Source organism: Schistocerca piceifrons, chromosome 2 (assembly GCF_021461385.2).
Source record: "Schistocerca piceifrons isolate TAMUIC-IGC-003096 chromosome 2, iqSchPice1.1, whole genome shotgun sequence".
NCBI classification, from domain to species: domain Eukaryota; kingdom Metazoa; phylum Arthropoda; class Insecta; order Orthoptera; family Acrididae; genus Schistocerca; species Schistocerca piceifrons.
In genome coordinates, this window is record NC_060139.1 from 52734423 (window position 1) to 52806511 (window position 72089).

Here is a 72089-nt window from a genome sequence, read left to right on the forward strand (position 1 = left end):
TCTCTCCGTTTCAGGAGGGAATGAAATATGAGGAAGAAACGAAAATATTACAAGAGTGAACGGCAAGTAGCGGTCCGCTTGCGGCACGTTTTTCGCAAAGGAAGGCCAAACAGGACATTTAATGAGCACCAAATCACTTTCATCTATAAATCATATGTTTCACTGCTGAATACAAACACTGATTTAGGGGAAGCTATGAAACTTTTGTAGGACTGTCGGGTATAATCAGCAAATAACTGTCTGTTTTGCTCATTTCCAGACTATCTTTAACAAGAATGCAATTTTCAGGATTTCATTCCCTGTGGTTTTCATAAACGTATACTAGCTTGCACAATAAAAACATTTTCGTTTACGATATTAAGATTAAAATTCCACAGACTTCGTTACTGACCTCAGCATAATCACATGTTCCAGTAGCAAACCTGACTAGTTTTAGTCTCCTGCAGTTTATGCGATGTTATTCTGTTCAACCATACTAAATCCATGACAGATGTGCTGACAATGTACTTAACAAAGTACACACATCAAAAATGTTTTGCATCACCCAGTTTCCCAGTAATCCTGAGGATAGACGATGACTGTGGTTATTGTCACCTACACAGTCTCGTTGACTGTTCGGAGAAGTCACTAAACCTGCTCAAAGACGCAAACATCCATGAATGAGAAGCGCTTATTGGACGGAGGGGCTCCAACAGCCGTCAGTACCAGTCATTCCACCAGGAAGGAGGGGCACGGATTGGTGTTGTCTATAGTTCAAAAATGCCTACACGGTCAATACCGTTGTTCCATCGCGTCTGCATTGTAACTTTGTGCTAGGAAGGGCTCTCGACAAGGGAAGTGTCCAGGTGGCTAGGAGTGAAACTAAGCGATGTTGTTCGGATGTGGAGGGCAAACAGAGAAACAAGAAGTGTCGGTAACATGCCTCGCTGAGCCCGCCCAAGTGCTTTTAGTGCAGTGGATGACCGCTGCCTACGGATTATGGCTCGGAGGAACCCTGATAGCAACGCAGCCATGTTGAATATTGCTTTTCATGCAGCCACAGGACGTCGTGTTACGATTTAAACTGTGCGTAATAGACTGCATGAAACGAGGTACATCTTTGCAACCACGACGCCATGCAGCGCGGCATAGATGGACCCAACAACAAGCCGAATTGACCACACAGGATTGGCATCACGTTCTCTTCACCGATGAATGTCGCGTATGCTTTCAACCAGACAATAGTCGGAGAGGTGTTTGGAGGCAGCCCGGTCAGGCTGAACGCCTTAGACACACTGTCCAGCGAGTGTAGCTAGGTGGTGGTGCCCTGCTGTTTTGGGGTGGCATTATGTGGGGTCGACTTACGCCGGTGGTGATCACGGAAGGCGCAGTAACGGCTGTATGATACGTGAATGCTGTCCTCCGACCGATAGTGCAACCATATCGACAGCATATTGATGAGGCATTCGTCTTCATGGACGCCCCCATCTTGCACATCATGTGAATGACTTCCTGCAGGATAACGTCATTGCTCGACTAGAGTGGCCAGCATGTTCTGCAGGCATGAACCCGATCGAACATGCCAGGGATAGATTGAAATGGGCTTTTTATGCATGGCGTGACCCTCCAACCACTCTGAGGGATCTACGCCGAATCGTCGTTGAGGAGGGATACAATCTGGACCAACAGTGCCTTGATGAGCTTCTGGATAGTATGCTACGACGTATACAGCCATGCATCAATGCAAGAGGTACTGGGTATTAGAGATACCGGTGTGTACAGCAATCTGGCCCACCACCTCTGACGGTCTCGCTGTTTGGTGGTACAACATGGACCGTGTGGTTTTCATGAGCAATAGAAAGGGCAGAAATGATGTTTATGTTGATCTCTATTACAATTTTCTGTACATATCCCGGTATTCTCGGAACCGAGGTCATACAAAACTTTTATCGGTGTGTGTGCCAAGAATTAATTCGTATATCGCGATTATGGTTCAGCATCAGCTGTAAAATATTGAGAATTTGCCGGATCTGGACCCCAATACGGATTTGCAGGTTGCTGTCACCTTAACCGTTTCGCCTATCCGAGCACGAATCTAGGCTCGGCCTAAATCTCCATTTGTCGTGGTGTCTCTACATTCCCTAGTGATCGCTCTGTATTCTCGTGATTGCTTCACTGCTTTCTCTTGTCGTATGCCTTTCCATGATACGATATACTGCACTGCAGTATCTGTGTGGTTCTATATAGTCCAAAGCAATGTTCCTTTTGACATGCATGCATGAAATATTCACCAGATAATGCTGAACAATAATCGCAATCTGCGAGTTCATTCTCGATTGAATGCGGCTGTTGATCGTCAATATATTGTCCGTGTTATCGGACACTGCTTTGAACTACACAGTACAGCACAGAAGTAGTACTACAGTACAAAATCTGAATGATTTTTCTAGAACCGACGCCATGTGATTTCAGAATGATTATTTGTTACTTGTACACTTCAGTACAATTATTAACAGCGGTTTCTGTTAAAGTAATACCTTCAATAATAATATCCTTACCTCAGTAATATGAACTCACGTTACTTTTGCGCTTCGTTTTTATAACATCCCTGTATTGTTGCTATTCATTGAAGCTATATGTTTGGTCAGAGACATTCATAGATATAAAATGCAGTCACGTGACACACAGAGAAGTAATACCGAAAAGGTAAAAATAAAGGGTGAAGAGTGAAAATATCAGAAGGGAGAATAACAAGTCTCTACACATTTAAAAATACACTAATAATTCATTATGTAGAAGGAACGTCTGACGAGCCATGGTTCAGGAATACCGAATGCCAGGTTCAACTTACGAGATGAAATATACATCCAATGGATTACCAAATTTTCTCACTTTCGCTCGACTATGGCCCGTGCATGCAACACGTGATACTTTGTCCGGCACTCAGGGTACGTCACGTGGAAGGACTGAACCGGATTAGGGTAAACATCTTTCAACACTTGTAAAACATTTGTTTTAGAAGACTATAAAGTGCGGTTGATAATGGCAGCAAGAGTAAAGAAAAATCCAGACACGTACGTAGGATATGTCGATCTGGATAAAGCGTTCGATAATTTAAAATGATGCAAGATGCAGTAAGAGTGGAAGGCTAAAAATGAAGTCCACGGAATATATAGGGTGTAAGACAGGGATGTGGTCCTGCGCTCCTTTTGTTCAGTCTATACGTCGAAGCAGCAATGGGGGAAATAAAAGAAAGGGTTAAAAGTGGAATTAATTATGCGACGTGGAAGAATATCAATGACAAGATTCGCTGATGCGACTGCTGTTCTCAGTGAAAGTGGCACATAATTACAGTATCACACGCACATTACACAATATGGATCGACAGTAAATCGAAGAAATACTAAAGTTATGAGAAACAGCAGAAATGACAACAGCGAACTTGACATCTCCATAGGTGATCACGAAGCACATAAGGTAAGGAATGATGAGGTTCTCCGGAGAATTAGAGACGAAAAGAATACGTGGGAAAACACTGACAAGAAGAAGGGACAGAATGGTAGGACATCTATTACGATATCAGAGAGTAGCTTCTGTGGTACTAGAGATTAGAAACGGTGGAGGGAGACGGAGACCGGAATATACCGAGCAAATAGTTCGGGACGTAGGCCGAAAGTGCAACTCTGAGATGAAGTGGCTGGCACAGGAGAGGAATTCTTAGCGGTCCGCAACACACTAGTCAGACGACTAATGACATAATAAGTAAATGAAGTGCAGACATTCAGTTTTACGTCCGCCCCCAGTAGCTGAGTGGTCAGCGCGACAGACTGTCTATCCGAAGGGCCCGGGTTCGTCTCCCAGCTGGGTCGGAGATTTTCTCCGATCAGGGACTGGGTGTTGCGCTGTCCTAATCATCGTCATTACATCGCCATCGACGCGGAAGTCGCCGAAGTGCTGTCAAATCGGAAGACGTCCACAAGGCGGGTGGTCTACCCGACGGGAGGCCCTCGTCACACGCCATTTCATTTCATTCACATTTACAATAGGCCAACTTTCTGAGTATGCCCAAGGACTGTTGCTGCTCAGTAAGTTTAAATTGGACTGAAAACAAAATAAAATCTCTAACATAATAAGAGCAAGCCCAAATAAGCCCGTAAAATAAAACACAAGCAAGAAGTAGCGGAGTTTACTCTAATTTTGAGATTATTCTTTTAGTAGAAAAGGAAAAACATGTTAGTGAAAACATACGATGCAATTATTCTGATAAGAAGGAAGAGATGGATTGCTAGAATATTATAGTACCATTCAATTATGAAAACTGGATACCGGCTGATATGAAACCAAGAAGATGATCAGTAATGAGGAAAATTACTTATAAATGCATCCCATGAATGTATTCTCTCAACATCTAACAACCCCTTTAATTAAGGAAGCTTGACCTGTGTCAGACAACGAAATCTTAAAAATATTTAACAAATTAAGGAAGACCCAACCACAGCTCTTTAGAAATTTAAACTTGGCCAACAGCAGATTATAATTTTTAAGGTAGTTTATCAACCTGGGCCACAGCCGGCCATGGTCTGAAAAACATTAACCCGACAGAGTAAACTCAAACTCTTATTGATTAAAACTCAAAATAAGATAATATATCTCTAAAAAATGCAAAATAAGACAAAAATTTTACAATCATTGTGGTAGAAGCCAGTAATAAGGTTGTGTAACTCAGTTCTGTGTGGCATGAGGTGACGCAGGAGGCGGCAGGATCTCCCGTAATTGCGTGTTCAGCCAGGATAGGATTCCCTTGGCACTAACCACCTCCGTAAAAGTCGACAGTATTCCGCACAAGGAGTCACCGGTCGCTTATACAATTTTAAATATTTTTATCATGTCAGGTAAACTATTGTGCATAAGAACCAAAAACACGATTACTAGAACCACATCTCAGGCATTGCAGCCCGCCGGCCGATGTGGCCGAGAGGTTCTAAGCGCTTCAGTCTGGGACCGCGCGAACGCTACTGTCGCCGGTTCCAATCCTGCCTCGGGCATGAGTGTGTGTGATGTCCTTAGGTTAGTTAGGTTTAAGTAGTTCTAAGTTCTGGAGGAATGATGACCTCAGCTGCTAAGTCCCATAGTGCTCAGAGCCATTTGAACCATTGCAGCACCTTCGTATTCCCCAGCACCGTGAGACAAATGCCGGGACAGGAAGTACTACCAACATCACCTTCTCGTGATTCAGCCCGTCTCAAGAGCTTAACCAGCACCAAGCATACTGGGCCGACGGACATCACGATAATCCTATAGTCGGAAGGCCTCGCACCTAATGAATCAGTCTTAAAAACACCACAATCTCCATACAATAGTCCTCAAAAACATTCTCAAAAGAGAGGAAAATTACTTGAACGTACAAAAGAAACAAATTTTGGCGCCCAAGGACACACAGTGCCAAGATCTTCTACAACAATGCCCATTAGGGAATAACGTCGGAGAGCCGCCGTGTCAACAGGCCTCCGCGGGCCCCACACTGCACATCACTCTCAGGCTAGTCGAGTCCGACCTGATGTCACCAAACACACTGCCACTTACAGCAACGGCCTGCCTCAGCGCGGTGGCTCGGTCGCGCCCCCTAGTTGGTAAGCGCCCTCTGTGGAGAGGATTCGTTAGTTCTCTGGTGCGCACGGCGAGAGATTTGAAAGAAGGAGGCCCCCACGACTCACTCTGCGTTGCCATGCTAAATGGCACGAGCATAAAAACCGATACAGGGATTAGTGAACACAGGGTTGTCGTAGCGAGACTGAATATTGTAACCCCAAATCGTCGAAAAATATGCGAAAAATAAAACCTATTCAAAAACAAATGTTCAAATGTGTGTGAAATCTTATGGGACTTAACTGCTAAGGTCATCAGTCCCTAAGCTTACACACTACTTAACCTAAATTATCATAAGGACAAACACACACACCCATGCCCGACGGAGGACTCGAACCTCCGCCGGGACAAGCCATACGGTCCATGACTGATACCTACTAAAAAAATCAGATAAAAATTCACTTGGCGCTTTCCTGAGAGACAATCTCGACTCTTTCCAATTTAATAACATAAGTGTAGGCCAGATGTGGCTTAAATTCAAAGAAATAGTTTCAGAAGCAATTGAGAGATTTATACAAAATAAATCAACAAACGTCGGAGCTGATCCTCCTTGGTACACAAAACTGGTTAGAACACTGTTGCAGAAACAACGAAACAAACATGCCAAAATTAAATAGAAGCAAAAACCCCAAGATTTGCGATATTTTACAGAAGTTCGAAATTTAGAGCGAAGTTCGATGCGAGATGCTAATAATAGTTTCCACAACGAAACTTTGTCTCGAAACCTAGCAGAAATTCCAAAGAGATTCTTGTAGTATGTGAAGTATGTTAGCCGCAAGAAATAATCAATGCCTTCTCTGCGCGATAGTAATGGAGATACTATCGAAGACAGCGCTGCCAAAGCAGAGTTACTAAACACAGCCTTCCGAAATGACTTCACAAAAGAAGACGAAGTAAATATTCCAGAATTCGAATCGAGAACAGCTGGCATCATGAGTAACGTAGAAGTAAATATCCTCGGAGTAATGGAGCAACTTAAATCGCTTAATAAAAGCAAGTCTTCTGCTCCAGACTGTATACCAATTAGGTTCCTTTCGGAGTATGCTGATGCATTACCACCATACTTAGCAATCATATACAACCGTTCGCAAGACGAAAGAACCGTACCCGAAGACTGGGTCACGTCACACCAATATTCAAGAAAGATACTAGGAGTAATCCACTAAATTACAGGCCCATATCGTTAACGTCGATAAGCAGCAGGATTGTGGAACATATATTGTGTTCAAACGTTATGAATTACGTCGAAGAAAATGGTCTATTGACACACAGTCAATATGGGCTTAGAAAATACCGTTCCTGTGAAACACAACTAGCTCTTTATTCACATGAAGTGTTGAGTGCTATTGACAAGGGATTTCAGATCGATTCCATATTTCTGGATTTCCGGGAGGCTTTTGATAGTGTACCACAAAAGCGGCTTGTAGTGAAATTGCGTGCTTGTGGAATATCGTCTCAGTTATGTGACGGGATTTGTGATTTCCTTTCAGAGAGTTCACAGTTCATAGTAACTGAAGGAAACTCATCGAGTAAAACAGAAGTAATTTCAGGCATTCCCCAAGGTAGTGTTATAGGCCCTTTGCTGTTACTTATCTACACTCCTGGAAATGGAAAAAAGAACACATTGACACCGGTGTGTCAGACCCACCATACTTGCTCCGGACACTGCGAGAGGGCTGTACAAGCAATGATCACACGCACGGCACAGTGGACACACCAGGAACCGCGGTGTTGGCCGTTGAATGGCGCTAGCTGCGCAGCATTTGTGCACCGCCGCCGTCAGTGTCAGCCAGTTTGCCGTGGCATACGGAGCTCCATCGCAGTCTTTAACACTGGTAGCATGCCGCGACAGCGTGGACGTGAACCGTATGTGCAGTTGACGGACTTTGAGCGAGGGCGTATAGTGGGCATGCGGGAGGCCGGGTGGACGTACCGCCGAATTGCTCAACACGTGGGGCGTGAGGTCTCCACAGTACATCGATGTTGTCGCCAGTGGTCGGCGGAAGGTGCACGTGCCCGTCGACCTGGGACCGGACCGCAGCGACGCACGGATGCACGCCAAGACCGTAGGATCCTACGCAGTGCCGTAGGGGACCGCACCGCCACTTCCCAGCAAATTGCTGTTGCTCCTGGGGTATCGGCGAGGACCATTCGCAACCGTCTCCATGAAGCTGGGCTACGGTCCCGCACACCGTTAGGCCGTCTTCCGCTCACGCCCCAACATCGTGCAGCCCGCCTCCAGTGGTGTCGCGACAGGCGTAAATGGAGGGACGAATGGAGACGTGTCGTCTTCAGCGATGAGAGTCGCTTCTGCCTTGGTGCCAATGATGGTCGTATGCGTGTTTGGCGCCGTGCAGGTGAGCGCCACAATCAGGACTGCATACGACCGAGGCACACAGGGCCAACACCCGGCATCATGGTGTTGGGAGCGATCTCCTACACTGGCCATACACCACTGGTGATCGTCGAGGGGACACTGAATAGTGCACGGTACATCCAAACCGTCATCGAACCCATCGTTCTACCATTCCTAGACCGGCAAGGGAACTTGCTGTTCCAACAGGACAATGCACGTCCGCATGTATCCCGTGCCACCCAACGTGCTCTAGAAGGTGTAAGTCAACTACCCTGGCCAGCAAGATCTCCGGATCTGTCCCCCATTGAGCATGTTTGGGACTGGATGAAGCGTCGTCTCACGCGGTCTGCACGTCCAGCACGAACGCTGGTCCAACTGAGGCGCCAGGCGGAAATGGAAGGGCAAACCGTTCCACAGGACTACATCCAGCATCTCTACGATCGTCTCCATGGGAGAATAGCAGCCTGCATTGCTGCGAAAGGTGGATATACACTGTACTAGTGCCGACATTGTGCATGCTCTGTTGCCTGTGTCTATGTGCCTGTGGTTCTGTCAGTGTGATCATGTGATGTATCTGCCCCCAGGAATGTGTCAATAAAGTTTCCCCTTCCTGGGACAATGAATTCACGGTGTTCTTATTTCAATTTCCAGGAGTGTATATAAACGATTTGAGAGAGAATCTGGGCAACCGTCTTAAGTTGTTTGGAGATGACACTGTCGTTTATCGACTAATAAAGTCATCATAAGATCAAAACAAATTGCAAAACGATTTAGAAAAGGTATCTGAATGGTGCGAAAATTGGCAGTGGACCCTAAATAACGAAAAGTGTGAGGTCATCCATATGAGTGCCAAAAGGAATTCGTTAATCTTCGGTCACACGATAAATCAGTCTAATCTAATAGCCTTAAATTCAACTAAATACTTAGGTATTACAATTACGGACAACTTAAGTTGGAAGGAACACATAGAAAATGTTGTGGGAAAGTCTAACCAAAGACTGCGTTTTATTGGCAGGACACTTGGGAAATGTAACAGACCTACTAAGGAGACTGCGTGCACTACGCTTGTCCCTTCTCTTTTAGAATGCTGCTGCGCGGTGTGGGATCTTTACCAGATAGGATTGACGGAGTATATCGAAAAAGTTCAAAGAATGGCAGCACGTTTTGTATTGTAGCGCAATATGGGAGAGAGGGTCACAGAAATGAAACAGGATTTGGGCTGGACATCATTAAATGAATGGCGTTTTTCGTTGCGACAGATTCTTCTCACGAAATTCGAATCAACAACTTCCTCCTCTGAATGCGAAAATAATTTGTTGACACCGACCTTCATAGGGAGAAACGATCACCACGATAAATTAAGAGCTCGTGCGGAAAGATATAGGTGTTCGATCTTTGCCGAGATTGGAATAATTCAGAATTGTGCAGGTGGTTCGATGAACCCTCTGCCATGTAGATGTAGATGTAGATGTAGATCACCAGCTGTCGAGCAGCCGGCGGTAGCTCAACCAACTGAGGCGACAGAACTAGCTTCTGAAAGCTTTGGGGTCGGACCTCGTGAGTTTCTTCCTAATCTTCCACCAAACATACCGCTACAACGAATCATGTTTCATCGGAAAGAAACATAATTAATAACGAGAATTGTAGTATCGTTGCCTATCGATATTGCCGCAACCGGATCCGGATTCTTTCGGGCGCCACGAGCGGCGCTTTTAACATCGTCACTAATGAAGAACTTCCAAGCTGCCGACCAATGAAGGCCGCCAGGAAAGCGTTACAGGCATGGGCCAGAACATGGGCACCAGTATTCAGTTAAAGATTTCTTCCGTGTCGGTAGTTAGCGACGAACGTTGCGCCAAGTTGTTCATAGCTGTACCGGCAACCATTCGGTATTTTTTGACGCACGGCCGTGTCGGGTCTCTGTTCACAGCTAGCCACTCCGGCCACGAGTTGCATACAGTGTGGCTTTTCGTCACCTACAAACTAAGTGCACTATGTTTATTTACAGTGCTCTTCCGTCAACTAACCTTTTGCTTGCCTGTCTACATTCCTACGGCGACAAATCCTTTGGCCACCTACCATGTAACATTTGGGTCTTCGGAAGACAACAGTTATCTACCAGCGTCATTACAGTAATAGTGCTCCATTCGTAACAAGGTGTAATCGAGGTACAATGAGGAATCTTGTTAAGATAGACATATCTTTGTTCATGTAATTACGTGCCTATCGCAGTGAAGTCATACGAGACTACTTGCTTCGAAAAGTGAACACAGCATTTATTTTACTTTCGGGATATCAGTAGAAGGCAACTGTTCCCCGTGTCCGTGGGATACATTGGAGTTGGTTGTTTGCACACCACTTCATTTGGATCTCAGACGGAATCGAGTAGTTCACAATTGCTAATGATGCGCTTCCGTTGCTGAACACTGAAGAGATACTTGTATTATGTTTTTGAAACGGAGGCATTACCAAGAAATTCAAAAGCTTTTGAAGCGTCGTCATACGGTTCTTTGGCGGAAGACAAAAAAAAAAAAAAATCCGTATGTAGGAAGCAGTCTCATAAACTGCTACTCTGCCACCTTCCTGTTGGTTGCGACAACGCTGCTCAACGGCAAGGGCTCTTGTAATGGTATTCTGCACGGTATGGGGGCGTAGCCTCGCACTCTTTTGGTATGGTCGAGAATAGAAGAGCGTTACCTGAAGCCAAAATAAATTTATAACAGACATTTACCCGAAATACGATTACGTTTTGTTGCTGATAGTATCAGTCAAATGTATCAGAGTAATTAGCACTATAGCAGCGTGTCGGTTCCAGAACGTCGGTAAGTTCACGCAAAACTTTATCCCATAATGCCATTTTTCTGAGATTCTTTTCAGATGCTAAATTACTGTTAAGGTGCGAAGTGTGAAAGAATTTTACGAACGTTTTTGACTGATTTCAAAATATTCTTCGAATTGGAGACAAATTATCTATTATGGAACAGCTTATATTTCTCACTACACTGTGCTACATACAGGTACATAGATCAAGTCTAAGTTCTTTGAGACAGTCAAAACCACTCAAATAAACTAACCATAACCACGTTTATACCACATTTAGGACAGACAAGAGGAATTGTGCGGACCTTTTATTCTGTGCGTCAAGATACAGAGGCATGTTTGAGTCTGCCATGAGCAGCAGAGAGGGAGGTTAAAAGTGAAACTGAGCAGCATATCGAGTAGCTGTTTTTGCAGTGTTTCGTAAAAGACGTGTGAGCTGTAGCCTAGATGGAAACCCTCAGTTTACTACTGTGCAGTTTAAACAGCGCTTCGTCACACCTTTCAATAGTGAATGAAAGATGTCTGCGCGAAACGCACATACAGAGGAAAATTAACTTCGAAAGTCACAGAATGTGACATCAAGAATTTGTCGTACTTGACGAAGATTAGGACCGTGAAATGTGAGTTTTGTGAGATGTCGATCATGTGATCCACCAAAACTGGACCAATCCTGAATATCCAGGTTCCATGTTCAACGTCGAGTGAACTTGTGGCATGTTTCCTCATATTGATGTACCGCAAGACAGTTAACTATCTTCGTACCTGGAAACGTGTATCTTTAAGCAGTATGGAGGCACAATTATACAAGAGATGCTACCACATTTAAATAACGTTTCCCAAGTGCATACACAAGTAAAACGTTAGAGCTTAGTCTTACGGGCAAGCTGAAATAAAGATGTTTTGATAGGACGACAATTATCGCACACAAAATGTATGAGTCGTTCAGGAAGTGTACTGTGTCTAAGCCTTTTGGACTGAAACACGTATATTTTGCCAACCTCACTGCATTAATGTTGATTCAACCCGGATATGTTATGTTACAGCATACTGGCGTATCGACACCGAAGAGTTCGAAAACTAATGATGTATATGGGTTCGTATGCAGTTTGAGGTCAAGTACCTCTGTTGTTTTTAAGGACTAAGAATCCTAGTTTTTACACTTACTAATCATTTTTGAATCCAATTTTTGGTCCATAATTTCCAAATAGCAACTTGCAATGAAAACCACCAACATTAATGAAATACAACTCTCATTATTTATTCCTGTGTTTCACAGTTCCACAACATTATATCAGACGTGTCACTCTTGGTTAAATGTCTCTTTACACTTTAGAAATGCAGGGGAAATGAGTAGTTTATACCGTAAGAAGCCAGGAAGGAAGGCCTGATCTCAGCTTCTTTAGAAAGGATACACGCTCAGACAGCATCGAGGGAGCGACTTCATGACACGCAACACAACATACACTGAAGTGAGAAAAGTCATGGGATACCTCTTAAAATCGTGTCAGGCCCTCGTTTTGCCCGGAATAGTGCAGCAAGTCGACATGACATGGACTCAACAAGTCGCTGGAAGTGCCCTGTAGAAATTTTGAGCCATGCTGACTCTATAGCGAAAGTCTTGTCAGTGCACGGTTTTGCGCACGAACTGATCTCTTGATTATCTTCCATAAATGTTTGGCGGGGTTCATGTCGGGTGACACGGGTGACCAAATCATTGGCTCGAACTGTCCAGAATGTCCTCAAGCCATTAACGAACAACTGTGACCCGGTGACATTTCGGTAACATGAAGTCCATTAATGGCTGCACGTGGTCTCCAGGTAGCCAAACATAGCCGTTTCCAGTCAATGATCGGTTCAGCTGAACCACAGGACTCAGTCCATTCATGTAAGCACAGTGCACATCACTACAGAGCCAACACCAGCTTGCACAGTACTTGTTTGACAAATTAAGTCCATGGCTTCGTGGGGTCCGGGCCACGCTCGCAACCTACCATCCAGCTCTTACCAACTGAAACCCGAAGTCACCTCATCAGACTATGTTTTTCCAGTCTTCTAGATTAGACTGATATTATCACTCACTCAACAGAGCCACTACAATTTTGCAATTTGTGGTAAGTTCCTATGGCACCAAACTCCTAAGGTCATAGGTCCCTAGGCCTACACACTACTTAATCCAACTTGAACTAACTTAGGCTAAGGAAAACACACACACCCATGCCCGAGGACTCGTACCTCCGACGGGGTTAGCCGCGCGAACCGTAGCAAGGCGCCTGAGACCGCAGGGCTACCCCGCGAGGCAGAGCCACTGCAGGCGATGTGCTGTCAGCATTCGCGTCGGTCGTTAGCTGCCGTAGCTCATTAACGCCACATTTCGCCACACTGTCCTAACGAATACGATCCTCATACGTCCCATATCGATTTGTGTTGTTACGCCATGCAGTGTTGCTTGTCTACTAACAGTGACAACTCTACGCACACGCCGCTGTTCTCGGTCATTAAGTGAAGGCCGTTGGTCACTGCATTGTCCGCGGTGAGGGATAATGTCTGAAATTCAGTATTCCCGGTACACTCTTGATACTGTGGATCTTGGAATATTGAAATCCCTAACCATTTATGAAATGGAATGTCCCATGAGTCTAACTCCAACAACCAACCGTGTTCAAAATGTGTTCATTCCAGTAATGCGGTCATAATCACGTTGGCCACCTTTTCACACCAATCATTTGAGTAGGAATTACAGCTCCGACAATGCATCGCCTCTTTATACCCTGTGTATGCGATACTAGCGCCATCTATAGATTTTCGCATCTCTAATCCGTGGCTATGTCACCCAAGTGTAAATGAGCATGCAACAAAGCCCTGCGAATGACACTAACGGAAGACGAATTACAGAGAGAATCTGGCATTATTGAACAAGCATCTTCAGTTAATGGATGTAGGACGCACGATGTCATGCGCAGTTTTACTGAGTTCAAAATGTTGATGAGAAGAAGAAGACAGGTTAAGAAGAGGTTTGTCTCTTTGAAATGCAATGTGTGTATGTGTTTGTCGAAACCGTTACCGTGACATTCAAAATGCAGGACAAATGACGCATAGGTTAAGGCGCTACCGTGACGGAGCAAGACAAATAGAATAATTCTGGGGTGTACAAGACTGAATGCACGGACTGTGGTAAGCGTGACGTAGAGCAGACTGGGCAAAATTGTGAGATACAGTCCAGGGAGCATTGTAGTCACAGTAATCGGACAGCGTTTGGAGCGCAAGTGAAGCAAAGCAACAAGTGAACAAATTATTGCGGTGATACACATAGCTTCGAAAAGTTTTTATGTGAGTTGCTAACCTCAGACAAAAACACGTAATGAGCAAAGTGATCTTATGCATACGAGTTATTACGAAGCTTTTAGTTTGATGTTTTAGCCTTACTTAAGGACGGCTTAGAACTGTCTGCCAAGCAGAAGCTGCGGCCGCCCTCAGAGTAATGACGGCGGTGAATGTGACACGGCAGAGGAAACTTCGGCGTGGCGCTGAGTGCCGCCTGCCACGCGAGAATTTCCCTCTACAAAAATCAAGCATAAGGAAGAGACGCTACGTTCCTTTAAAATTTAAAAAAATAGTTTCTTAAATTTTCTAAACATTTGTCACAAATTTTAGAGTTATTTTACACTATAGTCATCACAGTTGTTTATCCTATATGGACGGCACTTTTCAGCGCTATAATCGTTGTACCATTTATAGTGCGTAAAAGTGCAATATAAAGTCTTAGCAGGTTAATATAAGTTTAGTTATGACAGTGAACGTAAGTTTTGTAGCCGTTCGGGGTGGCCGAGCGGTTCTAGGCGCTACAGTCTGAAACCGCCCGACCGCTACGGTCGCAGGTTCGAATCCTGCCTCGGGCATTGATGTGTGTGATGTCCTTAGCTTAGTTAGGTTTAAGTAGTTCTAAGTTCTATGGGATTGATGACCACAGCAGTTAAGTCCCATAGTGCTCAGAGCCAATTAAGTTTTGTATCGACAGGTTACTCTGCAAGTGTAACAAATTGTAGCTTACGTTTTGTATTGAAAACTGATTTCTTCAAAAAAAATCTCTTACATTCCCTAATGTTAAATGTTTATGGTTTTGAAAGCACACGGGACTTAATTTTAGGGGATGGTTTCAAAGCACATACTTATTGACTGTTTTAACGTCATCAATCGTTTCTTACTATGCCAGGTACGACATTGAGCAAGTAATCACAAGTAGAAATACCACCTTTATACTTAGATTCCTAAGGCGACTAAGGAAATGCTGAGATGGTGTACTTCTAATTACGATAGCCGGTATCCTTCCCTCACAAACCAGAGTCTGTACACCTTTTGTAATCGGTGCGTCGTGGACGGTACATAAAACTCCAATATTCGAGCCAGTACCAAGTTCCAGTTTTAAAGATGCGTGAGGAGTCAGCCGTCCGACGAAAGGTATGTGTAGAACGGTTAGACAAAGATAATGATCGGTGTTGCGATACTCAGTACGAAGAAAACACGCCAGACGTCAGCTTGACTCCCTAAATACATAGCTGCGCTAACAATTTCTAAATGCCTGTAACGAGTCTTTTTATTAATATCTTCTAGCACTCAATTTTTATTTATCTCGTAAACTCTTCGGTCATTGTCCTTTGACGTACAGTGGGAACAGCATGGGAGAAAAACTGCATCTTTGCAATAAGACTTTTCAAATCGAGCACTTTTCTCGAATATATTGTGTATCGCCCATGTTTCCCTGTAGCTTACGTATATTATTTGTTGCTATCAAAAGTCTTGTATGACTTTGAATTCTCGACAGTTTTTTTCTGAGTCGACAAATCCTATGAAGTTACCGTCATCCTCCTTTATCATGATTTTTACTACTCGGCAAATCCTGTGAACATGCCATCATGCCCTCCTTTATTATGTACATCGGAACTGCATCTCTGGTGCCTTTACGTCTCCTACATCCAAATGCCTAACAGATCCTTGTGTCTCTTCCATCCTTCTGTATGTTATAATACAATAATTGCGTACAGCACCGATATGTGTCAAAAAAAAAAAAAAGCTTGATACGGCAGTAGTGTGCGGGAGCGTGGTATACCCCTTACGACGAATATGTGTAATTAAATGCTAGTAGCATGTTACACTACTTTCTGGTTTCTGGTGGCTGTCAATAGAGTGGTAAAACTGTGCATTTGTAATTCCAGTATTCATAGACTTTGTGAGGTGATACTGAAACAAATTTGAATTTTCTGGCGCTTGTCAAACCACATCAGGCCACGCTAGTCTCTCAAGACGAAAAACTCATATTCTTATTGTTAGGAAATATCTACGACTGACGCCGCTTTCCCGTCCCCAGTCGCCATCTTCTTCTGTCTTGGCTTTCTTCAGTTTTCATATTCATTGCTTCCGTTGCCTCCTCCACACCATTTTGTCAGTTGCGTTGTGGGTGACCCCTTCTCTTCCACTGAGCTGTTATTCATTATAGTATCTCCTTTGGAAAACGTATGTCCATCTTATGACAGATGCCCTAGGGAACATACATGTTCAGTGCACAATGTCAAATCGAACATATTATAGCCATCTACATTTCCAAATTTTCCCAATAAATTAACAGTTTTGATATTTATGTAGATGCAAGGTATTTTGTTTGATATATTTCTTTGTCCTGTTGTCATTCATCCTATCCACATGGCTAAACCACATTAACTGTTTACGTGCGAGGTCGTCAAAAACATCCCTATACATTTTCAGCCTTTCTCGGATTACGTCATTTCGTATTCTATCCATCCCAATGCAGCTTGAGCTTCGCCTGAAGTAATCCATCTCAGTAGAAAGTACTTTATTATTATTTCTTTTGTTAATGTCTCTGGCTTCTGTACCATGCAAAACTACTTTCCGGACTATAGTCGTACACATTCTCTTCGTCGTTGTTCTTCTAATATTTTTGTCCCACAGGACAAAGTTCAACGCCCTTGTTGCAGCTCTTCCTTTATTAATCCTACTAGTGATTTCATCACTGCTTGTATTAAGTAATACCCCCAGATATTTTCTCTTTTCCACACCTACAATTACTTCTCCATCCACCTACAAATTATTTACTTTTTCCTTTCCAGTATCGAAGCATCAGGCAGGGTTTATTGTATTTCTCTTTAAATTTAATTAGCATGTAGCTGAGATCATCTTCATCTTCTCTCATTCCCTTTCCCCTTCTTTCCTTATCCACAAGAGCCGATGGGTGGACTAAGTAGCTCAGTCTCTTGTTATCTTTAGTTGTTCCTGTCCCGTCATCTTGATCAAAGGGTAGGAAGAGCTTTGAGGGGAGCTGAAGCCAGTCCTCCAAGGGAAAGAAAGAGCTGATGACAAACCCTAGTTCTCCAGGTTGGGATTTGTGCCATGGGCTAGCCCCCCCCCCCCCCCCCCACAGTCCATAGAAAAAGAGAGCCATCTGAAATACCAAGTAGCATGACACTGTTTTCGGACGAAAATTTCAAGGTAGCTACTTCTTTGCTTTTTTGTGCCTATTCTGCGCAAGGTATGATAGTTGACTGCATGATTAAGGGAAATACTGTTAGGTGGATCCTTATCTGCCTGAATGGGACCAGGTGCGAGCAGCGACTGATGAAGTACTTGATGAGGGACCAATTGATTCTAAAGGTGGAGATGAAGATGTTGTTATTGTCAGCGATCACGACACATCAGAGAAGGAAGGAGAGAAGAACGATGAAGATGAAATCAGTGACAGTTGTTATGAACGTAATGATGGAATGACTAAACGTAGACAAGAATTATGTCAATAAGTAGAAATTAGATGATTAATCATGAAAATATTATTCTTTGCGTAATGTGTGTGTTGTTGTACTGTCTCTACATTACTCTTATTTTAGGGACCGTGATCTCAGTTATTTCAATACAATAGCACTGGACACTCAGTACTAATTATCGTACAGTTCATTATTTGTGACTGGTATGTGGCTGTTAATTAATAACTAAAATTCCATTTTATTAGTGTAAGTCTGTGTTAATGACTTACGACAACTTCAGATCATCATTTGTTGTCGGTATTGTGGACAGTGCGGCTTGTTTACATTCGAACTCTATGTATTGTGACGGCAAACATTTCTGCCTACCGCAGCCACAACCAGTATATTTGGCTTCCACCACCGCTGTTAATCCAAAGCCATCAAGTTAATGTCTTTAGAGCCTATTACAGCAGGGTCTGATAAGGGTTTTCTAGGGACACTGACGAATGCAAATCAGGCCTCTCGATCCTCTCAGGAGTTTAGTTACCAGTAGCGTAACATCAAAGATTAACGGCGCCCATTAGCCTGTGGCTAGCAGGTCACCCGATCTAAGGGAAGGTGCGTTAATTGATCCTCGGCTGCCTGACACCCAAACCGATGGGGGGCTACCTCCAATGCAATTACTCATGGTATTAATTACTGTCTCTAGCTGCCTCTGGACTGGCGCTTTAGAAGCTGAAGTTTTAGAACATTTGCTTCGGAAAGCATTCACTCATTTGGTTTCTGAGTGCTTTTCACTGTAAAAACGTAGGTCTGTACAGTGATAACTGATTTCTCGTCGTCGGTTATATGTGACTTAATGTTGATCAGGAGTCAAATGTTACCTTATGACTCATTATAGCCACATTTACGACGTTAGTTGGATGTACGAGCTAATCATAGGTAACTCATGCGCTGCGTGAATATCATCTGATTGGTTTTCATAAACACTGGTAATTAGTCATTCAAGTAAAAACGTGCTGTGCGATGTTAGATTATAGAAACACTGAGTAGCGTGGTTGCAAAATTTTGCATCACTGATAACGCGAACAACTGCGTAATAAAAATTTTGTTTTTTCGTCGTTTCCTGACTGGTTGGAAGAGGTTTGCCAGTCGCAGGTCATGCGTCCTGGGTATACACGTTGTCTTTCATTCAGTGATTTCCATTGCTTTCTCAATCCTCATGACGTTACTCATTGCGGATTATTCCATCCTTTGGAGACAGTTTCCCGTCAGCAAGAGGGTGTCCTGAACCATTGTTCGCTCCTCCGTCCTCTTTTCAAGGCCGTTGGCGCAAAAAGGATTACTCCTTGTATATGATCACTGATAAAAATTTAAGCAGTGCTAGATTCTAACTTAGAGCCATGACAATTTTGATAAGCACCCGTAGACGCCATTACCTGCTTTTTATGAGACCCACTTCCAAACTTCAGCTTTGCCTTTCGCTCACCATAATCGCCCTCTACGGCGGCACGCGGAAATAAATGGAATAGTTTTCTTCATAAATCTACTTTTGTTTCACTGATTAAATTGATGGGTTTACCGTGACAAATATTTCGAAAAGAAAACGTAAATCTTCTCCTGGAATATAAATAGTTGAGGCAAAATTATTCTCGTGGATGTTAAACAAAAATCATAGCTTCATCCACAATGGTGACGAAAGTAAGACAGACGGACAGACAGATGGAACTGAAGCAATCACTAACTTATACAAAGGACATTAATAATACACACTTTTAGTTTATACATAGCTAAAGTAAGGGAATATAAGAATTGTTAATTGGCTGGCCGTATTTCGAGAAGCCCCCAGAACACATGGCGTGAACTTTCATCCTCCTATTTTCATCACTGTCTGTTTTCTTAGTTACATTTCTTGTTATTGTTATTATTACTTTTGCCCTTACGGTATCAAAAATTGCCGAAGAACCTAGAAACGTGCTGGGCCCATAAACCAGATGTATGAGGATTTTAAACAAGCTCTGTTGACATTGCAGAACTGTTGGGAGCTGGCTTTGAGTGGAAGGATACTCGACCACAAACCTTTTAGCATATTTATTGAAATGGCAAACCAATTTATTAAAGAACAGAAAATGTTGCAAACTATCTGAGCAGCTAGCCCCGGAATTAATTAAATTAATTTCCAACCCTAACACTGTTGGTAAATATAACATAACTTTCAGAAACGATTCAATGAAAGTAAATTTTTTTTGAGAACAACATTAAGTTAAAAGAAAAGTTTGACAGATGCATAGTGCGGAGGTCTAATCAGGTCACAAGTGCACAAAATTAATCTGCATATCCCACATTACCAATTTCAGAAACATATTGAAAATAGATGACAGGTCATTAACACCATACATCCACTAGCATGTGACAGTTTGCCGATAATTAGAGGAAAGATCGCTGGTTCAAAGCAAGCGGAATAACCTGACAACATTAAATTCAAAGCATCATACAAGAGGGGGTTACGGAGTCAAGCAACTTCACTTTCTTCACTTAAGTGTGGATGAGGAACGACACTAGAGAAATAGAATAAAATGGAACACCTACAGCCATCCTATCCCTGTCGTTTAATATATGACTACCAGTTTCTGTGATTCAATCCACCATCAGAGAAATTGGTAGCCATATAATCAATAACATCGAAAGGACGGCTGTAGGTGTTCCATTTTATCACATAAGTGAACGGCCAAAGTCCATCAAACCTTCGTCGAGAAGCATGGTTGTACAAAACCTATGAAGATATTTAACATACCCAGGCCTCTTTAGCTGGAACTACTACATAAACAACAGACACATCTGTTATGTCTCCATGGTCGTCGTCAAATATGGTGTGTCGAGGAAACCTGCGTGCTCGGTTCACTACACAAATACTCAAAAAATCTTATTAATCAGTTTTTTTACGATATGAGAAGAGGCAGTAATTATCTTGCCAATTACACATTTGTCGCAAGCAAAGGGCGACATACAAAATAATCAAGCTTCTTCAGTATTAACCAATTCCACCTTTGTGCTACATAGAGCATACAAGCGGAATAAGAGCGTTGACGCTTCTTCCAAGTCGCTAGTCTTGAAGCAGCCATTCAAGTGGGGCGTCACCAGTCGGTCGCGGTGCTCATGTCCTCTTCACATAGGGGCCGCTGCTGTCGTGTTGTCGTCCTGGAGAGCAATCGGTCAGCGTGCGATTGGCTGACGTCTTCTCAAAGCCATCACTTCTCCATCGTTCCCGACTGGGGTACCGGCGCATGACTTTAGCGGTAAAAATATCAAGCTATCCGACAACATACGATCCACAATTTAACAGTCGGTATCTACATCACAAATAAACACTGTAAATACAACTGAAAAATACGACCGTTGTGCATGAAGGACCTGGTTCCAAAATAAACAAATAATTTTAACTGTAGGTGTGGCTAAACTAGGTCAAACATTTCGAGCGCGACTAGTTTAGTCACATACATTCACAGAAACGTAATTTCAGAAAGATAATTTCAATTATTCCTGAATAAAGATGTTTAAATGTCACGATGGGTAAGGGGGATGGCAAATTACACTACTGGCCATTAAAACTGCTACACCAAGAAGAAATGCAGATGATAAACGGGTATTCATTGGACAAACATATTATACTAGAACTGACATGTGATTACATTTTCACGCGATTTAGGTGCATAGATCCTGAGAAATCAGTACCCAGAAAAACCACCTCTGGCCGTAATTACGGACTTGATACGCCTGGGCATTGAGTCAAACAGAGCTTGATTGGCGTGTACAGGTACAGCTGCCCATGCAGCTTCTACACGATACCACAGTTCATCAAGAGTAGTGACTGGCGTATTGTGACGAGCCAGTTGTTCGGCCACCATTGATTAGACGTTTTCAATGTGTGACATATCTGGAGAATGTGCAGGCCAGGGCAGCAGTCGAACATTTTCTGTATCCAGAAAGGCCCGTAGATGACCTGCAACATGCGTTCGCGTATTATCCTGCTGAAATGTAGGGTTTCGCAGAGATCGAATAAAGGGTAGAGCCACGGGTCGTAAAACATCTGAAATGTAACGTCTGCTGTTCAAACGGCCGTCAGTGCGAACAAAAGGTGGCCAAGACATGGAATTATCTGTTGACTCAGGAACCGAGACCTGGTTGCACGATCCGTTACAGCCTGCGGATAAGATGCCTTTCATCTCGACTGCTAGTGATACGAGGCCGTTGGGATGCAGTACGGCGTTCCGTATTACCCTCCTGAACCCACCGATTCCATATTCTGCGAACAGTCATTGGATCTCGACCAACGCGAGCAGCAATGTCGCGATACGATAAACCGCAATCGCGATAGGCTCCAATCCGACCTTTATCAAAGTCGGAAACGTGATGGTACGCGTTTCTCCTCCTTACATGAGGCATGACAACAGCGATTCACCAGACAACGCCGGTCAACTGCTGTTTGTGTATGAGAAATCGGTTGGAAACTTTCCTCATGTCAGCACGTTGTAGGTATCACCACCGGCGCCAACCTTGTGTGAATGCTCTGAAAAGCTAATCATTTGCATATCACAGCATCTTCTTCCTGTCCGTTAAATTTCGCGTCTGTAGCACGTCATCTTCGTGGTATAGCAATTTTAATGGCCGGTAGTGTAGAATGGCCACTGTGTGACACAACGTAATGAAGGGCACGATAATCAGACGTTCACCATGACTTCTTGCAGATCGAAGCTTAAGTTGAGAACCGCACCAAGGGCTGCATCAAGTAGGTGTTTCGATGAGTTTGAACCAACGGATGTTATTCACCAGAAGTCCATGCACCCGGCTCTTGACAACGGTGGACAAGAATCCAGCCTCGAACCACAGTGGACACTGGCTTTTTGCAAATTCAGATGTCGAGAAGAAGTCGGGTTTCGTATATCACGCAGAGAAAGCTTTCTCAACGAGTAACATTCACTGCCCCAGCCAACATTCAGTCCCACCGAATCCGCAGCGACCCAAAACACAAGTTTCAGCAACGGACCAAGGAAACTGCCGGTCGTGATGCCACCGCGTTTACTCTAGCCGCTGTCAAACACACCCCTCAGCCGGCCGTTACTCCTACCCGCGACAGCGCTTTAAAGCAAATGCTGGCCCTACAGACCTGCCATCTGGCAGGCGACAAACCATTCGAGAAGCTACGGAGGCCAGAGAATCTAATTACGGGCGGGAATCATCGATTGAAAAGCGTGCACGCATGGCACAGATGGCATAGCCTGTTTTACATCACATGTTGCCAAATGTAAGATGGCTGCCAAACGTAAGATGGGTGCTCTATGATTGAGCTTTGTAAGTCTCCTATATATGTGAGGATAATAAGCCCTGTACAGTCTGCTCGAGTTGTGCAGATACTGTTCCCTTAACGCAGCATTAAGGAGTGATGCATCTCCTCTCCAGTTTTGTTCTGTAATCTTTTGTGGTTGGACTGTAACGAACGTACAAAAGGGGCACCTACAGTCCATTGCTTTCGGCCAGTTGTCATGTGAGGATTCAAAGGCCGGACTCACTGAGAATCGGGGAGTTATTCTTGTGTATAAAAACGCCACTGGTCTTTTGTTACTCGTCTTTGGTATTTTCTGATCGTCTTTCATCGTCTTAGCTACTCAGTATTGTATTGAGATATCTATAGAAAGGTGCACGGCAGTTTTTGTTTCTTGATCTCTATTTCCCGACAGCTCGCCTTGGAGGCGTTCCAGCAGCAGCCCTGTGTATAGCGTACAGTGAGATCTACAAAGGAGAGCCCTGTTTCAGACACTGAAGGAATTGCGTGTGGACTGTTATGGTGTCATTTATTACGGTTCAATTTCTACCACTGTGCGTAAAGGTGCTTATTGTGGTTGTAAATGTTTTGTTAAATCGCATTTTATCTATCATGTGAGACGGTAATTTTGATAGTTTAAAAAAACTACTGTCAGGAATGAACGAGCATTCAAAGTAAGGTGAAAATGTCGGTCAAAAAAAAAGTTTGAGATCGAATCGGCGTTGAACAGAGTAGTGGGCCTCATAATCGAAGTACGTGATTTTTGTTTTCCTTTAGATTAAAACTGTGACTGCTTCGTGAACGCAGGTGACAGCTTTATACCGTGAAAAATTTCGTTCGTGGCCCCCAATATTTCAGCCAGTAAACGTAATCCAATTTGATGCCTTGTTACCATCTTAAGTCCTCAACGAATAAGGCTGCTTTTCGGCAGTCATTTTGACTTAGACTTGTTATTTTTACTGCTTTGACAATGAACAATGGGACTTCACTGCAGCTTTTTTCCTCCATACTGCAATGATTAAAAATTAATATCACCTGATCCTGCATTTTAAGAATGTGAAACCAGTCGTGGCCTTTAAATAAGGGCCTGTAACAGTCTGAACGGAAGAGATTGTAATCATCAGCCAGTCGGGCCCTGCTGACCTACTCATTGGGAGAGATTTTAAGGACACTGAGGAATTAATCTATTGGCAAAGGAGTCATTTTACTCCTGTGTAAGAGCAGCACTGTAGTGATTATATAACTTGCCAGACAGTCTTAAGACCAGTGCGTTCACAATGTCTCTGAGTACAACCTGATGAAATATTCCTTTATGAACTGAACTTAACTGAACTGAGCTGATTGATGCTGGCAAATAAAACAAGTTGATAACCATCGTTTGATTCATAATTTCCCTGCCAGGTCCTTACGTGTTGTTCTCAGGTCCTGCTTATGATGATGTGTAGTGGTGATGCGTTGCCATGTGCTCATGGAGTCCCTCCCTCTAATTCCTTCTCTGCCAACTTCTTCATCTCAGAGTAGCACCTCTGCTACCTACGTCATCAATTATTTGGTTCATGTATTCCTATCTTAGTCTTTTTCCACAGTTTTCACCCTCTGCATCTTCCTCCAATATCATGAAAGTTAATCCCTGATGTCTTAACTGATGTCCTATCATGCCGCCCCTTCTTTTTCCCGATGTTTTTCGTATCTTCCTTTCCTCGCAGATTCTGCGGAGAATCTCCTCATACCTTAACTTCGAATTCCCTTTAGTTTTGAACATTCTTCTGTAGCACCACATCTCAAACGCTTCAATTCTATTCTGTTTTGGTTGTTCCACAGTCCATGTTTCACTACGGTATAATTCTGTGCTCCAAACGTACATTCTCTCAAATTCCTTCCTCAAATTAAGACCTATATATAATGCTACAGACTTCACATGACCACGAATGCTCTTTTTGCCAATGCTACTCTGTTTTTGTGTCTCCCTTACTCCGTCCTTAGTGAGTTATTTTCCTACCTCGGTTGCAGAACTTCATCTACATCGTGATCACTACTCCTGGTGTTAAATTTCTTTCTGTTCTCATTTCTGCTACTTCTCATTACTTTCGCCTTCCTACGATTTACTCTTAGCCCGTATTCTGTACTCATGAAGCTTTTCGTTCCGTACACCAAGTCCAGTAATTCCTCTTCACTTTTATTGATAATAGCAATGTCATCAGACAATGCTCAGATTGAATTTTAATTCCACTCTTCAACCTGTCTGTTATTTTCATCATTGCTTCTTCGATGAGTAGATTGAATAGTAGGGCACAAGACTACATTCGCGTCTTATATCCTTTCTAATCCGATAGCTTCTTGTTTCTCCAATCTTGTTGATCACTCTTGGTTCTTGCACATATTCTGTATTACCCGTCTTTTCCTATAGCTTACTCTTACTTTTCTCCGAATTTCTAACCTCTGACAACGTTTTACACTGTCGAACGCTATTTACAGGTCAACAAATCCTATGAATGTGTCTTCATTTTTCGTCAGTCTTACTTCAGTTACAAACCACAACGTCAGGACTCTTTGGTGCCCCTACTTTCCCAAAGCCAAATTGATCGTCATCCAACATATCCTCAGTTTTCTTTTCCATTCTTCTGTGTATTATTCGCGTGAGAAACATGGAAGAACGAGCTGTTAAGCTGATTGTACAATAATTATTGCACTTGTCGACTCTTACAATCTTCATAAATGTGGTGATGATGCTTTTCCGCATGTCCGATGGTATTTCGCCATTCCCATACGTTCACCACACCAACGAGAACAGTCTGTTTTTACCCCAATGATTTCAAAAACTCCGATGGGATTGTATCTGTCCCTTCTGCCTTATTTGGTCTTAAGTCTTCTAAAGCTATTTTATATTCTGATCAAAATACTGGATCTCCTTTCTCTTCCTTATCGACCATTGTTTATTCTTCTATAGCGTCATCAGGTCATATCTCTAATAGAGGCCTTCAGTGTACATTTTGCACCTATCCGCACTTCCTCTGCGTACAAGAGTGGAATTTCCGTTGCGCTCATAATATTGCCATCATCACTAATAGTTTCACTGGAGGTTGTTTTAACTTTCCTGTATGTTGAGTAGGTCCTTCCGATATTCACTTCTTTTTCGATTTCCTCCCATTATTCATGCAGTCATTGTGCCTTAGCTTCCGTGCACTTCTTATTTACTACATTACTAAGTGACTTGTATTTCTGTATTTCTGATTTTCCCATGAATATTTCGGTACTTCCCTATTTCGTCGATCAACTGAAATATTCCCTCTGTTACTCACGGTTTCTTAGCAGATCTCTTCCTTGCACCAGGGTATTTCTTTCCAGCTTCTGTGATTACCCTTTTCTTCATCTTCAACTAAAATGCCTACTGATATATTCCTTATCGCAGTATCTATAGCCTCAGAGAACTTCAGGCGTATCACTTCGTTCCTTGGTATTATCGTATTCCACTTCTTTGCGCACTGAATATTCCTGATCAGTCTCTCCAGTCTACCCTTTAACATTATTAAATTGTGATCTCAGTATGTGTGTGCTCTCGCGTAAGCCCTACAATCCAGTATCTGATTTCTGGATCTCTATCTCAATTTAACTGGATTGTTCCTCAGTCTCCCGGGCTTTTCCAAGTATACCTCCCGCCCTTGTGATTCCTCATCGCCGTTACTAACTAAAATATATTGCAGAACTCAATTACTCTTTCTCCTGTCTCATTCCTACTGTCAAACCATCTCCCGTAACTCATTTCTCTACTCATTTCCCTACATCAGGGCTCCAATACCCCATGACCGATTTTCATCTCTCTTTACGTATGGAATTACCCGTTCAAAAGCCTTTTACACTTTCTCGGTCCCTTCATATTTTGCTTACGACCTTGGCATTCATAGCTAAACTATTGCTGTCGGTGTTGGTTTCGTGTTGTATCTGGTATGGACATCCGTATCACTGAAAAAAAAGTTAAAATCTTTGTGAAATCTTATGGGACTTAACTGCTAAGGTCATGAGACCCTAAGCTTGCACACTACTTAACCTAAATTATACTAAGGGCAAACACATACCCCCATGCCCGAGGGAGGACTCGAAGCTCCACCGGGATTAGCAGCACAGTCCATGACTGCAGCGCCTCAGACCGCTCGGCTAATCCCGCGCGGCCCTATCACTGAACTGTTGACAGTAAGTCACTCCTTGCCCCCCATTCCTATCCATAATGCATATTACTCCGTTATTCCATTTTCTGCTGCTCTTGATATTACCCCATACTAATTTGATCTGAAAACCTTGTCTTTATTCCATTTCACTTGATTGTATAATTTGCCCTAATGCTACGAAATAAAACTCTCACATGTGTCTCTTGTCTGGCATGTGTTCTCATACACGCCATTAAGGCTGCCTTGACCCACTTGACCCACTATTTTAAAACCGAGAAGCACTGTGGACGGGTGGATAGCAGTCTGTTCCGTGTCTGCGTTATCAAGCTCAGCTGTTAAACTACTTCACTCTTCTCTGTTCGACATTCGATAAATTTGTATGATATTCAGAGTGACCACTGAAGGCGGTCGGCTTGAGCTCCTCTGTATTTACTTTGTGAAGAAGAGATTCTGAGGCATAAATTTTACCGATATGACTCACTGTTGTATTTGTCAAAAAAATGCCACCCTAGAATGGCATTATATTCTCCGGTGTCTGAAAATTTTGCACTACTTCCTGTAGTCCCCGAATGTAATTAATGCTGACTGACAGGTCTGAATGCTGCCGTACGGAGTTAAAGACGCCGGCAATGATGGTTGAACGTCGCAGAACGGAGATCAATCCCGCACTTCCAGTTGTAAAGAATTCTCGCCTCTCTTGGTTTTCATTGGCTCCAGAGATGAATAAACACCAATGGTTTGAATTATAAGAGGTGTAAAGGTAACTTTTCGTCCGGAGTTGAGTAAAGTTATCCGTGCGCACTACGAGGTTTTTCTGTATAAAACGGCAGTTTTTGCTCCAGTTCCGATATTAATAAATGCCTTAGACGAGGGTTATTCGGAAAGTAAGGAACGATCGGTCGCTAAATGGAAACCACAGTGAAAATTCGATGAAGTGTTCCACAGGTGTGTGGGGTAGTTTCTCTAGTATTACCTTCGATCGTGTTACGTCGTTCTTTTTAGTTCTGAGCACACAGGCAGCACATAAAGATACCTAGAACAAAAGTGTCTCCCGCCAAGTACGAGGGCCTGGTGAGAAATTTCTCCTGAAGCTATGCAGCCAACATTACGTAACTGTCGTGCGGTTTCTTCTTCGAGACAATTCTCAGCCGCATTCTGCAGGGGCAATGAAGATGATCCTGCATCGTTTTCAGTTGCAAATGTTTGATTACCCACAATACAACCCGCAATTGTCTCCCTTTGAGTTTCATCTCTGCTCGTATGAGCCACTGGCTATGAAGACAACATTTTGGCACGGTCAACGAGCTGTAGGCCTGGGTACAGATTTGGCGGAAAGCACTGGCGGCTGCCTTCTGTAACGAGAACGAGGGTATTGGAAAATTGGTACAACGCTACGACAAACGTCTAAGTCAGATCGTCGACTATGGAGATAAGTAGCTGGAAGTTGTAGTTAACTGTTGCAAATAAAAGAATTTAGATTTTCACTGTGGTTTCCATTTCGCGACCTATCGTTCCTTGCTTTCCGAATATCCCTCGTATTTTTGCACGTCCAGTAGTCTGGTGTAGCATTTTTCTGTATATGTAGGTCGAGATCGGCAGTAGGTACATATTGCTCAAAACATATTACTTTGGTACCTGACTCATATTTTGTTTAGATTGACTGTTGCATGTGGAGTAAGCTTTCGGGCATCTACACTCCTGGAAATTGAAATAAGAACACCGTGAATTCATTGTCCCAGGAAGGGGAAACTTTATTGACACATTCCTGGGGTCAGATACATCACATGATCACACTGACAGAACCACAGGCACATAAACACAGGCAACAGAGCATGCACAATGTCGGCACTAGTACAGTGTATATCCACCTTTCGCAGCAATGCAGGCTGCTATTCTCCCATGGAGACGATCGTAGAGATGCTGGATGTAGTCCTGTGGAACGGTTTGCCCTGCCATTTCCGCCTGGCGCCTCAGTTGGACCAGCGTTCGTGCTGGACGTGCAGACCGCGTGAGACGACGCTTCATCCAGTCCCAAACATGCTCAATGGGGGACAGATCCGGAGATCTTGCTGGCCAGGGTAGTTCACTTACACCTTCTAGAGCACGTTGGGTGGCACGGGATACATGCGGACGTGCATTGTCCTGCTGGAACAGCAAGTTCCCTTGCCGGTCTAGGAATGGTAGAACGATGGGTTCGATGACGGTTTGGATGTACCGTGCACTATTCAGTGTCCCCTCGACGATCACTAGTGGTGTATGGCCAGTGTAGGAGATCGCTCCCAACACCATGATGCCGGGTGTTGGCCCTGTGTGCCTCGGTCGTATGCAGTCCTGATTGTGGCGCTCACCTGCACGGCGCCAAACACGCATACGACCATCATTGGCACCAAGGCAGAAGCGACTCTCATCGCTGAAGACGACACGTCTCCATTCGTCCCTCCATTCACGCCTGTCGCGACACCACTGGAGGCAAGCTGCACGATGTTGGGGCGTGAGCGGAAGACGGCCTAACGGTGTGCGGGACCGTAGCCCAGCTTCATGGAGACGGTTGCGAATGGTCCTCGCCGATACCCCAGGAGCAACAGTGTCCCTAATTTGCTGGGAAGTCGCGGTGCGTTCCCCTACGGCACTGCGTAGGATCCTACGGTCTTGGCGTGCATCCGTGCGTCGCTGCGGTCCGGTCCCAGGTCGACGGGCACGTGCACCTTCCTCCGACCACTGGCGACAACATCGATGTACTGTGGAGACCTCACGCCCCACGTGTTGAGCAATTCGGCGGTACGTCCACCCGGCCTCCCGCATGCCCACTATACGCCCTCGCTCAAAGTCCGTCAACTGCACATACGGTTCACGTCCACGCTGTCGCGGCATGCTACCAGTGTTAAAGACTGCGATGGAGCTCCGTATGCCACGGCAAACTGGCTGACACTGACGGCGGCGGTGCACAAATGCTGCGCAGCTAGCGCCATTCGACGGCCAACACCGCGGTTCCTGGTGTGTCCGCTGTGCCGTGCGTGTGATCATTGCTTGTACAGCCCTCTCGCAGTGTCCGGAGCAAGTATGGTGGGTCTGACACACCGGTGTCAATGTGTTCTTTTTTCCATTTCCAGGAGTGTATATTTACTGATCAACAAGATTCCTCATATGAGACGTACTATCGCGAAGGTTAATAGCTATTTGTTTCCGTATAATTTGTGTCATTTCACTTTAGGTGTACATACACATTTAAAATTATTTGTTGAGCTTGTATGTTTTACACTTACTTAGTACAAATCCCTCGTAGGAAGACCATACCAGCTAGAATATAGTTTCAAAAGTCAATCCAAGCTGTTAATTTTGCTCATGCAGTAATCTTACTCGTATTGCTCGTTAGTAGCAGTCACTATGTTCGTATGTATATTGTGTGACGCGCTGATTACAACAAGACTTAAATGAGATTAAACTGCATGAGATTGAACTACATTTCTGCACCCTCTATCCAAATGCTTGATGACTGTTAGCAAGCATGCGTGGATTCCTTTGTACCTGCCATCCTTATGTCTGTCTGTGCTACAAACCGCGCATCATCCTGCATTCCACCTGCATTTCACAGCACGTTGTCTGAATCCGGAGCCTGAACCAGGAGGCGAGCGCGACGCTCGTGTGATTCGTCGAACTTTCATTTTATTGACGAGAGGGCCATTACTCCAACGACGAGTGGTTTGGTCTCTTTTCCTCTTCGTTTCGATTCAACTGGAGGAGCGTTGCGGAGCGTTGGCCGTCTGCGATGTTTGCGTCCTTTTCTGCAGAGGCACTTATCGAGGGGCTTGGCTGCTCTTTCTTCTGCGAGCGACCCACGCAGCGCCGTTGTTTTCTGGTTGGGACTTTTTTTTAGAAGACCGTATTTCCGCTGTCTGACCTGGGGACCCATTGCGTTCCTGATGTGAAGAAGGAGTGGAGTGTAAGGCGGCCGAGCTACTGCCGCTACGCCTACATTCCGTGCTCCTCATTGACAGTAACACGTTGTATGTCATCATCATGCGGAGGAGCAGTTGTTGTTTCAGAGGCGGCAGAGCGTTCGCTGTTTTTACAGTTTTTCACAATTTTCATAGCAGTAGTGACCGTCCGTTCTTCTTTCGCAACTGCAGCGAGTACCGCGTCCCCGAGGTGTGGTTGAGGAATACCCGGCGAAACCGAAGCGTACGTGGCCGACTAGCCCTGCGTACTTTACCCACAAACAAAAATGATTCAAATGGTTCTGAGCACTATGGGACTTAACATCTGTGGTCATCAGTCCCCCAGAACTTAGAACTACTTAAACCTAACTAACCTAAGGACATCACACACATCCATGCCCGAGGCAGGATTCGAACCTGCGACCGTAGCAGTCGCGCGGTTCCGGACTGAGCGCCTGAACCGCTAGACCACCGCGGCCGGCTACCCACAAACAGAAAGTAGCAATAGACGCCTTCTCTTCGGACAGTGTGCATGAATAATTGGCGTAAGGAAACGGGATGGGAAAGAGACAGAGAGAAAATAATTACTTCCAGCAGCACAGGGCAATGCGGCAATGGAAGTGCGAGGGTTGAACATTTGTGCCAGACTGGGACACGAACCTAGAAGCTCTGCATCTCTACAACGGTTACCTTAACCGCCTCGGCAATTCGGACACGCTTTCCATCAGACACGAATTCCCAACTTCCCGCTCTCCACGACCCCCATCCGTTAAGTCCTCACTTGCATAATTCTGATTACCGTAGGAGATTGGACGTTGGGGGTCCATCAGCACTGAAACTCTTTCATCAAACAGCAGTCTCGCCAATAGAAATACAGATCTGAGTGATTGCTGTTCTGTAGTATATGTCCGAGGGAAGACACCAATCACATCTGAAAATCGGATAGTTTAGCCTCAATCGTTGGGTCGCGTTGCACGTCTGAAGTTGACCATGACACCAAACAAAAGCCCTATGACCGCCAGTGATAATAAAGGAAGGAATGAGTTCTTTCATTTAGATCCTAACACTTCTGGCGGCGTTGTAAACTTGAACTTAAATCCACTATTCCATTTTTATTTGTAATAGACAACACCGTTGTATAAGGAACAAGCCTGTGTGCCTTGATTCGGAATTTCGATTGGCAAATTAACGACGCGCACTTGCCGTATTCCATAGGCTATATTTCATGAGGCATAATTACACGATGCTCTTCTATCATTACAATTAAATAAGTGTCAGTTTGTTTCCGGTTACAAACGACATTTTTAACGCAGAATTTTACGTGCCTATTCAATAGAGCGATCCTCAATTAGTTTATTGCGGTGTTCATTCTATCGATATCTATTAATAGGGACAGCAAAACCCGAACAATAAGCAGTCTGCAGTAGTGACTGAGCAGCGCTTTTGTATGTCGGCAGCAGACAATGGAGGCACGGACGCACATGAGTCGCTGATAAAGTCGTAGTTATTTATTGTGGATTTCTCCGTTGATATAAAATGATACTTCGTATATCGCACTGGACTAACTAGGAATCGCTCTATCCAATAGGCACATAAAATGTCAGGTCAAAATTAATTTTTTTTGGTAACGGAAAAGAAATCGAATCTTTACATTGGGGGTCACAGGAACTACTAGATGAGCTGTTTTTTGTTTGAGCTAACTCAAACTGCATAAATAAAATTTATAAATAGCTTCCGAAACAAGAGAGAAAAGGCGACTGACGACTCTCAGGAGAGACACCCGTATATACACGTCTCGGTCTCGAAACCAGCCGCTACTAAGTCATGAAAATCATCAGCAATGTATGGCCAAAACTTCCGGCACAAGAGGTCACCCTTGATCTTTCGAGGCCCAGATCAAGAAAAGGCGGAGGACCGGACGAAGGTTTACGGCACTCCCTTGCCCTTGGGGTGGGAACCTGCCCATAAAGGTGAAAAAAATCGTCAATGGTGAACTTAATGAGGATGCTGCTGGCAATGGAATCCATTGAGTTAAAGACGAATAATTTGTATCCACAAGCCAAATGGCATGTAGTTGAAAGATATGTCATGATGATCTCTCCGTCGGCCAAAGATTCCAGACTAATGCCCCCTTCGGATTTTCGGGACTGTGAGGGTGCCCATGAGGAAACATGGAATAACCAAAAATGGGATAATATTCTACGAATCGGGACGTGGAGCGTCAGAAGTCTGAACATAGTAGGAAAGCTAGAGAATCTGAAATGGGCTGAGTCTAGATAAAGCGATAGTCAGTGAGGGCAAATAGGAAGGCAAGGATTTCTGGTCAGAAGAATATAGGGTAATATCAACAGCAGCAGAAAATGGTATAGCTTGAGGAGGATTCGTTATGAGTGGCATTGAATGGAAGAGAGTTTGCTACAGTGAACGGTTCAATGATATTGTTGTTTTCATCACATTCGCTAGCAAACTAATGCCGCCAACGGTATTTTAAGTACATGTCGACGTCACAAGCTGAAGACGAAGAGAAGGGGAAAGTATATGAGGATATTAAACGAGTAATACATCACGCAAAGGAGATGAAATCTGATACTCGTGGAGAATTGGAACACGGATTTAGGGGAAAGAATAGCGGAATATGACACGGGAGAATCTGGGCTTTTCAGCAGGAATGAGAGAGTAGAAAGACTACTTGAGTTCTGCAATAAACTTCACGTCGTAGTAGAGAGTGCTGCGCGTAGTGGCCGCGCGGTTTGAGGCGTCATATCACGGATTGCGCGGCCCCACGCGCTAGAGGTTAGAGTCCTCTCGCGGGCATGGCGTGTATTGTTTCTAGCATAAATTAGTTTAAGTAGTGTGTAAGTCTAGGGATCGATGACCTCAGCAGTTTGGTCCCTTAGTAATTGACAATAATTTGAACATTTTGTAATGGAGGGTACTCTGTTCAAAAATCACAAGAGGATGTGGCTGGCTCTGAGCACTATGGGACTTAACATCTATGGTCATCAGTCCCCTAGAACGTAGCACTACTTAAACCTAACTAACCTAAGGACATCACACAACACCCAGTCATCACGAGGCAGAGAAAATCCCTGACCCCGGAGGATGTGGTATACTTGGAAAGACTTAGAGAAACAAGAAGGTTCCAGATTGAATCACGGTTAGACAGAGATTTCAAAATCAGTTGTTGGAGTATCAGGCACACTCAGGACCAGATATAGACTCAGATCACAATTTAGTGATTATCAGAAGGATCTGCAGCAAATTGACGCATGGTGCAGGGATTGGCAATTCAATCTCAATGTAGACAAGTGTAATGTGCTGCGAATACATAGAAAGATAGATCCCTTATCATTTAGCTACAAAATAGCGGGTCAGCAACTGGAAGCAGTTAATTCCATAAATTATCTGGGAGTACGCATTAGGAGTGATTTAAAATGGAATGATCATATAAAGTTGAACGTCGGTAAAGCAGATGCCAGACTGAGATTCATTGGAAGAATCCTAAGGAAATGCAATCCGAAAACAAAGGAAGTAGGTTACAGTACACTTGTTCGCCTACTGCTTGAATACTGCTCAGCAGTGTGGGATCCGTACCAGATAGGGTTGATAGAAGAGATAGAGAAGATCCAACGGAGAGCAGCGCGCTTTGTTACAGGATCATTTAGTAATCGCGAAAGCGTTACGGAGATGGTAGATAAACTCCAGTGGAAGACTCTGCAGGAGAGACGCCCAGTAGCTCGGTACGGGCTTTTGTTAAAGTTTCGAGAACATGCCTTCACCGAAGAGTCAAGCAGTATATTGCTCCCTCCTACGTGTATCTCGCAAAGAGACCGTGAGGATAAAATCAGAGAGATTAGAGCCCACACAGAAGCATACCGACAATCCTTCTTTCCACGAACAATTCGAGACTGGAATAGAAGTGAGAACCGATAGAGGTACTCAGGGTACCCTCCGCCACACACCGTCAGGTGGCTTGCGGAGTATGGATGTAGATGTAGATGTAGATGTAGTGGACTGAAGTTCAAGTAAATCATCTGGAAGAATTAATGTGAACGGATGTGGTATTCTGAAGTAATGACGGAGGTTGAGACGTGCTTGAGGTTCGTTAAGGATGTGGATAATGCCGTAACGAGTATCAGAGCTAGCAGTTCAGTTGAAAGGCGGACATCTCTGACGTGGGGAGTCACAACAGACATGGGTGTAAGGAAGGTAACTGAGAAGAAATCTTGGGTAACAGGGGAAATACTTCAGCTGAACGATGAAAAGGCTCTGGGAAAGGTAGGTGTTGTGTAGGCTATTGTGGAAGTTAGCAGTGACAAAAACCAGGAAGGAGAGCTGTGATGGCTTGTGGTAGGAACCCAAAGTCATCTGTACAAAACACTTTCAAATTAACAGAAAAAGTTATTTATATTAAGAAAAGAAACATAACTTGATTTCCAGAATGAGATTTTCACTCTTCAGCGGAGTGTGCGCTGATATGAAACTTCCTGGCAGATTAAAACTGTGTGCCCGACCGAGACTCGAACTCGGGACCTTTGCCTTTCGCGGGCAAGTGCTCTACCAACTGAGCTACCGAAGCACGACTCACGGCCGGTACTTACAGCTTTACTTCTGCCAGTACCTCGTCTCCTACCTTCCAAACTTTACAGAAGCTCTCCTGCGAACCTAGCAGAACTAGCACTCCTGAAGTTTCATAACTTGACTTGCTTTCTGTGCCTCCTACATACAAGTACACTACTCGCAGAACACAGGGCAAGTATCGTCTTCCTATTACTCAGTGGTGATGCTCTCGAAGTCTGCAACCAAACTGGACCGATCAGCGCTGGGTGGTTGGTTAAGTCCGCGTTGAAAGATAGCACTGAACTCTGTCTGTTCCTTGAGGTGTGGCACTGCCTACCCTTTCCATTGGCACGCAGGTCAGCGACTTCTTGATGTTGTTTCGAGGTTCTGCCCTGGTTGGTGTGCGGTCGATGCTTTAGGACTGCATAATAGGAATACAGCAACATGAATCACCTAGGAATGAAATGAACAGAAAGTGCAAGGAAGCGAAGTCAAAATTGTTGCAGGAAAAATGTGAATCAATGGAAAATAACTAAATAGTTACAGGAAAAACATGAAGAAAAGGAACAGAAATTATTGTTAGAAGGACATGCGTAGCTTATAAAAAAGACAAAATAGCTTTAGGTGAAGTTAAAAGCAAGGGTGGAAACGTTAAGAGTGCAATGGGATTTCCACTGTTAAATGCCGAGGAGAGACTGGGTAGGTCGGAACATTTCACTGAAGGCCTGTATGAGTTTCAGGACTTGTCTGGTGATATGATTAGAGAAAATGATATTAGCATAAGGTATAGACATATCCACTGTAACCCCTAAATGAGGTTGGGTGAGCGAAAGTTTTGATACCGGTTATGCTGAACATGAAGGAAGGATGTTTAGCCATCAACTCGGCGTCAAACTAGTGGTCATAGAAGCAACAAGAGCTTAGATTAATCAGGGAAGAGGCATGGCGTCAGTATCTGGAAGTGATTTCGCGGAAATAAAAACGTATTGCCAGATGAGAATTTAGTTTCTCTCGCCCTGAATACGAGCTCTGCGACTCATAGATGGGTCAGCTCACCTATTGTGATTCGATAACGCGCTAAAATAATCGGAGTGAAAACATGTTTGGAAGATATCCTAATTGCATTCCTCAAATGAATGGGAATTTCGATTCCTTGTAAAATATATCCGAAATTGCCTATGACTCTCAAATTTTCATACGAGACGATTTTCAGGTTTATTGCATCTAAAAGTATGGACACATTTTATTTGCGTCCTTTCGAAATGGTATGGCTGTAATCTGGAAACGAAGAATTGGAATGATCATTACAGAATAAACAATAGATAATTTTATGTGTCTATACACGAACTACATTTCTTCTGGAATGCATAAAACATCTATACGCAATATTCGACTAAAGATATACATAGTATGCAACACACATAGCGATATGATGGAAGTGAAAACATGTTTCACAACGAATATTATTGCTCGGATTTCATACCAAGCAATTTTCGTGCACTCAGTCTACATCCTAATTAATATTCATGTGATAAATGTAGTTGTCCATATGGATCTTGCACAACTAGACATATAAATAAAAAAAAACCTATTTTGTGTAAGTTGCAATGTATACACCGTACAGCTTAAAGACAAGATATTTAGAGTAACTACAAATTTAATCATCGTGTCCTATAATTTGGCAGGCATGAGTGCTAACATTTAAGGTACTTTTCGAATTCTTGAACATAAAATGGATAAATGTACATAAACATATTTATTTTTCGGTAATTTTTATAATATTTTTCGGGGGTGTTTTTAATTTACCTTTTTTTGTAACAACTACTTTGCCTATCCTTTTTTACAGGCCGACATGACTGAAAACATCATATTTCACTTTCTACTGCACCTGCAAAAATTGCCAACGCTTTCCGGCCAGTCGTGCCGTGACCCGTCTGCAGTTTAGTTTACTCTCTCCAGCAGTACGAAAGGAAATCGTAGATGTGAAACCATAGAGACTAATATTTTTACGTGAAATATGAGTAAAAGTTTCAATAACAGCTGATATGTGTAATTTAACGGACTAATGGCTTCTGTGTTTTAACATAGCCACCGGGTAATACGCTGCTTTTCTACCAACAGGTATCGACAAGATGGTCAGAATAAAACTGGTTTGGAGGAATATTTGAAATAAAACTAATGCGGGCTTGACCCTTGCTAATGAACATAACGGATGACGCTCGAAATGACCACCGTCGACGGCGATGGAATGCTGTGCTCTACGAGGTGCATTCAAGTTGTAAGGCCTCCGATTTTTTTTCTCCGGACTGGAAAGAGATAGAAACATGCACATTGTTTTAAAATGAGGCCCCGTTCATTGTCAATACGTCCCAGAGATGGCAGCACCTTACGGCAGATGGAATTTTACCGCCAGCGGCGAGAATGAGAACTGTTTTAAATACTTAAAATGGCGACGTTTTCCTTACTTGAACAGCGCGCAATCATTCATTTTCTGAATTTGCGTGGTGTGAAACCAATTGAAATTCATCGACAGTTGAAGGGGACATGTGTTGATGGAGTTATGGATGTGTCGAAAGGGCGTTCATGGGTGCGACAGTTTAATGAAGGCAGTACATCGTGTGACAACAAACCGAAACAACCTCGGTCTCGCACAAGCCGGTCTGACGACATGATCGAGAAAGTGGAGAGAATTGTTTTGGGGGATCGCCGAATGACTGTTGAACAGATCGCCTCCAGAGTTGGCATTTCTGTGGGTTCTGTGCACACAATCCTGCATGACGACCTGAAAATGTGAAAAGTGTCATCCAGGTGGGTGCCATGAATGCTGACGGACGAACACATGGCTGCCCGTGTGGCATGTTGCCAAGCAATGTTGACGCGCAACGACAGCATGAATGGGACTTTCTTTTCGTCGGTTGTGACAATGGATGAGACGTGGATGCCATTTTTCAATCCAGAAACAAAGCTCCAGTCAGCTCAATGGAAGCACACAGATTCAACGCCACCAAAAAAATTTCGGGTAACCGCCAGTGCTGAAAAAATGATGGTGTCCATGCTCTGGGACAGCGAGGGCGTAATCCTTACCCATTGCGTTCCAAAGGGCACTACGTTAAACAGGTGCATCCTACGAAAATGTTTTGAAGAACAAATTCCTTCCTGCACTGCAACAAAAACATCCGAGAAGGGCTGCGTGTGTGCTGTTTCACCAAGACAACACACCCGCACATCGAGCTAACGTTACGCAACAGTTTCTTCGTGATAACAACTTTGAAGTGACTCTTCATGCTCCCTACTCACCTGACCTGGCTCCTAGTGGCTTTTGGCTTTTTGCAAAAATGAAAGACACTCTCCGTGGCCGCACATTCACCAGCCATGCTGCTACTGCCTCAGCGATTTTCCAGTGGTCAATACAGACTCCTAAAGAAGCCTTCGCCGCTGCCATGGAATCATGGCGCCAGCGTTGTGAAAAATGTGTACGTCTGCAGGGCCATCACGTCGAGAAGTAACGCCAGTTTCATCGATTTCGGGTGAGTAGTTAATTAGAAAAAAAATCGGAGGCCTTAGAACTAGAATGCACCTCGTATTAATCAAACTCTGAGTCAAGAGTCGCAGTTCTGCTTCACGGATATCAGCAATAGCGTTTTCTGCATATCTCTCCCAAAGCGTGAAGATTACTTGTGTACACCTGTTCTCTCCACCGATAGAAGTCTCGGGTAGAGAGGTCAGGGGTTCTACACGGCCCGGGGATAACACTGCCTCTGCCGATTGCCCTCTCCTGGCGGTACAGCTCATGCTCAAAAATGGTTCTAATGGCTCTGAGCACTATGGCACTTAACATCTGAGGTCATCAGTCCCCTAGAACTTAGAACTACCTCAACCTAACTAACCTAAGGACATAACACACAGCCATACCCGAGGCAGGATTCGAACCTGCAACCGTAGCAGTCGAGGTCGGCTACAGCTCATGCACTCACAAGGCTGTCACGGCGACGTGCGCTGTTGCTGTGTCGTACTGGAAACGTCCATGCATCTGGTAGGAGCTGTTCTGGGTGTTGATTAGTTTCTGGATGTACCAGTTAGCATTATCTCTTTGGTGCAAGGATCGTGTTACCACTTGCACACCAGACAATGCGGGAAAAACACCTTCTTCAGATTAAGCAACGACTCTTAAAGTACTGATAGCGATTATTACAGGCTGAACCAGGCGTCATTTGAAGAAATGAAAAACTGAGGACCCAGAGGCCTTCATTTCACTTCGGTCAGAAACTACCGTCTGGTCGTAACAAGCGAAAGTTGTTCGTTTGGACGTTTTAACTCACCCACATCAGGAAATCTGTAAGGATGCTCATGCATGTTTCAACAGGCAATCTCTTACTTTACACTTGCGCAGATAAACTGCTTTGAGATATGTTCCAGCCTTTTCTTCAATCGTGCAATGTTTTCTGTTTCTCGAACACGTTTTTAGATTTTTTGAATGATCCTGCTTCCGTTTGACCGTAATAATTTTTAGTTCGAGTATATTGTAATACGATCAAGATTTTGGCATTAGGTTATTTTCAATTACGAAAACTGGAGTAAACAATAGAAGTATAAATCACAAATCAAGATACCTTGTTCCTAGCACACCATAGACTGCATTGTGCAGGCTATGCTGTCTCTCAGGCGATCTCTGGAACATTGTTTCATCTATGTTCATATCAGATGCTGTTCAGACACGATTGTGTGCAGCTTATCTGTCCATTGGTTAGCTGTTTCATATAAAGCTGTGCTATAGGGTCCGTAAATGAAAACCTGTAATACATTTGGGCGTTGTATAGATGTTCGCACTTTTACTAACGACGGATCCACCCTATGTGAACAGACATTCCTTTTCAACGAGAACTTGTATTTTATACCACTCTGCTGTCTTTTGGCTTATAAATAAGGTAAAGAATCAAGTTACGAAGGTTGGAACTTTAATAGTGGCAACAATTTATTTACAGCTCGTACAAAGTTTTACTGACAAACAAAGTAATCATCAGCATTGTGCATAACCCGTTTCCAGCGATGTGGAAGCCATAGGATACTCTTAGCAGTGCCAGTTGTGTTGACAGTTCGACTGGCGCGGTCTACTGCCCGACCAATTTGTAGCAACTCTGAAGCGAATGCCGTGAAGTGTTTCCTTCAGTTTATAAATCAAGTTGAACTTACGAGGTTTAAGTCAAGGGAGTGCAGTAGGTGGTATAGCACTTAGCAGCCCCTTCAGTGAAGCAAATCAGGAACAGCTTGCATTGTCCTGCACAATGATGGTCAGGTCCTGCAGAAAGTTTCATCACTTCTGTCTCTATGCTGTTCATATTTGGAACACAACCTACGACCGGTGGGTATGTGGCTGGGTGATTATATCACGTGAAGCTAAAAAGTGGAGATTTACTCAGCTGTAATTGACCATTTAGATCCCATTGGGGGATTTTGAGCTAACTGTTTCTTTACTTCAAAGTGCTTCTAACGAGTTCGAGTTTTCTTCCATTGTCGGCAATATGTAGTACCTCTGTGTGTACTTGATAACTGTGTGTTTCCTTCAACACATGTTCGAAAAATGTGGATTCTCACTTACGTAATCTCCAGCTGCGTTTAATTCAGTCAGCTTTGGTCGTATAGCACCGCGTGTTTGACCAATATGTGGTTTGTTGCAATCATTTGCAGTTATTTTATAAACATCGCTGTTACTTAGCAAATCTGTTTTGTCCTTACTCATTCATATAACTTGTAATTCTGTAATACTGAGCAGTTCAATTACCTATTGCGTTTAATATTCACAATGCGTAGAATATAATTTACATCGTTAAAATCCAAATTGAGCGCACAGCATTCCCAGCAAGTGCATTGTACCTTTTCTTAAAATATGTGACTAATTAAGAATTAGAGTCCGTTATGGGCACTATTCCGTTGTTTGCCTTAGCCAGCGCAATAAGCTGAAAAAAATCTAATAAATACTTTATGTGCCAGGTTTATTTTAGCCACGCAGCAGAATGAAATCTCAAGTCCCGTAAAAAAAAAAAAAAAAAAATAAAAAAAAAAAAAAAAAAAAAAAAGGAAACCATTTGTAGCGTGCTCAGTGATCAGTGATTCTGTCACTCCGCAGCAGATTTTCGTCGTTTCGAAATCCTCTGCCAGATTTAAGCTTTTGCAACGCCGGAACTAGAAACCGGATTCTTGACTTACAAAGACAATACTTAATACGTATACCAGCTGAGCTATCCACGCGCGTCTCGTGACCCACAATCACAGTTTTACTTGCATCTCTTCCACTGGTAGCTCTTCCCTAACGCCAAAACACTCTCCTATATATCCTTAAAAGCTGGCTCTCCTGGAAGAAAGAATATTGCAGAGAAATGGCTTTTCCAGATCCTAGGTAGTTCTTTCCAGAATGAGTGTGCGCTATGTTGAAGTTTCCTGGCAGATTAAAACTGTGTGCCGCAACGGGAATGGAACCCGGCACGACCGGTATGTATTTTTAATCTGTCAGGAAGTTTCATTTGTAGCTGTAATGAAAATACTTTTCCATATTCATCTGTCACGAACAATAATTAGTTTGCTAAGGACCTAACATAACAACTGTGAGCACGGCAACACTAATTAAGTGGCGGGAATGAAAGCGGTGGTGGTCCCGGCGACTGAAAACGTGCAGCAGCAATTATCACTTGCTGACCGCAACATGCCTGTGTTTCGCAACGTCTCTCAATTCATTGCCGTAGTTAGCTAAATCGGCACGAATTAGCGGTGACCGCGTCCCATGGTTGCGACGAGGTTACGCCGCTCTGCCATCACGTACAATGCAGCGGTATTTAACTGCACGCAATTTCACTTGCTTTATTTGCGGCGTACGTGCTCGCCCATCGATTGCTGATTAATACCGGCCCGTCGCGCTTTGTAAATCACTCAACACTGCTTTCACACGGAATCGGCTATCCAAATGCCGCAAACAGATTGTATTGCTCTTCTTTGGTAAGCTTCCCATGCTGCGTACTTTCCACGAAACCAGAGGAAACATTATTGCTACGAGGTTTTTTCACAACAGACAGATTTGTTTTACACGTAACATACACTACGCTAAACAATACGAACTGCTGTGCTGACTTCATAATTACGTAGTATAATGATAAAAACTAGTTAGCTTTATACAGGAGCTCGACGAAATGCAAAAGAATTGTAATTATCTGTTCCCTTAAAACTTTGTTTGTTCTGGTTAAGAAGAACTGTAACACTCAACAATGGATGTACCAAATACTAAAATGAAAACAGAATAAAATTTCTACTAGACTAAATTTGTAGCTCTATTTCGGTATCAACAGAAACGAGAAAATGTGTTATTTGTCAACTCTCTATACTGTTTGATGAGATTACAGTCGAAACAGGAAAATGAAGCATTTGAAGAAAACAGCAGCAACTGCTGGGCACGTGTTATAAAGCATTTTTCTTGGCTTGAAATCGTCACCGAAAAAATTAAAACCTGTCATAGTAATGATGTTAAAGCGTTTCTTATAAAAGGACGTTTTCTTCTTTAGTTTTTTAATGTTAGTTATAAGCCAAAGACCGTACGACCCGCCAAGGTGTCCGAGAACGCTAATGCGCTGCTTACTGGACTCGTGTAGGCGCGCCGGCCCCGGATAGAATCCGCCCGGCAGATTACAGACGAGGGCCGGTATGCTGGCTTGCCTGGATGTGGTTTTTAGGTGGTTTTCCGCATCGCGCTAGGTGAATACTGGGCTGGTGCCCACATTCCGCCTCAGTTACACGACTCGCAGACATTTGAAAACGTTTTCACAGTTACAAGGCGTACACCAGACACAGACAGCTGGGGTATACTAATTCTGCCCTGGGGGTTCGGCGTGACGGCAGGAACGACATCCGGCCACTCTCTACACCTAACACTGCCAGATCAATAGTACCACGGCCCCAAGAACAAAAGAAATAAACCAAGGACTGTATACATGACAAATAAAAAGCCATTTTCTGCAAGAAAGCTAAATTCACTATCCAAAGACAAATGATTTGTGGAGGAAGCGGAGACTACTTACTCTAATGTTTCACTTCTCTGTTGGAATTCAGTCTGCTGAGACGTATGTCACCGACATTTCACTGTTGTGCATTTTTATGGAATAATAACAATTTCCATTCACAAATGACGTTGTTTGCAATTACTGTAATGAAACTTTACATATCACCTTATTGAATTTGTTTCATGATTTTACATTTTTCTGGTAGATGCCTCAGGAAATTTTCCTGACATTGTTTGAGGGCAAAGTGACCGAGTACTTACTGTGTTTAAGTATTCTATTCTCCTCAAGTCGAACTGTAATTCTATTTTACGAAGCCATATGCGATATTTATTATCAGTATTCTACATCGAAGTATCAATTGTATTTTTATGGTCAGTGTAACCTCGTCTCAACCATGGGACGCAGGCACCGCTAATTCGTGCCAATTTAGCTAACTACGGCAATGAATTGAGAGACTTTGGGAATCACAGCATATACTGTAGTCGAACATTATGAATCACCTTGAAGAAAATGACTTATTGATACATAACGAACAAGGACTCCGAAAATATCGTTCTTGTGGAACATAGCTAGCTCTTTATTCCTATGAAGTATTGAGTGCTGTCGACAAGGGATCTCAGATCAATTCCATATTCCTAGATTCCCAGAAAGCTTTTGACACCGTTCCTCACAAGCGACTATTAATCAAATTGCGTGCATATGGAGTACCGTCTCAGTTGTGTGACTGGTTCATGATTTCCTCTCAGAGAGGTCACAGTTGGTAGTGATAATAAATCATCCAGTAGAACAGTAGTGATCTCTGGTGTTCCACAAGGTAGTGTCATAGGCTTTCTACTGTCCCTGATTTATATAAATGATGTAGGTGATAATCTCAGCAACCCCCTTCGTTTGTTTGCAGATGACGCTGTAATTTATCGTCTAGTAAAATCTCCAGACGATCAGTGCAATTACAAAATGATCTAGAGAGAATTTCTGTAGGGTGCGAAATGTGGCAATTAGCACTAAACAAAGAAAAGTGCGAGGTCATCCACATGGGTACTAAAAGAAATCCGATACATTTTTGATTTACCATAAATCGCACAAATCTAAGGGCTGTCAATTCGATTAAATACCTAGGAATTACAATTACGGGCAACTTAAGTTGGAAAGACCACATAAATAATATTATGGGGAAGGTGAAACAAAGACTGCGCTTTGTTGGCAGAACACCTTGAAGATGCGACAAACCCACTGAAGAGACAGCCTACATTACACTTGTCCGTCCTCTGCTGGAATATTGCTGTGCGGTATGGTATCCTTACCAGTTAGGATTGACGGAGAACATCGAAAAAGTGCAAAGAAGGGCAGCTCGTTTCGTGTTATCGCGCAATAGGGGTGAGAGTGCCACTTACATTGTACGCAAGTTGGGGTGGCAGTCACTGAAACAAAGGCGCTTTTCTTTGCGGCGAGATCTATTTACGAAACCTAAATCACCAACTTTCTCTTCCCAACGCTAAAATATATTGTTGACACCCATCTAAGTAGGAAGAAATGATCATCATAATAAGAGAAATAAGTGATCGAGCGGAAAGATTTATGTGTTCCTTGTCCCCACGCGCCATTGGAGAGTGGAATGGTAGAGAAGTAGTATGAAAACGGTTCGATGAACACTCTGCCAGGCACTTAAATGTGATTTGCAGACTAACCATGCAGCTGTAGATGTAGACACGGTTCAAACGTCGTGAGACATCAAAATTATATAACAGCGATGGCTTATAAGTTTAAAAGTAGTAACGATTAAATATTTAAAAAGGATTAGTTATATATGAATTTGAGTAACATTTCTGACCATATTGTGCCATTACATTTGCATTGAGTCTTTTCCGAGGCAAATTTAATGTCACGCTCAGCATACTTTTCATTAATTTGAATAATTTCCACACTTTTGTCTGTCAGTAAGGAAAGATATGAGTGCTTTCATTCTTTTGCAATATCAGGAAAGGCAGGGATTGTATCTGATTTTTCAGCACTGGCGTCTAACCCGGGTTTATCCGTATTCACATTCATTACGACACACGTGCTGTAGTTGGAGATACATCTAGAGTGGAATCTCATCAGTTACTACGGGAGTTGCACACGAGAGGACGTACGTAACATTCGCAGTCCATTATCGTTTAGACAAGACTTTGAGTCAGAAATTCGGCCCTTTTGGACATTCACTTAGACAATTCGATGACATAGAGCCACGGACTGTTTACCAAAAAACGAGTAAAATCTGTTATACGAGAAGCAGCAACAAATTCAATGAAGATCCAAAGAAACTTGTACAACTGCCTAATATCGTGTAGGGCCTCAGCGAGAGCGCAGAAGTGCCGAAACACGACATGACATGTGTTATGTTGGCAGAAGAGCCAACACCGTGTTACTAGATGAGGCCAAAATGCACGCGTTTTAGCTCACGCAGGCTGGCGTGAGGAGGGAAGGACTATATTGACGTGAGGTCTGGAACATGACAAGGAATTAGAATTCAGAAAGCGGACGTAATTAGTTTGATACTTAACTTTAATCCGTTAATGATGAACGTCGTTCTTGACGGTACATGATTCACAATATCTGTATCAATAGTAACTGAATATGGCGCCTTGCTAGGTTGTAGCAAATAACGTAGCTGAAGACTATGCTAAACTGTCGTCTCTGCAAATGAGAGCGTATGTAGTCAGTGAACCATCGCTAGCAAAGTCGGCTGTACAACTGGGGCGAGAGCGAGGGAGTCTCTCTAGACTAGACCTGCCGTGTGGCGGCGCTCGGTCTGCAATCATAGTGGCGACACGCGGGTCCGACGTATACTAACGGACCGCGGCCGATTTAAAGGCTACCACCTAGCAAGTGTGGTATCTGGCGGTGACACCACAACATGGAGTCCTTTAATGTCTCAAGTAGTCTTAGAGGGAACTGACACCATCAGTCACGTAGGGCTGTACATAAATCCGTAAGAGTACGAAGGGGTGGAGATCTTATCCGAACAGAGCGTTACAAGGCCTCCCAGCAATGCTCAATAATGTTCATGACTGTGGAGTTTGGTGGCCAGCGGAAGTGTTTAACCTCAGAAGACTGTTCCTGAGCCACTCTGTAGGAATTCTGGACATGTGGGATGTCGAATTGATTTGAACTGCTGGAATTGCCCAAGTCCGTCGGAATGCTCAATGGAAATCAATGGATGCAGGTGATCAGACAGGATACTTACGTACGTGTCACCGGTCAGAGGCTTATCTAGACGTATGAGGAGTCCCATATCACTTCAGGTGCACACGCCTCACACCATTAAGAGCCTCCACCACACTAAACTGTCCCCTGCAGATATGAAGGGCCAACGGATTCAAGAGGTTGTCGCCATACCCGTACGCGTCCACCCACTCTACACAATATGAAACGAGACTCGTCCGACCAGGCAACATATTTCCAGTCATCAACAGTCCAATGTCGGCGTTGACGAGCCAAGACGAGGCGTAAAGCTTTGCGTCGTGCTGTCATTAAGGGTACACGACAGGGCCTTCGGCTCCGAAAGCCCATTTCAATGATTTTCCGTTGAATGGTTCGCACGCTGACACTTGTTGATTGTCCAGGAGTGAAATCTGCATCAGTTTGAGGAAGGGTTGCACTTATGTCAAGTTGAACGATTCCCTTCAGTCGTCGTTGGTCGCGTTCTTGCAGCATCTTTTCCCGGCCGCAGCGATGTCGGAGATTCGAAGTTTTGGCGGATTCCTGATATTCACGGGACACTCGTGAATGGTCGTACAGTAAAATCCCCGCTTCGTCGCTACCTCGGAGATGCTGTGTCCCATCGCTCGTGCGCCGACTATAACACCACATTCAAACTCGCTTGAATCTTGATAGCCTGCCATTGTAGCAGAAGTAATCGACCTCACAATTGGACAGACACGTCTCATCTTATGTTATACAGGTGTTGCAGCGCCATATTCTGCCTGTCTATACAACTCTGTATTTGAATACACATGCCTATACCAGTTTATTCGGCACTTCATTGTACGAGGGCAGTTCAATAAGTAATGCAACGCATTTTCTTTCTCGGCCAATTTTGGTTGAAAAAACCGGAAATTTCTTGTGGAATAGTTTCAAACATTCCCGCTTCATCTCGTATAGTTTCATTGACTTCCGACAGGTGGCAGCGCTGTACGGAGCTGTTAAAACGGCGTCTGTAACGGTTGTGCGTTGCAAACAACGGGCAGTGATCGAGTTTCTTTTGGCGGAAAACCAGGGCATCTCAGATATTCATGGGCGCTTGCAGAATGTCTACGGTGATCTGGCAGTGGACAAAAGCACGGTGAGTCGTCGGACAAAGCGTGTGTCATCATCGCCGCAAGGTCAAGCAAGACTGTCTGATCTCCCGCGTGCGGGCCGGCCGTGCACAGCTGTGACTCCTGCAATGGCGGAGCGTGCGAACACACTCGTTCGAGATGATAGACGGATCACCATCAAACAACTCAGTGCTCAACTTGACATCTCTGTTGGTAGTGCTGTCACAATTGTTCACCAGTTGGGATATTCACAGGTCTGTTCCCGCTGGGTCCCTCGTTGTCTAACCGAACACCATAAAGAGCAAAGGAGAACCATCTGTACGGAATTGCTTGCTCGTCATGTGGCTGAGGGTGACAATTTCTTGTCAAAGATTGTTACAGGCGATGAAACATGGGTTCATCACTTCGAACTTGAAACAAAACGGCAATCAATGGAGTGGCGCCACACCCACTCCCCTACCAAGAAAAAGTTTAAAGCCATACCCTCAGCCGGTAAAGTCATGGTTACAGTCTTCTGGGGCGCTGAAGGGGTTATTCTGTTCGATGTCCTTCGCCATGGTCAAACGATCAACTCTGAAGTGTATTGTGCTACTCTTCAGAAATTGAAGAAACGACTTCAGCGTGTTCGTAGGCACAAAAATCTGAACGAACTTCTCCTTCTTCATGACAACGCCAGACCTCACACAAGTCTTCGCACCCGAGAGGAGCTCACAAAACTTCAGTGGACTGTTCTTCTTCATGCACCCTACAGCCCCGATCTCGCACCGTCGGATTTCCATATGTTTGGCCCAATGAAGGACGCAATCCGTCGGAGGCACTACGCGGATGATGAAGAAGTTATTGATGCAGTACGACGTTGGCTCTGACATCGACCAGTGGAATGGTATCGTGCAGTCATACAGGCCCTCATTTCAAGGTGGCGTAAGGCCGTAGCATTGAATGGAGATTACGTTGAAAAATAGTGTTGTGTAGCTAAAAGATTGGGGAATAACCTGGTGTATTTCAATGCTGAATAAAACAACCTCTGTTTCAGAAAAAAAAATGTGTTGCATTACTTATTGAACTGCCGTCGTATATACACTGTTGGCAATTAAAATCGCGAACTCAAGAAAAATAGCTAAAACCAAATATTACATACTGTGGGTGTACGTCGTATTACGAACAATTTATAATTCTGTTGAATTAGGGGTGTACTGGGTGTGAAAAGTATTACACAATACTGCCACTTCTTGTTGTAATCCCGTTGTTTCATCTCTCTGTTATTCATCTATCGGAGTGGCTAGCGAATGGTGGGTGGCAGCCTTTCGGTAGCTCATGACCAGGTATTTTCTTGTGTGAGGCATATCAACAGTGTGGTAGCCTTGACAACGCCGAACACCCTGTGTATAGAAGTAAGCCAGGACAGCCTGCGGGCTTATGTTATCTCGCTAGTATGTACCTTGGCAAATATGGTAGCTCGAATGTAGAGCACAGGGATCGGCCGTACCATGTCAGTCATGTTACCGCTGCTGTGAAAACGTCTTCTCCGTGAATCTGAGGTGTATCCAGTGGTAGTCCATACCATCCCGACAGCTGGTGGGCTCATATGAAGATGACAAATTCAGTTCATTAAGGCTGTTTCTCGTCAGCCTCTGTACACACGCAGACGTACACCGCGGCGCTGTACGGGGAACATTAGTCTGATCTGAGAGGATTGTCTGTGTCGAGTGTGGCTGAGCGCAACACTGTCGGCGGACAGCTCTCTGCTGCTGCGACTAGGGAAACAGCAGCAGAGGCCGGCATACTGACACTCCGAGGCGCTGCTGACGACGTCGCACTGTCCAAGTGGAGGTCGAAACAGGCAGAATTCCTGACACAGAGTACTTGTCTTGTCTGTAGTATCATGCACTGATGAGCGAATGTTGCGTCTGTACTCTCTCGTGCTACTTGTGTAGGGGATGACGAGATAACGCTCGACAGTCGTCCCACGACCAACGCTGGCAGCACTGCAATCGCGATAATTCATATTTTTTAAGACGTCAGTGTTCTGGCTGGTCTGATGCGGTCCGCCACGAATTGTGCCAGCAATTTCACCTCAGAGCAGCACCTGCAGCCTACGTTCTCATTTTACATGGTTCAAATGGCTCTGAGCACTATGGGACTTAACATCTGAGGTCATTAGTCCCCTAGACTTAGAACTACTTAAACCTAACTAACCTAAGTACATCACACACATCCATGCCCGAGGCAAGATTCGATCCGGCGTCCGTAGCAGTAGCGCCGTTCCGGACTGAAGCGCCTAGAACCGCTCGGCCACATCGGCCGGCTACGTTCTCAGTTATTTGCTCCACTTATCACAATACATTCCTCTATGGTTTTTACCCTCTGCACCACTCCCTAGTAGAACAAACGGTTTTTTCTGATGTCTTAGCGGAGAATGTATCATTCTGTCGTTTCTTGTTGTCAATGTTTCCCCTACATTCCTTTCTCCGTCGATTCTGCGGAGAACCTCTTCATTCCATCCCTTATCAGTCCACTTACTTTTCAGCTCTCTTCTTTAGCACCACATCTCAAAAGCTTCTGTTCTCTTCTGTTCCGGTTTTCCCACAGTCCATGTTTGACTGCATACAACGCTGTGCTCCAAACGTACTCTCAGAAATTTCTTCCTCTTATTAGGACCTATATTTGATACTGGTAGACCTCTCTCGCCCAAGACTCTCCTTTTACCATTGCTAGTCTGATTTTGATGTCCTCCTTGCTCCGTCCGTCATGCGTTATTTTGCTGCCTAGGTAGCAGAATTCCTGAACTTCATTTGCTTCGTGATCACCAATTACGACGTTAACATTCTCGCTATTCTCATTTCTGTTACTTTTCTGTTACTTTTCATTACTTTAGTCTTTCTTTACTTTTCCTTGAGTCCACATGCGGTACTCACTTGACTCTTTCTTCCATTCAACAGATCCTATAATTCTTATTCACTTTCACTAACAATAGCAATGGCATCAGCAGCTCTTAACATTAATATCCATTCGCCCTGAATTTTAATCCCACTCTTGAAACTTCATTTTACTGTCGTGTTTGCTTCTTCGACGTATAGAGTGAACAGCAGGGTGGGAAGACTACATCTCTTTCTTACAGCCCTTTTAATCGGTGCATTTCGTTGTTGGTTTTCCACTCTCATTGCTCCCTCTCAGGCTTTGTACATATTTTATATTACCCGTCTTTCCTTATCCATCTTTCCCTATAGATTTCCCCTATTTTCCTCAAGATTTCCAACATCTTGCACCATATTACATTGTGAAGCGCTGTTTCCATGTCGAGATGTACTATTAACGTGTCTAGATTTTTCTTTAGTCTTGGCTGTGTCATCAACCGCAACGTCAGAAATGTCTCTCTGATGCTTTTATCTTTCCTAAAGCCAAATTCATCGTCATCTAACGGTTAATGACACGCCATAATTCATATACAAGGTGATTCAGCTGCCTCTACCGCTATGGTTTTATTGAAACCATAGAGCTATATCTGGTCTCCAAAATCCACGCGCGATATTTTAGTATTCACAAACTGTTAGCCCTACACAAAACATACAGGACTTCTTTAACGACGTTTAAAGCATTTAAATATGGTACCAAGATATGTTTTCACTAGAGGCTTTAGCTTTCGATCACACAAGAAAAACATACAAGTTCAATCGCACCCTCACTACGACTACACGAATTATACCCATTATTTGAACTTTTTGGTCTCTATTCATTGGGCTATTGCGCCATCAGCATAGCGGTAGTTTCCATTAGCCTTGCTAATTTAAGTGTAGCCGTGAGGGTAATGGCAGAAGAACGACTCTGATGAATTTACGCAAGAAGTAATTACTTTAACAATTTGAACCAAACTTAATTCTTACAAGCACAGTACTTTAGTAGATAGAAGGCCTGAGTAATACAGTGATATAATTGCTTATTTTATGCTATTAAAATTGACAAAATTGTTTGGTAACGTATACAAAAACCTCCGTTTTATAATTTGTAAGAACTTGACTAATCCGGTCGAGTGAAAGGAGAGTCAACGACTACCGAAAAGGGAGACGTAATTCGTGAAGTGGCAAATTTTTTCACAGTAATAGGAGGGAGTGATATGAACAACACACTAGATTGGTGAGCGGTGAGTGTGGGGCTGGAACGGCGATTGGTAACTTTTGTGTGTTTTTCTCGAATAACTCGAAAGCCGAAGCCTTCAGCGGAAACGTATCCCAGGGCTAAATTTAACTACTATAAATTTTCAGGAGGTAGTGTTCCACAGTTCTTGTATATTAAAAAAAAACGTCGTATTACCGCCCTTGAGCTGCTGGTAAAACGCTTCATGTATATAAACAGACTTGAGTTTCCTTCAGTAAGGGATTTTTAATTTTTTTCTGTAGGGCTAATAGCTTGCGCACATCGAGAAAGAGACTACGAAAACATCGAGTGTGATTTTTTTAAGGCCAGATAAAACATTGCGGGCTGCATGAAACGAAACCGATAGGGGATGTTGAATAATCCTGAAGTGTTTTCTGTCAAAGAACCAGTGTCTAAATGCGATTTTTCACTGAGAAATATGCTGCGTAATTTTTCCAGATGGCCGGTGTGGCCAAGCGGTTCTAGGCGCTACAGTGTGGAACCGCGCTACCGCTACGGTCGCAGTTTAGAATCCTGCCTCGGCCATGGATGTGTGTGATGTCCTTAAGTTAGTTAGGTTTAAGTAGTTCTAAGTTCTAGGGGACTGATGATCTCAGATGTTAAATCCCATAGTGCTCAGAGCCATTTTAACCATTTTTGTAAATTTTCCTTGCATACGGAATGTTGATGACGCTACTCCTACCTGAAATACTAATCATGTGCAAATTCAAGTAGCTCACTTCATGGCAATTTGACTTTTGTTACATATCGCATTCATGGAGTAGTAATGTTAATGGCCAGCAGTATATGTGTTTGCGGAAAGAGCGAATTCAACTATTATTTTCTACCGTGGTAGCGATGGACTTTGTAGAAGGAACAGGGAGAGGAAATGGATAGCAGCAGACGATAGGGAATGAACAGATGAAAAATAAAGTTCACAATTACCTAAAAAAAATTACTATCTCTTAGAGCTGCCGGCGACATGTAGAAAGAGTAAGGATTAATTAGAATCTATTTGAACCTAAATTTCTCCAACTGTTCCGTCCTCATCAGTACTTGAAGCGTATTCATCAGCTAGTCTAAAGCTCTTGGAATGAATGGTCTGGAATTATTATGTGCATGACACAGAACATTACTAACGATTTTGTGTATGTTTTGTAGAAGCAAATTTATTTCAAATCTGTGAGTCACTAACATAATCACTTAGTTTGTCAAGGTCTGCCGGTTCTAGTGGTAAAAATTAAGTCAATATTACACTGCCAATGACAGTTCGGTACAGCCCCGATCTACTTTGTTCGACGTGTTTCTCATATCGCAAAGGGCTAGAGGTTTATGAAAAATACTCCGCCGTGCAAAATATTATTCATATTCGTAAACGCGCATACTGCTCGCCTAGAAGGGCTATAGAATGTGTAGAACTTGTACTCGATGATCAAGTGATCCTGCACTGCAGACGTAAATCACGACAGTGAAGTGCTAAGGTGCCATTCGGTCCAATGATACCAGCGTAGTCAGATGTGCGGACGTGGAGACATAAAATAAGGCAGAAAGGATATATTATGTTTGGACGTGCACATGACAACAGCAAGAAAGAAACTGACTGATTTGTTGGTTCATCAACGTGGAATGGGAAAGTATCTACAAGGAATCATGAATCACTCGGAGCTATGGAATACAGTGTAGTAGAAATGATCGTGATAGGTCATAACTGGGAAGGATAGGAGACCAGTGTCACATCTTGTTTATGTCAGATGGTTTCTAAGCCGACTGGAACTTGAAGCTGCTAGTGAATGAAAATTTTCGAAGAAAACGTGACGAAGCAAACTGCGTGCAATGGAGAATTGGAGTCGGGCACCTAGCAAAATGCTATTTCTCACAGTGCCGGACAAAGCTGCTTGTCTTCAGTGGGCCACATAATGCAATAGGTACCTGAAGGCACATAGTGTTGTTGCGATTTTGCTTCTTTTTCAATTATGCAAAGAGTGCCAACGGGGCACCTAACATTCCGTGTTTTGACCTGGCGTCTGTGAAGGAGATTTCCCAGAAAATGAACAAGGATTTTGCATATTTATCTACAGCTTCTTGATGAATGTGCTGTGAACTTACCTGACTTTCAAAACAACAGCAGTGTTCAGTGCTCTGCAAGCTTAGATTTTTGCTTTCACTAACACACAGAATTCTGTAGTACCTGGACTGGAAGAATAAATAACCCGATCCTACTCGTATGCAAATGTCTGGGGCCATTTGGAACAGCGTATAAAACGCAAAACAGTGGATAGAACGGAATAGTCAACAGTACCGCAATACGATAGCTCTATGCTATCTAATCATCAACATTTTCCTTTAGCTGGATAGGTTGAAAGAGTGCATTGAAGGCCCCTATGAGCAGACTGACTTGTCTGATGGCGTGACAGAGGAAGTAACCGGAGTAGACAGAGAAGAGATAGGAGATCCACTATTAGAATCAACATATCAAGAGGTTTTTGACAACTTAACATCAAATAAGGCAGAAGAGATCGGTAACATTCCATCAGAATTTCTAAAATTATTTGGGGAAATGGCAACCAATCGATTAGTCACGTTTGTATGTACAATGCTGAAGACTGAAGATTTACCATAGACTTTGGGAAAACATAATCCACGGAATTCCGAAGATTGCAAGAGCTTAAAAGCTGATCCGTCCAAGTTGCTGACACGAACAAAACGCAGAAGAAAGGGAAAGAAAAATGACGATTTGATAGATAACGATCAGTTTGGCTTTAGGAAAAATAAAGGCACCAGAGAGGCAGTTCTGCCGCTGTGGTAGCAATGGAACACAGACTGAACAAAAATCGAGACACGTTCACAGGATCTGTCGACCTTAAAAAAGAGTTGGACGGTGTAAAATGGCGCAAGACGTTCGAAATTCTTAGAAAAGTATGTGTAGGCTATAGAGTAAGACGGATAATATAAATTACAAGAACCAAAAGGGCACATCAAGATTGGAAGACCGAGAGCGATGTGCTCGATTAAGAAGGGTATAAGATAGGGCTGCAGTCTTTCGTCCTTACTGTTCAATCTAATACACCGAAGAAGCAAAAGGGAGGAACAAGAATGAAGGTACACTGAAGCACCGAAGAAACTCGTATAGGCATGCGTATTCAAATAGAGATATATGTAAACAGGCAGAATGCGGCGCTGCGGTTGTCAATGTATATATAAGAAGACAAGTGCCTGGCTCAGTTGTTAGATCGGATAATGGTGCTGCAATCGCAGGTTATTGAGATTTCATTGAGTTTGAAACTGTGTGTTATAGTCGGCGCATGAGCTATGGGACACAGCATCTCCGAGGTAGCAATGAAGTGGAGATTTTCCCATATGATCATTCCACGGGTGTACCGTGAATATCAGGAATCCGGTAAAACATCAAATCTCCGACATCGCTGCGGCTGGAAAAAAGATCCTGCAACAAAGGAACCATCGACGACTGACGAAAATCGTTGAGTGTGACAGAATTGCAACCCTTCCACAAACTGCTGCAGATATCAATGCCGGGCCATCAATAAGTGTCATCGTGTGAACCATTCGACGAAACATCATCGATATGGGTTTTCGAAGGCGAAGGCCTACTCGTGTATCCTACATTATACAAAGCATTTCGATCGTACCTCCCTTATTCTTGTGTAGAAAGGCCTACTGTAATCTGCTGCATCCATTGTGGAGGGAGACCAAGAGATGAATACACTAAGCAGATTCAGAAGGACGTATATTAGTTTAGTTACTTGGAGATGAAGAGGCTTGCGCAGAGTAGAGTAGCATGTAGGGCTGCATCAAACCAGTCTCTGGACTGAAGACCACAACAAAAAACAATAAGGTAATAAATAAGAAGGTTCTCCGCAGAATCATGGAAAGTAGTATATAGAAAACGTTGACATGTTAGGGGGAGCTGCAGAGGTTAAAAGGATAGAGGAAGACAAATTGGACTACGTCCAGCAAATAACTGACGATGTAGGTTGCAAGCGCCCCCCTGAGAGCCCAGGAGAGGAATTCTTGGTTGACAACGTGAAACCAGTCAGAAGATATACGACTTTTAAAAAAAGAATAAAATTGTGGAATGTTGTACCTTCAACGGATTTTAAAGAGTAATACACAGAAGTATACTTGCTATTCAACGTAATATTAACACGCTTTTCTTGAGACGATACTGTTCTGCTTCGATTTCTGAGTGTACGGTTTCTTAATATCGTACCACCTTGCCATAACTTGACGCTGGTAGGGTATGAAATTTTCCATATTTTGTAGATCTCTTTCCCTTCTTGTACGTGTCAAATTAAAATCTGAAGTGAAATGTAATATTTTTAAATGATACGTAATCAGATATTTTTTTTAATACAACCCTTCCCTCGAACAAAATTAAGACTTCCACTGTGACAAGCAGTAACCAACAACTTGACATATTACAGATATGTAAATGAATTCCTTCGGACAATGAGTCAAGATATATTTGAATTCTTCCAGTGCCTCTCAGTCCAGAAATATATTCATGCAACACATGTATACCACTATATATCTGACTTCCACGTACACAGCTAAACCATTCGCGAATAGTATATGAAATTTAGTCCATCTACCAGGTCATTGACATATGATAAATTGTGATCATCGTATCACATATTCCCGAGCATGACCTAGCCTATCTCGACTTCTCAGAAGGTATTGTTTCGTAACGACATAAACAAATGTCTACATTCCCTTTTTCGCATACCTGGTATTACCTTATTATTATATTATTCGCTGTAAGTACGTACGTACGCAGTATGTATGTTACATGAAATTTGCCCTAAAATTTTGAAACGTTCTCAGTTAATCCTGTCACATCTGTTAGAGAATAATAATTTCACGCACATCAATAACAATATTCCAAACAGCAGGATATACGATTAAGGATTAGTATTGTAGTAAAATAATTGTGCCAGCGCTTTATGAACATTAAGCTGGGCGCTTAGTTATTTGATAATACTATTTGCTCGCCAGCTAATGCACTCGTGCACAGAATTTGACATACACACACACACGCCCACACACACACACACACACACACACACACACACACACACACGCGCGCGAGCGCGCGCGCGCGCGCGGACGCACACACGACAATGCATTCGTTCGCGAGTATCAAGAAGAGAAACAGTGCCAGTGTTTCGTTTGTCCTAATTCAAAGCCCTTTTAGCAGGATAATGAATCTGCCACTCTGTATCCCAGATCGTATCATGCAAGGCTATTCTCGCAGTGTGGTCGGCTGCGTGACACTGGTCTTTGACTGGGACTCAGGTTTCCCATAATTTCACAACTATCACGTCACCTCGCATGACCGTTTGAACAGATTTTCACAATCTCTTTTCAGTGTTCTTGATAAACATTTAGGGAAAACACGAAGTGCCGGCCGTTGTGACCGAGTGGTTCTAGGCGCTTCAGTCTGGAGCCGCACGACCGCTACGGTCGCAGGATCGAATCCTGCCTCGGGCATGGATGTGTGTGATGTCCTTAGGTTAGTTAGGTTTACGAAGTTCTAAATTCTAGGGGACTGATGACCTCAGATGTTAAGTCCCAGAGTGCTCAGAGCCATTTGAACCATTTGAATCACGCAGTCTTCACATGAACTAACGCACTGTGCCGACGTAGTTCAGAGTTGATACATGCCAGTATAAATTTAACGGTACAGTAGCACATCTGATAGTTATATTAATTGCCTAGCACAAACATTATTAAGGAAACAGTATAATCTTTACGACATTAACTGGCTGCTCAGCACTTTTTGTTACATCTTTTCGCACAAGAATCAAATGAATTTCCGGAACTGGATACAAGCATAGAGATCTGTATGATGAGACACTATTAATAAACTGAAGTATGAATACTGAAGCAATCAGCAAAGGAATAAAGAAGATACATAGCTATAGGAACGTTCAACAAGGCTGACTTACTTCTGCCGAAATTGATCTCAAGACTTCGAAGGGTGTTTCTCGCAGGTGACAGAAACTGTTATGGTGTGGGAAAAAGTTTAGGAATCGTACTATGAAAAGTGTAAGACCATGGGTTGTCTGCTAACGCCATAGAAGAAGAAATTTAAGTCAATTTAGGAGACGTAGAGGACGTAGTGTTGGAGTCACCATTTGAAAGCCCTACGAAAGGCTTTTAATCAAACAAGGAAGAAAGACTAGACAATAATCCTCCGGAATATCTAAAAGTAATTGGAGGATGTGGCAGTTTTAGAAAAGCTGTTTTGTTACAAATTATGTTAGTGGTGGTCTTTGCTAATTTATCCTGAATTCTAAAGTGAAATTTGTTGTTTGTTATCAGGCTCAGTTTTTCCTGCGACGTGCTATTCTCTGCCTGTTGAAGACCTTCATCCCACAGGATGCTGGTTATTCTGATGAGGCAAAAATATTCTACGGATATAGTAGTAGAAATGTAGTTCAAATATCTACAAGACATTACCTTACACGACCTTCAGGTTACAAATGAACCTCGAGGAGATGGATATTGCATAGCAGTATCGCCAGTGTGTAATGCTCGAACTCGTAAACTCATGTTGTGTTTGTTACCACTTAAAAGCTCACCACTGGGAGTGTTGGCTTATGTTTTGTGTTAATTACACGACGAAATTCCTTTGAAAATAGAATTTCTCTATATCTATAAGGGGGGTTAACTCTGAAATCGCAAAATCGGAAACTTAATCCTCTTGTAAAGAAGAGATAGGAATTTTATTTAATTATTTATTTTGAGAGCTTGCAGCCATTTTCTGTTAATTGTTCATTTATTATTTATTTTACACAATCACGGTGTCGGCTTTGTAGCCATTCTCAAGTGCATGTTAAAATTTATCTGACGCATCTTAACGTTTGATCATGCACTTCAAGATGGCTAAAATCAGAAATTATGATCGTGTAAAATACATGAAAAATTAACAGTCAAATGGTAGAAATATCTTATGTGTGAGTGTGTTCCTCCTTGATGAAATATTTATTTCTGGTGTAGCCTATATCACCCATATAGCGGCTGCTTTATATTTCGAGCGCAATGTTTCCGCCTTGCGGATTTGCCTATCCTTAGCTGCAGGCGTGTTTCCGCCGAGGTTATCTACAAACAGCACCCGAGCATCGTGTGCTGTACTATTCACGAACTGTAACTTGGCAACTAGCTTGCGGCGTCAGTGGGGAGCAGGAGGAAAGGAAGAGCGGACGTGGTTTCCTGCAACGTGAAGTGGCGTGTGTTGGGTAACAAGCTCCGCCTCCATGCACTGTAAGTACGCAGTACAATTAACCCTAAACTGCGTTTTGAGCTTCCACGAGCTCCTCATACCCGGTTTGTTTTTCAGAGCTTCTCCTAGTGGATGGAAACCTCCGCCATGGGCCAGCAACCACTCCATCACTTGTTTCCGAAAAAATCACAACGAAACTAGCACATTAAATGAAACAACAAGTTTACTGCAACTAGTCACTGTTTATTAATCTCCACGACGCGTTTCAAAGGTTTAAACCTCCATCATGAGGTGGATTTTCATTTGTCATTCTGACATTTGTGTGTTTTGTGTTACAATTTTTTTGGAGGAACTTGTCGCATTGGCCCCACTAGACAGTGCCACAAATTCCTACAAAAAGATCGCAACAAAAACACACAAATGTCGCTCTAACAAATGTAAATATACCTGATGATGGTCGTTTAAATCTTTGAAACGCATCGTGGAGATAAATAAACAATGACCGGTTGCAGTGGAACTTGTTTAATTTAATGTCAATAACAGTCACGGTGAAGCCTAACCTAAAATGTTCGCATTTATAGAAATTAGCGCAACAAACACAGACAGCGACAGCACAGCTCAGCGACAAAGCCTACAGCAGTGTAGTCTAAACCATATAATAGCACGCTCCACAGTTACCAACGAACATCTTCACATCATACGCCATGAATTCTCACGGCTGCTGCCGAGTGCTAGCGATCTGAACTTTGAACTATGGTTGCGACTTTATAGTTCCCACATAGCAGCCGCGGTGTTATTTACATACAATCTGTTTGCACACGAGATGTTCTAGGCGCCACAAGAAGGCATCAGCCACGTTCCTGAGTAGAGCGCCCATCAGTACAGCAGCACTGCCTTCGAGACGACTGGATCATCTGACGTCAGGCCCCACCTGTATTGTTCCGCTTGCTGGGCACTTAAGGTGTAATCCACCAGCAGGCAGCACTGACAGCTTTGGCCCACTTGGTCTGTCTTGGTCCAAGCACCTGTTGCACCAGTCGCCTACTAGTGGAAACTCTGCATCGTGGAGTCGTAACTCGACTACAACTTCGAAACATCTCTCCAGTATCCACCAGGGAATGGTATCTCCTCGGCTCGTAGTGACCATGCATGATTTTTCAGTTGTTATCCAGAACTATTATATATTGTGCACTCTGTTCTGTGACTTGAAAGTACATCCAATTGCAACATGGGAATAATCATCACTCACTAAAACGCTACTGTGTGTAGCCTTACCACTTGAGACAGTTCCATTTCTGGTGCGAGGTTTGTAACGCCGGAAATGCATATCCTCCTATTTCCATCTATTGCACTGCAAGGTTTTTTCCTTATTTTGTTACAGGAAGATACAACATTTCTGTGTCTTTGTATATTGTAATAGTTTTACTATTTGTATATATTTATGCATTTATGTCGATTTATAATTGGTTTGTTTTGTGAATATTATTTGTATTTATACGCTGGATCTGGCCTAGGGACAACTATGCTATCGAACGAATACATCGATAGGTCGTGTGGAGAACCCAAGTGTTTAGGATCTTTGGTACTGTTAACACTGCCGCGTGGAGCGCGGGCAGAGCAGAGGGAGTCTGGCTGGGGTGGTGCAGTGGAGCATGTGTGTTGTGTGAAGCTCCCGCGAGTTGCCGCGCTTTCGGGGTTGGGCAGCATGTAATTGCGCTCGACTTGCTGTGATAGTTTCTGACACGGTGTCGCGGACGGGAAACATTAGCTGGCGCACATCAAGAGCCCGTTTCGCCTGGTGACCGTGTCGAGAAGAAGGCGCGCCAACATCCAGCTTCTGCTACAGGGACGGCCGACAATGAGTGACTGTCGCCACCTCCTCGATCGACGGCTTCAAACCTTCACTCAACCAACAAGGAAGACTGGAAGCACGTAAAGTTTTAGAACTGTATGGCAGACCTCAGCTTTACAAACTGTTCAAATCACAAAATTACAGCAACGGAGCATGAACCTTTGTTGCTCATTGTCCCAATTGCATTACCAAGCAAGGTCCCTTCCTTTTCCAGAATGAACTCGAGTATCGTTGAAATTCAAACGCCACCATTATAGTAAAAGCATTCGATTTCACTGCTTTAATTTCAAAGTTCAGTTAAAGTATTCATAGCTGGCTACAATATTTAGATTACACAAGCACAAATTAAGAGTGCGAGTTTTGTTTGCATATTTTAGCTTACCTGCGACTGCAGCTCAGCTTGGTACGTACTAAATTTTACTATTGTTAATTGTTCAAAATCATTTAATTCAAGTTCAAAGTTAAATCTCTTCTTTCTAAATTGCGTAGATTCAAGTAGCTTTTGAAACGATTGTTGAGGTAGCCCAAGACTAACTGTATTTTACTGAATTTCGATATGCTTCAGAAACAAAGTTCACTATTAATCTCAGTCACTAAATTAACTTTCAATTTTCCGGTTTTATTAATTCTTTTGCTAAATTAAGTCAGAGTGTAGGGAAATTTATTACTTCTGACAAACTTTCAGTTTTCACACTACACGTGCCAAACTTCAGTTGCCATGCTTCTAGTGCTAATTATATGCGTAAGAACCTTTCTTTTTCAGTTATTATAGTAATTATCCTTAGGACTGGCGACCGTAATTTCCCCCAAATCTCAAATATCTAGTTACCGCTAGTTAATTGTTGACGTAACGGCCGCATATTTACCTTCTTTATTAACTTTACCCCTTTTCAAAATTAATTTCCACCAGTTTCATTTGCATTTTCCCTTTCATTTAGATGTAACACTTTCCTCCCTCTTTACCGACAGATTAACTTCGGTGACGATTGCTTTTCCCAAATTCCCATTAGGCACACGCGGTTTAATTTTTCACGGTAATTAAGGTCGATAAGTGAGGGGAAGGTTATAGGTTGAGGTCCAAGAAAAGAATTTGGCCCCTCAGAAATGCTGCTCATGATATATTGGCAGGCTCGATAACGTGGTCGAATATCAAATGCTTTCCTGTTCCCATAACTTGGAGCGAAACATGGGACCGTACAACGGAATCGTACTTTTGCAATACAAAAACAACGAAAGCTGTACAGTATCCTAATTTGTCATCTGCTATATAGGGCCGGCTGCGGTGGCCGAGCGGTTCTAGGCGCTTCAGTCCGAAACCGCGCTGCTGCTACGGTCATAGGTTCATAGATTTGAATCCTGCCTTGGGCATGGATATTTGTATTGTCCTTAGATTAGTTAGGTTTAAATAGTTCTAAGTCTAGGGGACTGATGACCTCAGATGTTAAGTCCCATAGTGCTCAGATCCATTTGAACCATTTCGTTATATAGGACTTTGCAGCTATAAAGGCCTGTAAGTCACAGTGACGAATTGCCGGTACAAATAATTCCTGAGATTGTGGCAGTGGGTGAAGCCAATTGTTTGAGGAAATCGCAGAAAACATTAAAGGAAATATACGAATAAATACCGACCGAACTGTTGAACTCCACATTCAAACAAATGTGACACAGGTTCTATCTCAAGGGGATGTCAACGCTCTTGTTCTATTATCATTAGTCGAAGCAACAACTGAGAATTTAGTGTCACGATTAAAGGGATGGAATCTTCGTCTTTACGATAGGGAAGTTGTTTATCGTGACCGACATTATGTTTCATCCAAATATTTCTCCAGAGAAGGTGACATAGATTTTATAGTGATATACACTCTGTTACTGAGACTCTTGGCAATGGTTTTACTATAAATGAGTTGACTGTAAATGAGTAGAGCTTATTCACTGATTCCAACAAATTTAGTAGGAAAGCAGTACTTCGCCACAATGTGAACAACTTTCCTTCGTGTTCTGATTGTCTATGTAGTCAATCTGAGACAGTCATATCAGAAGTTTCAACTGTCAATCACACATTACAGATCAATAAGAGAGATACAAATTGTTTATACGTAGAGATCTCAGGGTAGATGTAATTTCTCTCGACATGCAGCTCGGATGGACAGAGCACTACGGCATTTTATGGACTTATAAACCGTTACGGACTATAAGACACACCTTAATGTCTAGGCATTTTTTAAAACAATATTTTTCGCATTTTTATTATTACGTTGCAATGCCAGATTAAAAGAATTCTTTGTTTATAAAACAGAACTGAAAATCGTACCCTGAAATTTCATCTTCTTCTTCTTCATCTTCGTCGTTATCGTTGTCCTCTTCATATAAATAATGTTCTTCCCTGCCATCGACAGCGTTTCTTATGTCGCACTTCTTGAAAGATTTAACAATAATATCGTCTCTTACTCTAGGGCACGACTACTTTATCCACTGACTCCCTTGTTTGATTGTACGTGATTTTAAAGCTACCTTCGGCATGAACTCATGTTGGATTTTATCCATCATTCATTTGTTCCACTCTTCTTTCATATAGGTAAACTTAAAATAGTTTATTTATCGAGACATCAAGATGTTGTAATTGTGAAATAAGTCCTCCAGGAATAACAGGAAGCTATGTGTTTCCCTGTCTCAATTTCTCTTTCACGGAATTTTTCAAGTGCTCGCTAAACTGATCTAGCACAAGAAGAGAGCTCCTCTTCAATAAAGTAACTGTCCTTTCTCACACAGTTTTTTAATCCACAACTTCAGCCCAGCACTGTGAATCCATCCCGGGTCGTGTACGTGAACACATGGCGGTATTTCATAAACTTTTGGCATTGTTTTGCGCTTGAAAATGATCATTGGATTAAGTTTAGTACCGTCAGCACAACATGAAAGTACAACAGTGTAGTGCATTTTTGGATGTCCACTTCTTTATATAGTTACAGTTTTAGCACCTTTCATGGCAACAATTCTGTTACTCGGCACATACGAGGCCTGTTCAGAAAGTAAGCTCCGATTGATTGCCAAATTGAAACCACAGTGAACATCAGAAATGTTTTACTTGTAACAATTAGCTACACCTTTCAGCTACTTCTCTACGTAGTCGCCGTTCTGACTTAGACTTTTGTCATAGCGTTGTACCAACTTTTCAATAGCCTCATCATAGAAGGCAGCCGCCAGTGCTTTCCGCCAATTCTCCACGCTGGCCTACATCTCGTTGTCTGTGTCAAAATGTTGTCTTCAAAGACAGCGGTTCATGTGACCAGAGATGAAACTCAGGGGGAGACAATTGCCGACTGTATTGTGGGTAATCTCACATTACCATTTGAAAACGATGCAGGAGCATCTTCATTGGCCCTGCAGAATGCGGCTGAGAATTGTCTTGAAGAAGAAACAGCACGACAGTTATGTAATGTTAGCTGCATAGCTTCAGGCGAAATTTCTCACCAGGCCCTCGTACTTGGCGGCAGACACTATTTTCTAGACATCTTTACGCACTCACTGCGAGCTCAGAAATGAGAAGAGCGACGTGATGCTAACTGGGGTTATACTAGAGACACTACCCAACACATCTGTGCAAAGCTTTATCGGATTTTCATAGTCGTTTCCATTTCGCGACCGATCGGAGCTTACTTTCTGAACGCCCCTCGTAAAATGTCAGAGGAGTTTTGTGCATATTCGCTATTGGGCTTAATTCCATTCCCGGTTTCTTTCGATATTGAATAATGAAGCGATGGAAAAGTAATACTTTCTCTTCATACACTTGAGGAATCTTCTGAGTTATGTTCGCATGGTAAGACCGTGATACTTCCTAAATCCGTAGCGCCAACCAATTCCAGTTTTAAAGTCTGTTAAGTTCCACAGTAGTGCTACCGTACGACCTTGTATTTGAATCATTTTTGTATTAATTACATTGCCGTTTTGACAGTGTTCTTGAATTCCTTTCAATACTTCATCTCCTAGCTTTAGCCATTTTGCGTTCAATCCCATATTTGCACAGCCAGTCTTCCTCATTTTTTTCAGTTCTTCTTTACTAGCCCGCCCATGGCAAATGGATTTTTCTGTTGGTGGAAAGCCTAAAGGCCGCTCAGCTCCTCTGTTTCCATGTTGTTCTGCATATGCTGTTACATTGTGTTTATAGTCCGCATCATATGGATACCTTTCGTTTTTTAGTTACAAAATTCACCACAAACAAAAATACTGTACAGCGAAAAACCACACCAATTTCACTATTTTTATTCACTCGATGGATAGTTTCGGATCGGGGCCCATTTTCACATCTTCGTAACATATTCAAAAATGGTATTTCCGATAGTGTAAAAACAGGTCAAAAATGCGAAACGAATAGTTACAGCGCATTCATTTAAAATAGGGAAATCAGCAACTCTGGGATAGTTTTTCGTTGTTTTGATTAACAGATGTTACTGACCCATAGCTATTCCAGCGTGCTGAAAGTTTGTGAAAATATTTTACTTTTACAGATAACACAAGCCACTTTCAATTCAAGCTGATTGGCACCGTTGACTACAACGACGAATCACAGGCAAGGCAGGGGTTCCTGGTTTGTGATGGTGGGGCTGCAGGGAGACATGTTAGCAGGCCTGACAAACCCGCGACTCATTCGTCGCATCGGTGCATTGCTACTGCCCGTTGATTCCTTTGTTGCTAGATAGAGATATGATTCAGGCGGCATCGAATGTATGGCCATTTTTAAGACTGGCGGGTCTTTTATATCGACCACTGGACATTTTTATATTAATTTCGAGTATAAGAAGCACTTGAATTTTGGAGGAAATTTTTCGAAGAGAAAAGAGCGTCTTACAGTCTATAAAATACGATAATACTTTCTAAACGAGTGGAAAGAAGAGATATAAATAAACGACTATTGGGGGGAAATAGCCTGCTCGAAAAAAGCTACTACCTGATAGAAGAATGTCGTGAACACTCCTCGTCATGATTCCGAAAACTGCAGGTATCTCCATATCAAATAGGGTCTTATCGTGGTGTTTATGAAAACCATGGATGTAACTTCACGTTGGTTCATATTCTTGCAAGAGACGTTTCCTTTGTTCATTGTAACAACAAAAAAAGGAAGGAATATTTGTGGGACCTCAAAATAAGGAATTGCACTGGTGTGGGAAACAACGAACGGGAGTAACTTTCCCGAGGTATTTCACTGACAAGCAACAAGGATTGATGAAATCTGGACTACACATAGAAAAAAATGCTACATTATACAACAGAAGGTAACTCAGAGAAATACACAATGAGATGAAGAGAAATTACGCTATTATTCACAAACAATAAATACAGTAGGGACAGTGCGATTTATGAGGTACCATGGATATTAGAAGACACAGGACATGGCTGTTAACAGGTCGTGTGATGATCTACAACGTGTCCCCGCGCTCGCCACAAGGTTGGTAAGGAGTTGTTGTTGTTGGGTGTTCCATTCTTCAATCAGTGTGGGTGACTGCTGGTGGATGGTCGTTGGTAGATACGGACGTGGTCCAGTACATCTCCCTAACACACTTCACACGTGCTTGATGGCTTTAAGTCGGGATACGGAGAAAGCCAGTCCATTCACCGAGAAACTTCTCCGTCTGAGAACTCCTGAATCTGTACTGCTCGATGCGGCCGAATGCAACCTTGAAAAAACGCTCAAGGGGAAGAAGTAAATGTCGCAATTACGTTTCCCGGTGAGTGTTCGGTGTTCAAAGACTTGGAGGTCGGGACATCCATGCTCCTTTCGAGTACACCTCCCGACGGCATAAAACCACTAGAAACCTCCTGTCAGGACGAGCGCGAGTAACAAGCGGGCTGTAGATGACTGCTACAACAGTATGCGAGCCTCCAACAGGAGAAAACAATACCTGTCCGAAGTTTCTATATTTTCGAACAGTACTGCGGAAGAAACCTGGTTAGCGGAAACTAAAACTTGTTATCTGTAATCTTGGAGGGAAGGCGAAGCTATTCATCTTTCTGTCGGAGGTTTCCATAAAGAGAGATGTACGGCTACATGGCTTACATTGAGAAAGGCCTCGCTGTCGAATATGATGTCTGTTGTAAATAAGTATTTGGTCAGCATACTGAAGAGGGTGTTGCTCTATTCTTGTATTCTTGCGTTGGTATCTTCATTGACTAGCAAAATAGAGGCTTCCAGAATGAGATTTTTCACTCTTCAGCGGAGTGTGCGCTGATACGAAACTTACTGGCAGATTAAAACTGTGTACCGGACCGAGACTCGAACTCGGGACCATTTCCTTTCGCGGGCAAGTGCTCTACCAACTGAGCTACCCAAGCACGACTCACGCCCCGTCCTCACAACTTTACTTCTGCCAGTACCTCGTCTCCTACCTTCCAAGCTTTACAAAAGCTCTCCTGCGAACCTTGCAGAACTAGCACTCCTGAAAGAAAGATATTGCGGAGACATGGCTTAGCCACAGCCTGGGTGATGATTCCAGAATGAGATTTTCACTCTGCAGCGGAGGGTGCGCTGATATGAAACTTCCTGGCATTCTGGAAACGTCCCCCAGGCTGTGGCTATGCCATGTTTCCGCAGTATCCTTTTTTTTTTTTCAGGAGTGCTAGTTCTGCAAGGTAGCCGGCCGGTGTGGCCGTGCGGTTCTAAGTGCTTCAGTTTGGAACCGCGTGACCGCTACGGTCGCAGGTTCGAATCCTGCCTCGGGAATGGATGTGTGTGATGTCCTTAGGTTAGTTAGGTTTAAGTAGTTCTAAGTTCTAGGGGACTGATGACCTCAGTAGTTAAGTCCCATAGTGCTCAGAGCCAATTGAACCATTTGATTTTCTGCAAGGTAAACAGGAGAGCTTCTGTAAAGTTTGGAAGGTAGGAGACGAGGTACTGGCAGAAGTAAAGCTGTGAGGACGGGGCGTGAGTCGTGCTTGATTAGCTCAGTTGCTAGAGCACTTGCCCGCGAAAGGCAAAGGTCCCGAGCTCGAGTCTCGGTCCGGCACACAGTTCTAATATGGCAGGAAGTTTCAAAAGAGAGGCTGCTGTCTCCACCATAATTTCGGCTACTCAAAATTACTGTCAATCAGGACGAGAGATATGTTGCAAGGGGGCTGTTGACAAAGAAAGGTGAGTATGGAGTAGGAAGTTTACTCTGTCGACCCACTCTGCGCTGAGAATCGCGACGGAAGGCCGGCGTTACCGTCTGCTGCAACGATCCCTTATTTACGGCAGCGCGAACAATCTCCGTTGTCGTAAATCCATTCACTACGAGTATGCTGAAGACAGCATTCACACAAGGTGGTGAGACCTACAACGTGCTGACATTGAAACGTCCCCTTAGAAAAATTAATGAATTACTGTGCTGATAAACCTATTACATTATTTGATTTTCAAACAGCTGAGCAGAACTGAACGTACTCAGAGATCTCGTTCTTTACCGATTCTGATCAACACTAAACTGACACACAATATTTTTAGCGCTACTCAATCTGACTTTCAATAATCCCTACAAGAGAATGGCCCTGACTAACATTAACCTATACGTTTCACAAATCACTTACCTCACTAAAAACTTCGTTACTCGAACTACTGCAATGCAGCGAGCGTCACTACTGCCAGCTAAATAAAAGATTCTAACTATTGAAGGCACTAACTACTGACAGGCATAGTTAGCAAATGAAAGATTTTGATAAAGAACAAACAATATATTTACCTTAATAGTGTTCAAAGGTCATAATATATATATCAGTTCATGGCATCCAGTCTTACAAATTTACTGTCTCTGATGGACACACGTCCAGATCATTCGCTCTCAAAACTCGGCCATCTCTCTCCCCACATCCACCACTGCTGGCGGCTCACTTCCAACTGTGCAACGCTACGCGCTTTTAACAGCCAACTGCCCAACAGCAGATTCCAACAATGCAAACCAACAACAGCCTTCACACAGCACAGTCAGTGATTTTCATATAAAGCGCTACGTGGCGATACCAAAATAAAAACCTAAACAGCCTACTTACAGCATGAGGAAAGTTTCCAACCGATTTCTCATACAGAAGCAGCAGTTGACCGGCGTTGTCTTGTAAAACGTTGTTGTGATGCCTCGTGTAAGGAGGAGAAATGCGTACCATCAAGTTTTTGACTTCGATAAAGGTCGGATTGTAGCCTATTGCGATTGCGGTTTATCGTATCGCGACATTGCTGCTCGCGTTGGTCGATATCCAATGACAGCGAATCGGTGGGTTCAGGAGTGTAATACGGAACGCCGTGCTGGATCCCAGCGGCCTCGTATCACTAGCAGTCGAGATGACAGATATCTTATCCGCATGGCTGTAACGTATCGTGCAGCCACGTCTCGATCCCTGAGTCGACAAATGGGGACATTTGGAAGACAACAACCATCTGCACGAACATTTCGACGACGTTTGCAGCAGCATGGACTATCAGCTGGGAGACAATGGCTGTGGTTACCCCTGACGCTGCATAAAAGACAGGAGCGCCTGCGATGGTGTACTCAACGACGAACCTGGGTGCACGAATGGCAAAACGTCATTTTTTCGGATGAATCCAGGTTCCTTTTACAGCCGTCATGATGGTCGCATCCCTGTTTGGCGACATAGCGGTGAACGCACATTGGAAGCACTGGCGTACCACCCGGCGTGATGGTATGGGGTGGCATTGGTTACACGTCTCGGTCACCTCTTCTTCGCAATGACGGGACTTTGAACAGCGGACGTTACATTTCAGCTCTGTTAAGACCCGTGGCTCTACCCTTCATTCGATCCCTGCGAAACCCTACATTTCAGCAGGATAATTCACGACCGCATGTTGAAGGTCCAGTAGGGGCCTTTCTGGATACAGAAAATGTGCGACTACTGCCCTGGCCAGGAAACTCTCCTGATATCTCACCAACTGAAAACATGTGGTCAATGGTGGCCGAAAACATGGTACAAATGGCTCTAAACACAATGGGACTTAATATCTGAGGTCATCAGTCCCCTACAACTTAGAACAACTTAAAGCTAACCAACCAAACACACACATCCATGGCCGAGGCAGGATTCGAGCCTGCGACAGTAGCGGTCGCGCGGATCCAGATTGAAGCGCCTAGAAACGCTCGGCCACTCCGGCCGGAATGGTGGCCGACCAACTGGCTCGTCGCAATACGCCAGTCACTACTCTTGATGAACTGTGGTATCGTGTTGAAGTTGCATGGGCAGCTGTATCCAAGCTCTGTTTGACTCAATGTCCAGGCATATCAAGGCTGTTATTATGGCCAGAGGTGGTTGTTCTGGGTACTGATTTCTCAGGATCTATGCACCCAAATTGCTTGAAAATGTAATCACATGTCAGTTCTAGTATCATATATTTGTCCAATGAATACCCGTTTATCATATGCATTTCTTCTTAGTGTAGCAATTTTAATGGCCAGTAGTGTAGTTCTCTCTTTCCAGTTGGGCGATAATTCATTATCTTTTTTGTAATTCTATCAATATGATCCATTTCATTCTCTTCTGTCTTGTCATTAACTAAAAATATTTTGAAATCTAAACTTATTGTTTCATTCCTTATTTTATTCACTGTTTTACGGCCTCGTACATGCCACTGTCCCTGATTCTGAACGATACAGGTACAGCCATAACTTTATGAAATTTAATTTGAATTTCGTTAATTTGAATTTCCTTTCTTCGTCCTTAAGTTCTTCAAACTGTTCCACAGATAGCTTGTTATATATTAATTTTCTTCCAAATATATTTTCTATACTTATAACCAATATCACGTCCAAGATACATGAATTGGATACTTGTTCTAAAATTTTCTCATTTATAATCATTTTCAACCTGACTGAATTCTTTCTTTTGAAAGCCATTCTCTTTGTTACTAGCAGATATAGTTAAGTTGTAATGCGTTCTGACTCAATCTGTTTACTGCCCTTCGTAAATTATCTTCTGTTTCCTGCATAATTGTCTGGTCATTGACACATAATAATTTAATGGTACACCACATCCTATTTCAATTTCTATGTTTACTTCATCTTTCCACATGATATCTATGTCTTAAATAGAGAAATTAAGTAAGGTGGGTGATAGACTGCAGCCTTGTCGAACATTGTGACATATTAAAATTTCATATGACGTTTTCGAACCTGAACTTGCAACTTTCTTGTATTTACACAGGGGCCCTTCTACCATTAATTAGATCTTCGGAAAAACCCCTTACTTCCAAAATTTTCCAAAAAAAGTCATTTTACTTCATCAAAGATACCTTCAAAATCAATAAATGATAAATGCGTTCCTAAGCTCAGTCCCTGACGTCTTTCCACAATTTTTCTTTTTATAAATAGTTAATCAATACAGGCTGTACTGAGCGGAGTGAACAGTTTACGGAGTACAGAACATGGGCTGAGAGTAAATCGAAGAAAGACGAAAGTAATGAGATGTTGCAGAAATGATTACAGCGAGAAACTCGACACGAGGACTGATGATCATGAAGTAGATTAAGTTATGCAATTCTGCTAACTAGGCTGCAAAATAACTTGAGATGGACGCAAATAGAAGATATCGAAAGCAGACTAGCACTGGCCAAAAGAGCATGCCTGCCCTAGAGAAATCTGTTAGTTTCAAACACAGACAATAATCTGAAGAAGAAATTTCAGAGCATGTGCGTTTACTGCACAGCATTCTATCGCAGTGAAGCATGGATAGTGATAAAACTGGAAAAGAAGACAATAGAAGAATTTGAGGTCTGATGTTACAGACGAATATTGAATCTCTGGTGGACTGATAAGGTAAAGAATGAGGAGGTTTCTTCCCAGACTGAGACTTAAAATTCCCTTCCACAGCTCTTACTTGCTGCAGTTTTGTCTTGGAAAAGACAGCACGTGTTTTTGTTGTTGTGGTCTTCAGTCCTGAGGCTGGTTTGATGCAGCTCTCCATACTACTCTATCCTGTGCAAGCTTCTTCATCTCCCAGTACGTACTGCACCCTACATCCTTCTGAATCTGC